Source organism: Peromyscus eremicus, chromosome X (assembly GCF_949786415.1).
Source record: "Peromyscus eremicus chromosome X, PerEre_H2_v1, whole genome shotgun sequence".
NCBI classification, from domain to species: domain Eukaryota; kingdom Metazoa; phylum Chordata; class Mammalia; order Rodentia; family Cricetidae; genus Peromyscus; species Peromyscus eremicus.
The window spans coordinates 94508277-94580365 of record NC_081439.1 but is presented as its reverse complement, the minus strand read 5'-3'; the positions used below and the strand labels follow the sequence as shown (position 1 = coordinate 94580365).

At 39.5% G+C, this 72089-nt stretch overlaps 2 protein-coding genes across 10 annotated transcripts; both read left to right on the top strand.

Moving 5' to 3' along the window:
- Window positions 1–13281: 13281 nt before the first annotated feature.
- LOC131899198 (interleukin-13 receptor subunit alpha-2) lies at window positions 13282–34917 on the top strand. Of its 9 annotated transcripts, none has more exons than XM_059250599.1 (11): window positions 16598–16725; window positions 17931–17985; window positions 20010–20117; window positions 21488–21639; window positions 22595–22748; window positions 23271–23391; window positions 27111–27295; window positions 28637–28782; window positions 30105–30249; window positions 33722–33837; window positions 33983–34715. In XM_059250599.1, the coding sequence occupies exons 3-11, from the start codon at window positions 20036–20038 to the stop codon at window positions 34109–34111; spliced, it is 1230 nt and encodes a 409-aa protein (XP_059106582.1). In that variant the 5' UTR covers window positions 16598–16725; window positions 17931–17985; window positions 20010–20035; the 3' UTR covers window positions 34112–34715. The 9 variants fall into 9 exon arrangements, with proteins under 9 accessions (XP_059106585.1, XP_059106584.1, XP_059106587.1 ...); XM_059250600.1 differs by having other exon boundaries at window positions 17931–18070; XM_059250602.1 differs by lacking the exons at window positions 16598–16725; window positions 17931–17985 and adding an exon at window positions 13282–13390.
- Window positions 34918–39559: 4642 nt separating this feature from the next.
- Window positions 39560–64988, top strand: LOC131900146 (periphilin-1-like). The gene is made up of 3 exons (XM_059251515.1): window positions 39560–39839; window positions 63849–63921; window positions 63959–64988. Exons 1-3 carry the CDS (start codon window positions 39560–39562, stop codon window positions 64986–64988), a joined length of 1383 nt encoding a protein of 460 aa, XP_059107498.1.
- The last annotated feature ends 7101 nt before the right edge of the window (window positions 64989–72089 follow it).

Genomic DNA, 72089 nt, shown 5'->3' with positions numbered 1-72089 from the left:
AGTGTCTTATTAGAATATCATTATTACTACTGAATAATTGACACCAGCCCAAAATCATACAGAAGGCTCTATTTACTACCTCAGCTAAAGGTCATTAGTAATCTAGTCATGATGAAGTTTGGTGAACTATAATTGATCTGTTTTATTTATTTTATTAAAATTTTCTATTCATTTTACATAACAACCACAAATCCCACTCTCCTCCCTCCTCCTGCCCCCCATCCTTTCCCCCCAACCCACCTCCATTCCCACCTCCTCCAAGGCAAGGTCTCCCATGGGGAGTCAGCACAGTCTGGTACATTCAGTTGAGGCAGGTCCAAGCCCCTCCTCCCTTCACCAAGGCTGCTCAAGGTGTCCCACCATAGGCACTGGGCTCCAAAAAGCTGGCTCATGCACCAGGGATGGATCCTGATCCTATTGCCTGGGGGGCCCCTAAACAGTTCAAGCTAAACAACTGTCTCACCTATCCAGAGGGCCTACCTAGTCAAGTAACAGCTATTGGTCCGCAGTTCATGCATTTCCACTAGTTTGGCTGGCCATCTCTGTACATTTTCCCATCATGATCACGATGTCCCTTGCTCATAGAATCCCTCCACTCTTTCCTCCTCCTGGAGCTCGGCCTGGTGCTTCCTAGGATCCTCCCTAGATAGTCTCCCTAGAGCTGTGGGTTGCAGTCCATAATTGATCTTAATGATACTGCTTGGACAAAGGCTTAGGGACAAAACAAGGTCCTACTCTTTAAAACCTCAATACAGGAGATGAGACTGAACTGGTTAGTAAGGCCCAGAGAGTGGAAAGCATTGATTGCCTCGCTGAAGGTTTTGTATTATGTTCCTTGTTAAAATTGTGGGTGGTTTTTTTTTTTTTTGAGAATTGCATACATAGGTATCGAATTTACAAATTTATACCTCTCTTTCTCCCCTATAAACTCTTCCCATGCCCCAATCATTCCCTCTCAAATTCAAAGCCTTTTCTTCTTTAATCATCATTGTTATGTACATATACATGTACATAGTATATTTTATGAGAGACAATAGCAGCATAGAGCTTAAAGGCGCAAAGTCCTGAGAAGCAATCTGACTTTCCATCTCATTGTCATCACTTGCTAACTAATGAGACTCTAAGATACTCATGTAGCATGTTTGTGCTTCAAGTTACTTTATCAGTCAAATGTGATTACATCAGCATGTATTCCACAATGCTGTGCTGTGGGTTAAGAGAGTTGCTGATGTGCAGTTCTTAGAGAAGCACATCCAAAGCGGATTTATCATAAATCATTCAATAAAGCAGTGGGAAGTCTTTGGAGGGAGTTTTTACATATCTGAGCTTTTTAAAGATGGAATCAACTACAATAGGGAGAATGGTCTGAACTTGATTAATTGGAAAGTGTATCTGGAGGTTCTAGTAGGTAAACAGTCAAGAGACTCTGAAGGCTAGCACTATGAGCATTGCAGGGAGTATGTGATGATACAGATGGATCACAAAAGTACTTAAGAGAATCTTTAGCATATGATACATGCTGATGAAATTGTGTTGGGGGGTAAGTAAGTGGGAGGAATATAGACCAACTTGTAGAATTGTGGCTTACTGTATCATAGATTAGACAAAGGAAATGAAGGTGAATTGCTCTCATGTTTTGAATATTCACGATCTTCAGGTGGCTCATTTTCATTGAAGCAGAGAAAGCTGAATGACCTCATCCATATGTATTTTTTTTAAAACGTATTAATGATCTATGTATTTTAAGAATACCTCCACAAGAAGAACTTAGCCCTGCTGCAGGAAATATGTGCTTTTACCTTCCTATCTTCCTTGGATAAGTCTAGTATTTATACAAGTTAAAGGCTCTTATGGAGACAAATACTTTAGGGACTGATATTGTGGAAGTATCAATATATTATAAAAGTTCTTTGGTAACTTTGCCTTACATTGGAAGTCTGATGACTTGCCAAAGAATCTTTGGGGAAAAACATGTATAGTCATTGTAGTCTGAATACAGAACACATGTACACCAGTTGCTAAAAAGTAGCTGAAGAACTAGCCAAGTGATATAATATTTAGAGCCTTAAGTACAAAACCAAGAATTCTCATCCTTATTTGTAAATTCTAAAATAAGAAGAGAACTATGGATAATTCTTAGCTTGGAAGTTACATAACTAGATTCACATTTTCAAACCAACTATATACACTTTTCTTACAATATGAAAAGAGATGGCATGACACACAGAACAGATTTGGACTGACATTAAGGGGCTATTAAGCTTCCACGTCCAGCATCACCCAGAAATAATGAAAGAAACTATTGTAATATTCCAGGTAATGTTAACAAATGTGAGCATATATGAGGACTTTTACATTAGAAGGTGGAAATATATCTCCTATATAATAATAGAAGAGGCTGGGAGAACAATAAAGGAAGGCTCTTATTACAAATTGGAAAGATGGAGGAATCTTGATAATTTCAAGTTTTGGTGTGGGTAGTGTATGTGTTCATATAGATTTATGGGCATGTGTGTTTTGCATATGTATGTGTTGGCGAGAGGTTGATGGCAGATGTCTTCCACAATTGCTTTCCACCTTATCTTTTGAGACATGATCTTTCACTGAACCCAGAGCTCACCAGTTAGGCAAAAATGGCTGGACAATGGGCTTCATGGATCTGCCTGTCTCTGCTCCCCATCTCATGTACTAAGGTTATAGACACACATGACCATGTCCAGCTCTCGCATGGGTGCCAGAGATCCAGACTCAGGTTCGCATGCTTTCACAGCAAGCACTTTACTGAGCCATTGCCTCCACCTTCAATTTGCTCTTAATGTGAAATCAAGGGCATGTGCTCAGCGTGTGGGGGATGAAGGGGAAAGGATTGAAGAGAGTAGAAAAGCTTTGTACTTACAAAGAATTAAATAAATTTGGACAGAGACATATAGTAAGGCTTTTGATTACTACTGTGGGCTAATTTAACCTTGAGTGTTATAAATTTACCATAGAACTCATCTATAGTGAGACTTCTTTCATCAACAATTACCTGCTCTGGTGCAGGCACAGAGAAAATATGAGAGTTAGATTTATTTTTATTGAAAATAGATTTTTCTCTCATAAAATACAGCCTGACCACAATCTACCGACCCTCCATTCCTCCCAGCTCCCCAAAACTCCCCTGTCCCGTCCCCCAGATCCACTGCCCCTCTGTTTCCTCTGTAGAAAAGAACAGGCCTCCATATGTTTTAAAGTTATGATCAAACAGACAGGGGGCACCCGAGTTTGGGGGAATGTAAGGTGGTCTAAATGGAATAAAGATAGAAATAATGCAAAATCTGGCCCATGGACTGGGAAAAGAAATATAGGTCTGTGAACTGAAAATTTTCCCAAGCTGAAAAATAATCACTGGTAGTACTTAAAAACACAAGCTGGGGTTAAAATAGATTGGTAGAAGGTAAGTATGTGTTTGTAATTTTGTATATTTGCCTCACTGTCTTCATATAGTAAGTTTCAATCAAATGAGGAGTGCTAAGGAGACCCCGAATAGTGAGTATCCCACTTTCTCTCAAGGTGTGAAGTGGTTTGGGGGGATAGGAGGTACCAGTCATTCTAAACACCTCATTGGATACTCAATCAAAGAAAGATGTGGCCATATCCTCTGGGGATGTCATTCAACTACCTGTGTTGTGAACAATGTCTACCCCCTCCTCCTAAAGTTCCAATGAGAAACCAAAGCGTGAGTTCACCAACGTTTGTTCTGGGGAACCAGTGAGTTTATCTAGCTTACCTACAGATCATGGGTGAGGGTTTATTGACAGGAATACTGGTAACCCCAAAACAGCCACACTGGAAAGTCTTCACACAGCACAGATGGATCATTTCCCTATAGATACATAGATAGAACCCCAATCATGTAGTCTTCCATAGACTATAAACTCTAGATTCTTCCCAATACCACTTGAATTAGAACAATATCACATAAAAGTGACTGGGACATACATACATTAGATACTCAGGCAAGGGTCCAAGGACCCTCCAATGATTCTCCTTCTAAAATGGAACATGGACAGCCACAGACCCAATTGTGATGGACTTTTGCAACTAGGCACAGATGATCGGAAGAAGTTTGGCTCAGCCTTACAGTAATTCCTTTTATCCCCGAAGGTCTGTTTGGCTTTAGTTATTTAGCAGTGATTAAACTGTAGTTACCGAACAAGCTATTTATCTTTATCTAGAAAATTTGCAGGAAGAATAATGCATACTGTTGATAGAAGGAACATTGTCTCACCAAGAGGAAATGGATTCCAGGACATTGTTGTAATACACAAAGGATATTGGATAAGCTGGAATCACTGGGCTCTGTGGATGCCAAACAGGCATAAAGCTATGTGAGTGCTACACATAATAGCCGCACTGCCAGCAAGCCAGAGAAGCTCCTTCAGTAGACACTGCCTTTAGTTTAACAACTTCAAGAACTTGTAAAGCCTCTTGAAAACCTCAAAGAGAAACACTGGAGCATTGGAGTGTTGTCATGATGTATTTTATCACTTCCGAATGTTGTGGCTATAATGCTTGAAAGTAGGTTGATGGTTCCATTTAGTTTATCCATGGAATGAGTATGTATGAGACCTTCAACCAAGGCTAATTATATGAGGCTCTTCAAAGGAATGCTACGCAAGGTTTCAGACACTAAGATTTTATAGAAAGTGAATGGTGGTACTGTATAATGTGTTTCTTGGACATTTGAGGATAAATTGATTCATACTACGAAACATCTTTATACACCTTGCAAAGTTGCCATCTAATTTGAATTTTAAGTCACAGGTTCTGCTGAAATAAGAAATCTTGCTTTGATTTCATGACTACCCAGGGCTAGTGAGTCCAGAGCTGCATGAAGAGTTCTCAACCTCATTGCCATAGGTCAACAGTGGCCCTCGGCCTCATGGAGCTAGTTGTTCTCTCACGCTTGAGGTGTTTCACTCATCTGCTTGATCAAAGGAAGCTCTGTACCAAGACCATACTCTGCTATGTAGGATGGAAAAAAGATGAGAAGGGCAGGAAAGATTGATTCTCTTTAATGGCTAGATTCAAAGATAAGAGACAACCCTGCCATTTGCATCTCCTAGTCAAGAACTTTAATAACATGCTTCGTGGAGCTGAAAGGACATTCTGAAACATCATCTTCAAATATGGGTCTTCTTTTTGCCTGGCTATGTGCCGGCTAAAACTTGATTTCCACAATATCTGAAGCTGATGGCTGATGATCTCAGCCATATCACCTCCAAAGATGATTGTATCAATTCACCCTTTTACTGGTAATAATTGAAAAACATCCTTTATAATAATTATTTATTTTCCTCTGCTCCATCGATAGAACCAAGGGCAGGAAATACTGTGCCTTGTCTGCTTTCAGCATTGAGTATAAAATGGAAGCTCAAGAAATGCCTGAGAAAGGATGATTTGGATAGAAGCCCATGACCATGTCAGCACTAATATAGTAAGCAAAGGTGGACTTAGGCACAGATTATACAAACAGAAACTCTGGTGTTTGTTTTGATGAGAAAACTCTGTCACTTAGGAAAGTGTCAGGCCTAGGCTCAACACAGCTGTCAAAAACAATACATACAAGTAGACCTATTTCTTAGGATTAAGATGTGCATTTAGAACCCTTAAATTTGGGGAGGAGGGATGCAATGCACCAGGACTTTTAAATCATGGGATTCATTGCAATGAAGGTGTTCAGTCTACTGAAAAATGAGAAAGCTCTGGCTACAAATGAATAAAAGTAACTTTAAAAGAGAAAACTTGTGGTTGAAATATGACTTTAATCTGCAAATTAAATGTGGAAACAATTCTTCTGAAGTCAAAGTACTAATAAAAACTATATTGAAAAGAAATATTGTACTGGGCATGCAGGTCTATTTCTGTAACCTCAGCCCTCGGCCACCCTAGGCAGGCGGATCATGAATCTGAAGCCAGGCTGGAGTATGTAGCAAATTGGAGGCTGCTGTGGGCTGTATAGCAAGTTTGAGGACTTAATGCCTGACTTTAAAAGTAAAACCTTGTAAAACCAAAATTTGAACAATAAAAGAAAGGCATCTTAAATTTTTGAAAAATAAGGGCAACAAATTATCCAAACATATATCAGCTTCCGAAAGAGAACATGAGATTTGAAAGTAAGATCTATCCAATAACACAGGCCAGTGTCTTTCCATGATGTCAGAATTTATTGAATGCCAGTAGATTCACAAGCTACATTGATTCCACCAACTTTGCTTATCAGAATACTCTTGGTTTCACTTGGATTCATAACAACAGAAATTGCAAACTTTCCATTCCATTTCAATTTGTTAGTATACATAACATTCAAACCATTTATATATATATATATATATATATATATATATATATATATATATATATATATATATATATGTGTGTGTGTGTGTGTGTGTGTGTGTGTGTGTGTGTGTGTGTGTGTGTGTGTGTAAGCTTTAAAATATTTAAAGAAACTATAGGAGTCAGAAGCAAATTAGAGTATCATTGTTAAGAGTCAATGCAGGTAGCCAACTACTGGGTTAACGAGCAGATCACAAAGGTTAGATGCGGGTCCAGATAGTATGGAAGTGGGCAGCAGGCAGGAATAGGATTAGCTGAATCTGAGGATAGTTGAGAATTTGTCTCTTGACAATCTCCCAACCAGAATGTCTCAAGTACATTGAGTGACCTATGGAAAATGGATGGGTTGGTGTGCTATACTTCAGTCTACAGTGCTTTTTATTGACTGGGCCTGTGTGTCTGCACTGGGAGTTTCCATATATTTGATATGTCTAGTATCTGGGGGTTATCTTCCTACTGTACCTCATCATGTTATGTATCTTGATAAATCTGCTAAGCGAAGGTGGGTCTGGTTATTCATAGCATCCAATTTCTGCAAACAAGGTGCCAAGTCATTCCATGTTGACATTGATTCCCTAAACGGAATATCTCAAGTCAAGACACTGAAAATGGAGTGACTCAGGACAAGTGTCTGATTTATATATTCCATAGAAAATGAGAGAAAGAGGGAGAAAAGTGGGAAAGAAAGTCAGAAAGGAGATGGCAAGAAGAATCAGCCTGAAGATTACAGTGCAGAAGGAAGAAGCCAATGGCAAGGAGCTGAAGTGGTGTGACTCTCCATGTTTTGCCTTCTGGTCTAAAGCAAAGCAAACACAATCCTGCCTAGAAGAATGCACTTACTCTAACTCTTTGGGACTGTGTTCTGCTATATATATATATTTTTTTTATCCCTGATCATTTTCAAGACACCAAAACAGAAAAGAATAAGGTGGGAAAGGCTAGTAGCAAACAGGCACTCTTCATTCTTGTTTGTATCTAGTTTTCCTGCCTGGCCCACAGTCAGGACAAATCTCTCTCACCTGCCAGTCCCACAGCTGCTCAGCCCCAACCAAGTAAACACAGAGACTTATATTGGTCACAAACTGTATGGCCGTGGCAGGGTTCTTGCTAACTGCTATGGAAATAGCTTAAATTAATCCATTTCCATAAATCTATACCTTGCCACGTGGCTCGTGGCTTACCGGCATCTTCACATGCTGCTTGTCATGGTGATGGCTGGCAGTGTCTCTCACTCAGCCTTCCTGTTCTTTCTTTTCTCCTCTCTGTTAGTCCCGCCTATACTTCCTGCCTAGCCACTGGCCAATAAGTGATTTATTTATTGACCAATCAGAGCAACACATTTGCCATACAGAACATCCCACAGCACTTGTTCTTCATTTTTAATTCAGAATTTATTTCTGGGTGCTGCACTGGTTCAGACCTTCAATTATATTTCAGCCAGCAAAGATTTTTAAAACATTTGTGTAAAAATATAGTTAAAATGGTTTCTCATGGCTTTCTACAGAAAACATACATAGAAGAAAACAAATGAAAATTCAGACTGCATCCAGAAAATAGAGTTATTCAATATTGTGGAGAAATGGTAGGTTTATTTATTTATTACTTTGTTATTTGTCTTTCTATGTCTGTGTGAATATATACCTTGGTGATTCCAAGTTATTGTTAGAGTCTGTTGAAGGAACACTTAGCTTTGAAAATTGGTGCTGAGAGCCAAACTCCAATCTTTATGACTGTACAGCGAGCATTCTTAAGTGCTGAGCCATCCCTTTAGTCCTGTTTGTTTGTATGGCTATCTATCTATCTATCTATCTATCTATCTATCTATCTATCATCTATCTATCTATCTATCTATCTATCTATCTATCTATCCATCTATCATCTGTCTATCTGTATTTTATGTGTGTGTGTATAGGTGTTGTGTGTCGCCACATATACCATGACACTCCTATAGGGGTCAGAGGACAACTTGTGGTAATCGTTTCTCTTGTTCCTCTATATGGGTTCTGGGAATTGAACTCTGGTTATCAGTTTTGGGAGTGAGCACCTTTACTCATGAGCTATCATATTGGCCCCAGGTTTTCAAAATTAATACTCTTTATTGAAAATGCAATAAGTTGGAACACAGGTTAACAAAATAATTTGCACAAATGGGAAACAGTTGTTAATCGTTGTTGAAACTAAACTTTGGTAGTTTCTGTGTGTGTCTGCATGTCTATATATGCTAATACATGTATGTACATGAGTTTGCATGATATATGAATATGTATGATGTGTGTGTGCGTTCATGTTTGTGAGTGTGGATGCATATTTGCCATAGCACACATGTGGAGGTCAGAGGACAACCTTGGGTTTCAGCCTGTGCCTTCTACTTTGTTTTAGATCAGGGTCACTCTTTCGTCATTTTCCACTATAGACACCAGGCTAGCTAGCCCAGGAGCATCCAAGGATTCTCTTGTCTTTATTACTTATCTTTTTTTTTTAAGATTTATTTATTTATTATGTATACAGTGTTCTGTCTGCACATATCCATGCAGGCCAGAAGAGGGCACCAGATCTCATTACAGATGGTTGTGAGCCACCATGTGGTTGCTGGGAATTGAACTCATGACCTCTGGAAGAACAGCCAGTGCTCTTAACCGCTGAGCCATTTCTCCAGCCCCTATTACCTTTCAATAACAGCACTGGGAGTAGAGAACTGCAAAATCAACTTTTACATGGGTTCTGGGGATTTGAAATTCAAGTCCTCACACTTATATGGCAAGCAGTTACACACTGGGCCAGCCATCCAACTCAAACTTCAGAAGATTCTAATTTCCTCAGACAAATGCTCATACTTCTCATGATACCCTTTGATAAATAATCCTAAATTACCTTGACATGTATCTCTCAAATAACACTATCCTGTTACTAAATGTTCCGGCAACAATCTAAGGAAGGGCAGGATGGGAGCAAGCCTTTACATGGGATGTTTTGTGTCCATATTTCAAAGAGAATAAATGAGAGATCTCGTCGTATATGTAAATCCTGTAATGCATAGAAAACTTGTCAAAGAAGACATTGTGTTGTTTGAAAATCTACAAATTTGAGTGACCTTGCCCTGATATTTGGTCATGATAGGAAGATGGGTTGGACTCATTATTAGTGACTGAATGGGACTGTCATAGTATGACACTGTATGTTTGTCTTCAAAATTTTATTAGTGTGTATTGCATGTAATTGTGGGTTTCACTGTGCTGTTTCCATACATGCATATAATGTACTTTGATCGTACTTACTCCACATTTACCCTGTCGTGTCCTCCTTTCTCTCCCTCTTATCCCCATCTACTTACCAATAGTACCTTTCCTCTTTCATGTCAGTTTCTTTCTGTTCTAGATTTCACACATGAGAGAAATCTTCCCTTTCTGACGTATGTGGCCATTTTGATGGAAAGGATCTTTGTTTCAAAGACTGAACTTCCTGGACACAAGTCTTGCTCTCTCGTAAGTGGTAAGTCTCACCTCCTCCCCACAGATGCAATTGTCTTATGTCCAGGGAAAGGAGACAAACTTAAAGACTAAGTTGATCAACAATGGCCAACAATTTCATCAATCCTGCCTCTGCAGTAAAGCCTTCATAAGGCCCCAAGATTTGGGTTCAGGGTATTCTGGGTAGCTGAATACACAGAGGTGCCTGGAGAAGGCATGGAAGCTTTGTGACCTGTCTCACATACCATTTCAATCACTGAATTATTCATCTGCATATTCTGTAATATTATTTATAATGAATGGAGACATTTAGGCAATGTTTCCAGAGTTTTGTGAGCTATCATAGGAAATGAATGTAACTCAAGAAGGAGGTTATCAGAGCACTGATTTGTAGCTAAGTTGTATCAGCCCTCAACCTGCCATGTTTTTTCAAATAAATTAGACACCCAGATGCTGTCTGTTAGGGAATTGGTTGGTTACTGGTAGAGAGAAATGCTTACATATTTGGATGACCAGGGATGAAATAGTTTGTATGGTACCAATTGTGTGAAAAAGAGGGAAAACCCTTTGTTTGTGTTTCCTGTTCTTTTTTCTTAACTTTTATCGATTCTTCGTGGATTTTCCATCAAGCATCCTGATCTCACTTATCTCCCCGTCCCCTCTTTTCTATTCTTTTTTTTTTTTTCCGGTTTTTCGAGGCAGGGTTTCTCTGTGTAGTTTTGCGCCTTTCCTGGAACTCACTTGGTAGCCCAGGCTGGCCTCGAACTCACAGAGATCTGCCTGGCTCTGCCTCCCGAGTGCTGGGATTAAAGGCGTGCGCCACCACCGCCCGGCCCTCTTTTCTATTCTTAACAGCTATGTGCACTTGTTGTCTTCAAATTTTGCCCCATCATTGTGTTTTGAACTCTAATTTGTTGTGATTCAGACATTCTACTGTTTGAGGTCAATTACAGACAGCACTGTTCACCTTTTTACTGCTAAATCTAATAGACTTTTGTTTGTTTGTTTTGTTTTTTGTTTTTTCGAGACATGGTTTCTCTGTGTAGCTTTGTGCCTTTCCTGGATCTTTCTCTGTAGGCCAGGCTGGCCTCCAACTCATAGAGATCCGCCTGGCTCTGCCTCCCGAATGCTGGGATTAAAAATGTGCGCTGCTGCCACCGCCCGGCAACTATAAATCGGGCTTTTTTTTAACATTTTTTTTTTTGAGACAGGGTTTCTCTGTGTAGCTTTGAGCCTGTCCTGGATCATGCCCAGTAGACCAGGCTGGCCTTGAACTCACAGAGATCCGCCTGGCTCTGCCTCCTGAGCCCTGGGATTAAAGGCATGTGCCACCACATGTCCTAGACTATTCTTAAGCTTCATCTTACTTCATCTAGCAGGAGCTTCTGACACTGCCTGTCATTGTCCTGGTCCTGGAAGAAGTTTCTCCACTTGGGAGAAAGTGGGACACCACCAACTAACGTTCTGGCCTCTGCTTTGTCTCCTTTGTGTCTTCGTCCTCATATAGTGACTTTTCTATATTTGAAGGTTCCAGTCCATAATTCTCCTCTACTACATGTCAATTCTATCTCATCTTCTTAGTAACTTCCATTGTGCCTAAGTACTTTGAGTGTTTCATGGCTCTCAAACTTGTACTTACAGCAATGACCTTCCGGTACTCTGTAAAGTCAAGTATCCACCTATTTCTACCATTATTATTCAGGCAGATGAAATGTAATGATTGCAAACTGAACTCTTAATTACCACCCTCAGGTCCCAGAAATAATTATCAGTTGCCTATCCTGAAATAGAGGCATTTTACTTTGGTCACCCACACCCAATACACCAGTAAATTATCCCTGTGTCGTCACCGCTGTCAACCTGTTCCAATTCACTAAGTGCTTTACTCTGAATCATTGTTCTACCATTTCCTTTCATGTGATAGTTTTCTAAATTACAATTTATGAGGCTGGGGGAGGTGATTCTACCATTGATATGCCTGCTGTACAGGCATGAAGACCTGTGTTCAGATCCCAGCACCTATGTAAAATGTCCAGCAGATGGCCATGGGTCTTCTGTAATCCCAGTGCTGGGAAAGCAGATGCGGAGGATTCCTGGGTTTTGCTGGCCAACCAGACTAGACAAATTGGCAAGATCCAGATCCAGTGGGAGACCATGTCTGAAAAAGTACAATGCAGAGTGACTGAGGAAGATAACTGATGTCAACCTCTGGCTTCCACAATACGTGTGCACATATGCATGCATACACTAACACATAAATAATTAAAGCAAAATATAATTTATATCACATCAATATGCTCACAGCTGTCCAGCTGCTTCCAGTTTCACTACAAATAAATGATATATTCACTACTGCGACATCCCCTTGCATGCCTAAGTATATGAAATTATCTTCCAACCTTTTCTAATCTCAAGCCTGGTATGATGGCAAACCTCTGTAATTCCAGCATTTGGAAGATGGAAATGAGAGTTGCAGGAGTTCAAGGCTAGCTTCCACTATATAGCAAGTTTAAGGCCAGGACCAGGTACATGAAACCTTATTTCCAAAAGCAAAACATTAACTACACATATACACAGACACAAACACACAGACACACAAGGACAGACACACACACACACACACACACACACACACACACACACACACACACACCCCTCACATCAAACCACAATACCAAACCAGCCTTTCCTTATCTCTGTCTCACTGCTCTTGCTATTCCTGGAACTACTAAGCTTATTACTGCTATAGGGCTTTAGATTGTGCAATTTCTTCTCCTTGGAAAATTCCTTCACTGTATCTAATGCTGGCTAAGTCCCTCACTGAGAATCCTAATATCATTTTCTCTGAGAGGCATTCCCTCATCATCCTGTCAAAAATGAACCACCACCATTCTCATTCTTGATATCCTGCTTTGCTTACTTTTGTACAATTTATAATTATTTGATGAGTACACCATCTGTCTCCAACACCAGAAATGAAGGCAAATACTTTTTTATTGTTCAGTGCTATATCTCCAGTACTTATAACAGTACATGGCAGATAATAAGCTCCTAAAATTAATTTCTGTAAGGCAAACATGTGATATAAATACTTAATTGTGTTTGTAAACAGTTTTCCTATAACTGAAGACATAATATGATGCAATATATTATGATCTAGTAAATATCAGTCCCATGTTTTTTCAGCCTGTACCTTGTAGACATGAAGGAACAGACTGGTAGAATTATCAGCAAGGATTCTAAAACCTACTGTTGCACATTGTGCATTGGGTTTGTAGTGAGAATTGAGGCTCTGGAGGACAGCCCATTCCTTGCCTTTGAAGTAGTTACATGAAGTGAATGTTTTGGGTACAGGACACACTATTTACAAATCAGTCTTTGAAAGCATCAGAGGAGTGTGGAGGAGGAGAAGGAGAGGAGAGAGAGAGAGAGAGAGAGAGAGAGAGAGAGAGAGAGAGAGAGAGAGAGAGAGAGAGGATATTGCTTGTTACATCCTGAACAGTGATCTCTCTCAAGACAGTGCTTTGCTCTTCAGCTATAAGGTATATTAAAAATAACAATTTAATGATTTTTAAGAATTATTTTCTAATTGATGCCCTACGTAAAAATGTAAAGCCTTGATCTTTAGTGGGTTACTATGAAAGTGTTTTGTTGCTTTGATGGGTGGGATTATAAAATAATAAAGATTTGATCTGCTCAAATAGAGACAAATTTTGAATTGTGTAAACTGTGCACAGGTGCTAAAATGTGATAGATGATTTTTGAATGTATGATTTGAATGTAGATATTAGTATGGAATCTCTGAGGCAAATTTTGTAGCTCGGATAGCACTTCAGGAAACGTGCTTGCCAGATTAACTCAGGATACCATATCAGAAACCATCTAAAGGGGGAATAAAGAATAAGATGACTCTTATGCTTTAATAAGATTTGTTGAACATATTCTGTAAATATTAGTAAACACTGATATCAGCATGCAATCTTTGCAGGGATGTAAATATAACAATGTTGAATCTAACAGAGTGCTTAAATGATATGTTAAAATAGAGATCCCACCAGTGTTTAATTTGCATACTATTGCCTTAATCATTCAGCATGTACCTATATTCCTTATGTCTTACTTTTGCATGAAATTATTTCCATTATTTGATTGGTGAAAGCCATGATAAATTTGTGTGGTTCAAAGTTATTTGTTTTAATGTATGTGAAATCATATTCAGAATTCCTTACCTGCTTATCTATTGTGGGGAATGTTATTTATATGTTATTATCAAAATTACATTTTTTAGATGAAATTCTGAAAGGTCTTTGTAAATAAGAAACACAGAGCCAAATACAGAGTTAAAACCTGAGAGATCAGAGCAAGAGCCACAACTCCCTTAGCTTACCACTCGCTGCCCTTGCTTCCCCTGAGAGAGAGAGAGACCTTCTCCTGTGTGACCTGTCTTTATTGCCTTTCTGTTCTACCTTCTTATTGGCTCTAAACCCAACCACATGATTTCCTCATCACTACCTGTCTATACAGACCTCCAGGTCTCTATGGTTGGTACTGGGATTAAAGGTTCGTGTCACCTCTTGGCTGTGTCCTTGAACACACAGAGACTCTGCCTGCCATGTGATCAGATTAAGGGCATGTGCCACCACTACCAGACTTCTGCTTAATGGCTATGACCTGTGATCTCTAGGCAACTTTATTTATTAACATACAAATAAAATCACATTTCAGCACAAATAAAACATCACCATAATATTTGACTCACCACTAGTTCATAGGCTGATTGCAGTATTAGTGATGCATGAGTCAATCTCAGCATGCTATTAGGTCTCAAAACCTGGCAACTTCCTGACATTTTGATTCTGATGCTGAGTCATGGCCGTACTCCAGGCGCTATGAATAATTTACACTTGTTGGACGGTGTACTTGAAAGATTAGTGATCCAGCAATGCCATACTCTTGAGTCACGTCCTAAAACCATGACTAGAAGCACTAGAAGCACTTCAGACTAACTGATGCAATTGAGAACAGCATCCTACGGATAACTTGTATGAAAGACAACGGAACGTCTCTGAGACTGGTTGGAAGACTGCATTCTCTGATTAAAAGGTGCATGGGATTTCGAAAAAGATAAACATCTTTGCTCGTTTAGCTTTTATGACCTTCAGAATTGTTCTTTTTTTCTAAACTTCCAAAAAACGCCTCCTTCTTGATATTGAGGTGATAAAACCAGCTATCAACACTTGAGAAATTTAAATATGGTAATCTGTATGAAGTGTTGAATACAGGGAATGACCCTCAGTAAGGGTTAAGTAAACTACAGACCTATGATGTTTTTGTAAGGTCATATGGCAAAGTTGCTATTACAGCCTCATTTTGATTTCTCATTTCACCTGCAGATCACAATTAATCAAGGAATCAAAGTCCCCCCTTTCCTTTTCTTATATTAACATTTTACTCCTTCCCATGTCCTGTTATAAATTGCTTTTATATTTTTAGATACAATGAATTGTGAATAGAAAATATCAAATTTTGTAACACTAATCCTTTCAACCCTGAAGTATTCTTTAAAAAGCTACTTATTGACACTATAAAATTCCATTAGTCTGCTTATAATAAATATTTGTCTCTGGAACTTAGTCACTTCCCTTGCAAGCAACTACAATGGAAAAAAAAACCATGGTGATTTAGGTAGTTTACAATAAAGATATTATTTACTTTATGCCCACATAGAAAAGGGTTATTTTCTTTTATCAACAAAGCACCACATTATATAGTATAGGACTAGAACAATGGTTCTCAATTTGTGGGTCGTGACCCCTCAGGGTGGAGGGTGGCAGAATGGCCCTTTCACATGGGTCGCCTAAGACCACTGGAAAACTCAGATACTTACATTACAATTCATGACAGTATCAAAATTATAGTATGAAGTAGCACTGAAGTAATTTTGGGGTTGGCGGTCACCACAACATGAGGAATTGTATTAAAGGGTCGCAGCATTAGGAAGGTTGAGAACCACTGCCTTAGGTTATCTTCTGTCTCTTCCTCCCTTCACCTCCTGTTGTCAACTTTATGGCTTTTGACAACTGTGGGACCTTGTGCCGACCACATCACTTCTTTCTTACTGTTTGCAACACTGATTCTCCAAATCTACCGGCTAAACTAATTTTTTAAAAAAACTACTTTTAAACTCCTGGAATCTCAACAAATATAAAGAACTATTGTCATTAAATATCAATACAGGCAGAATAAGGGATCAGCAAAGATACTTGAAACTGGAGATTAATTATAAGTGCCTAGTTATCAACACTGGGATATAAAATCTAACAGGGGGCAAGATAGAAGCAAGTTATTTTCAAGTTCTGACTAGTGGCAAGATCCTTGCAAGTAAGCCTCTTTCATGTTTATAGAGCAATTTATTATTTTCAGAGTACTTGGATATACATAATCTGATTTGATCGTCGAGAAACCCCAGCCAGGCTTGTATTTATTACCTCTATTTTATAGGTGGAAGACATAATTTACTTCTAAGCCCACTATAAATAGGTGGTTATTTATAATAGTAAACTTCTCAGCTATAAACTTATTAGTTTCCCCAAATAATAATTGTCAGCCTTTAAAATACTTTGTCATAATTAGAAATTTGCCCTAGATGGCATTTAGCACCACCCAGAAGCTTTTCTTGCTTGTGATTTGTGGAATCTTTGTCCTGGCCCTCTAGCTATTTCAGGAACACCTATCTTAAGTTTTTCAGTGTTCTTATTATCTGGCAGAAAGGAAAACAGTAGAGATTCAATTTAGTGTCTAATGTGGAGAGGAGAGGACAAAGAGGGCTTGTGATAACTGCCTGTGATAATACATTTCTTGAGAAGCCATATTATTGGTAAGTACCTGGAGCTTTTCCAGTAATGCAAGGATTATCCAGCCAATTCTTGATGTGTGTGCATGTGAATGCATGAATGACTCTCCTCTCTGTGTCTCTCTCTGTCTCTCTGTCTCTGTCTCTGTCTCTGTCTCTCTCTCTCTCTCTCTCTCTGTGTGTGTGTGTGTGTGTGTGTGTGTGTGTGTGTGTGTGTGTGTGTGTGATTGCTGGTGATGGAACCCAGAGCCTTGCTCAGGCCAGGGAGACTTTCTACCCCTGAGTTCAATCTTCAGCCTCAGCCTCAGCCAAACCTTAGGGCAAAGGAGATTTGTTGTAATATTTAGAGGTGGTGAAGGAAGGCTGAAAAGAGGAAATCACTGTAGGTTTGCCATTCCGAAGGAGACTGCCAACGAGAACCTGTGTCAGCAATAGTGTTACATAAAACCAAGTGGGTAGAAACAGGAAGTTGCCTTTCTTATTGCTCTTAGGCATGGAAAATACCTAGCAGTGATTTTTGTTCATAGCTATGGTTCTACATTATTTAGATTTAAATCCTTGCTTCAGCATTTATAGTCTGTGTGACCTGAGGCATGTTGTTCAACTTCTGTGTGTCTCAGCTTCTAGGATCTGAGATGTCATAAAACAGTATGAATGGCCAAGCATGATTTTAAGAGTTGTGTGAAAAAATGCCTGTAAAGTGCATAGTACTCAGGATGCATTGTAGAAGATATTATTATTATAGACAGTGTGACTTGCTATTTGGTTCTTAGGCAAGATAAAATATTTATTTGAATATTAGCAGGCAAAACAATACAAACAAACAAAATCCCCTGTATTCAATGCATATTTATAGAATTTTTCCTATATGAGAAATATGATATTAAAAGTAAATGGTAAGGTAGCTGGCTTGAGTAGTGACAGTAGGTTGCAGAAAATTGGGTGTGCTGAGGTTTTTGATACAATAGGTGCAGACTAACTTCTTGGTCAAAGAAATGAAGTGGCTAGTTGTTGAAAAGATGTCCAAAGACCTGTACTTTAGTCCTACATCTGCCACTGATAAGTTGTGCAAATTTGGACAACTAGTCTTCCTCTTTGGCTGTTAGTTCCTTATTAAAAAATAATTGGATTTCTGTCCAGATGAGTTGTTTGATATGTGTCCAGTATTTCAGAGACATTTCAGATTGTGTATGTGTGCATTCATTAGTTCCCCTTCCTTTTGTCTTCAGGTTTCCATCTACCTTGTGAAGAATTCCTGGAGCCAGTGCAGGAGTGCCAATCTCAGTGTGTTAGTGATAGTCCTGCAACCAGGAAGCCAATGATAGAATTGTCTTTCTGTTCCTTTGGGAAGGCCTAGGTTGGCTCCAAGGTGTAACTCAGGAACTTATGTTAAAAACTTATTCACAAATGGCTCCAAGAGCCATCTATCCTAATGTGTATGCTTAAGTGTTTTGGACTGATATAGAAAATGGTATTTAATAGCTAGAGTCCAATTTCAGTAGCCTGTGGGTAGAAATGAGACAGATGATTTTAAAACTTTCTACTAAGATCCAATAATTTGATCCAAGACTCTAATAGGTCACAGTTGTTTATAAATATTGGAATGTTTTAGGTGAGCTGATTGAAGAGTGTGGAATAAGAGAAGAGTTATACTTACCACTTAAACTGTGAAGGAGAGCAGGAAGGTGATCCACAAATCATTTGATGCATAAGCTTTAATTCTCAAATTTCCATGAAAATAGTTAGTCCCAAGAATACAGATTCAAAGAGAAATGTGCAATTAAGCATGGTAATTTTTCCTAAATTATTATTTAATTTTCTTCTTCTGTTTTTGAGATTATAACTTGCCCCTTCTCTTTCTTACATACAAAATCTCCCATACACCCCTCCTTGTTCTCTTTTAGTTCATATCCTCTTTTTCATGAATTGTTACAATCATATCTGTATAGTTCTTTCCAAAGCTCAGAAAACACAGTAGAAAGGATGTAGGAGCCTGAATATGACAAGACACACAGTACAATGTCTTCTGGATATGACATAGCTATTGGACTCACTGAAGATGTGGTTATTTGAATAAGACCTGCAAAGACGGGGAAATGGCTCTTCTTGAGCAACTCACAACAGTTAATGGTGGTTGGGGAAGAGTGTATCATTTTCTTTGGTAATGTAGCCATTGATACGTTGCCCCTGCTCCAGTAAATAACCTCCCATCTACACTCATGTATACAGCACCTACTAAACTCAGTTTGTCATAAGCAGAAAGAAGACACAAGTGTAGACTGAAGAATTGTTGAGAAGTGTTTGAGCAGGAGGGAGGGAGGTTAGGAGAGGGAAATGGAGGTCCCAAAATTACTAAAATTCATTATATACATGTATAAAACTCTCAAATAGTATAAAAATTAAGAAAGATTTTAAAATGAATTAGCTATTTGTATATGTTAATCCTTTAAATTTTGATCATAAAAACAGTGTTCTTCAGATCTAGGAAAGCTCACCTTGCATCCTGTGGCAAAGAAATGCTGTTAAAGTTTAGAAGAGAAAAAGAGAAGTCCCGATTTTCCCTTTAGATGTATCACTCCTCTTGTGAGTGGTGTGGACAATGTGTTGGAGACAGGAATGGCTGTATAAGATCCTTGATGACAAGATCAATTAGAGTTAAGAGTTGTGATGAGGAGACAGGATGGAAGAGGGGAGAGGTGAGGAAGGCTTAAAGGCTAAGAGGTGGCAATGATATGTACTGATAGGAAAAATGGGCAAATCTGGGATAGTGGAGAGCAGACAGTGATGGTTTCATAGTCATGAAGAACTAGAACAAAGTTCTTAGTTTTCTGAGGTCTTCATGTAGATTTTTGAATTTGTTAAGGAGTCAGATTATTTCAAATACTGTTATTTTTCTTAGAAAATATCATACCTCAGTATGTTTTGTTTATATCTAGGAGAAATGGTTACTATGAATATACAGGTGTCCAAGTTTCTCCTATGCACTAGTAGGGACATTCTGCTGGGTTTGATTTCAGTAGGAAGGCTTCTGGAAGCCCCTGTATCTTAATCAGAGTATCAATAAGTGTGTATGGTTGAGATTTTACAGTTTTCTTTATTTGGGTTAGTTTGGATTCTTAGGGGACCAGAACCCTCTTGTTGCAACTGCATTGAGTCCGAGGTTGATTTCCATTTCCACGGATCAAGGGGCACAGTTTCTTGTCTCAGTAGAAAGTACACAGAGAACTCCCAGAAATATTATTAGTTACACTCACCCACACGATTATTTAAGTATGATAAAGTCAACCTGTTATCTTCTCCCTTCTTAGAGATTTCAGCACTAAATCCTGGAGAAATGGCTTTTATGGGTGTGGATACCAGATGCCTGGGTCTCTTTCTTCTTTGCACAATAATTGGACATTCTTTGGAGATAAAAGGTAAATGAATAAATTAAATTTCTTTTAATGGAGTAGTCTTAAATAATACAAATGGTGTTTTCACTCTGTATCATGAAAGTGTAAAACTAGTAGATAACGTTATTGGTAATATTTCCATGATATAAAAAAATATGTTCTTGGTAGCTATTCACATGTATAAGGTAACTAATGATCATGTTCTCTTAGGTAAAATGACAAATTATAAAATAATTTCCAGACCTCTTGTATAGGATTCTTTGAGGAAATGAATAAGTATTTGAAAATTATGTTCTTCTAGCACAACTTGAGTCTTATGGCAATTGGATAAAACAGAAAATGGAAGTTTAAACTAAAGTATACAAATAATCTGAATTTCTCAGCATCTAATGGAACATTGAATTTGACACAGATTTCTAACCTTAAGGATGAAAACCACAAGATGTTGTGTCAATCTCAATGGAGAGTTTGAGCAGAAGCCCTAGGCAAGGTGAAGTATTGAATCAAACAGCATTCAACAGAGAGAATTAGCCAAATGATATCATGAAGGCAATACTATAGTGCTACTCAACTTGTTGCTTAGAAAGTTTATAGGAAGGTTTGGTTTGCTAAACTCAGGGAGCTATATATTCAATTAACTCCACGGACTACTCACAACACATGATTTAAGGTGCTCAGGCATAGTAAATATGTTTTCCCACCTTTTCTCACGTCTATCACAATGTTTCATGTGGGTCATAACAAGATACTGAATTATTATTGATCGGTTCTCACTACTAGAAACATTTATATATCTATCGTTTATATAATATTATACAAATTATGATGTATATGTTCACCAAGAAGGTTCCACAGCAAGTGTATTTCTGTGCAGCCATAGTTCCTAGAGAGGCAAAAATCACATTTTGCTTATGTAGTTTCTTTAAAAAGGACAGCTACACAGAAAAATTATGAACTTCAACAGATTTATTTGTATAACAGAAACTTCTCCCTTTTCTAATGTACCATTTGAAGATTATTTTAGTATACCCACAAAGTTATGAAACCACTACTGCCATCAATTTCCAGAATTCCTTCACTCTCTTCCAGAGAAACCCTGTGCCTCTGGTGACCACTAATCTACTGTCTTCACCTATGGTATTTACATGAAATCACTGGATATGTGGTTTTATCAAACAGGTTCCCTTCACTTAGCATAATGTTTCAGGGTTTTTCTAATTATAGCCTTTTATCAGTGCTTTATTCTTTTTATAGTTAAATGATATCCCACCATATAGAAATGCTTGAATTTTTATCCAGTAATCAGGTGATGGGCATTTGAAAATTATTCACATTCAACATTATTCATCATAAAACACAAGACAAATATAAATATTTTCTTAATTTCATTTCAGTTAATCCTCCTCAGGATTTTGAAATAATGGATCCCGGATTACTAGGTTATCTCTATTTGCAATGGAAACCTCCTGTGCTTATGGAAAACTTTAAGGAATGCACATTGGAATATGAGTTAAAATACCGAAATGTTGACAGTGACAATTGGAAGGTAAGTGGATCATGGCTTGCAACATCAGATTGAGCTGACCATTAGATCCTTTCTTGTAACTCTGACTCTAGTAACCACTACTTTGTGTGCCTTAACTGTTCTAATCAGTATATGAAAGCTGTCATGTGAACTTCTGTGCATCTTCATGAATATATTGTCCATTAGTAAGATAACCCTTGGAAGTTCAAGAAAGGAAACTAGGTCTCATATAACTTGAAGAACATTTGTGTATTTTGCTGTACATTTACAGTTTCTTGTTATATCAGTTCATTTTCTACAATTCTAACAAAATATCTGATGTTGAGTTAAATCTTCACATACACATCACAGAACACGGCATTGTTCTTTACATGTATGGCAAGATTTCATTGAATGCTTATTGAGTTGTCAACTATTTACACAGCAACTCTTGTGTTCATTCAGAGCTCTGTTGCAGAGGCTATCCCATTGGCTCTGTAATGCAGATAGGTAGTTTCAATGAGCAATTCAAGTTCAATATTTATTGGGTGACATTTTAGACAAAATACTTGGTAAGTTTCAGAAACATAAGACTCTATTGTAGATGATTTCAGCCTTGAAAAACTTACCAATTGTCCGGTTTTCTTCAGATACCCCTGAGACTTTTTTTATGGGATTCCTGAAAGTTTCCTGGAAGTGACAAATGATTGGCCATGCAACACACATATTGTTGAAAATTATCTATTTAACTCCAAGTTGTTAATATCTCATGTTTCCATCACAGAGTCTTTCCCCTTACTAAATGTTTTCTGTTTTGTTTGTTTCAAATAACCTTATCAAATAATATCATCTACAGAGGTGATCTCTGCCAGAAATACATCTGGGGTACTACAGTGAATAATTATCTTAGATTTTAATAATTGTTGAGTCTTACTAATGTGGATCACCTTTCCATATATTTCTAAAATGGACTGTGTTTTGTCTTTTTATCAAATAGACCATCATTACTAGGAATTTAATTTACAAGGATGGGTTTGATCTTAACAAAGGCATCGAAGGAAAGATACGTACACATTTGTCAGCTCAGTGTACAAATGGATCAGAAGTTCAAAGTTCATGGATGGAAGCTTCCTATGGGATATCAGATGCAGGTTAAAACGAAGTTTCTCTTTTCACATTTCATACTCTTAGAAAAAAATCCATGTAGAGAATAAGTTCCCTAACACTTATTTAGATGATTGTATACACAGTAAATCATGTGATGATCACACACAAAATAGAATCTTTCTTAGCATAAGTGTCTTGGGTTTCTGAACTCATTAAACCAACAAACTTTGTTTTTAGTAAATCTACATCTTATTAGTAGAGTCCTCAGCTTGGAGCCATATTAGTAAACATGAATGGGTATTTGCTCAATCGCTGAGAACATCTTGTAATAATTAATTTAATACTGAGACATAAACTAGCATCAGTAAATAAGCCCTCAAATGTTTTCAGCTTTGCAATATCCTCCTTATAGTGAAGTGATTTCTGATAGCTTCCTTTTGCACTGTTTCTCATTATGCTGATTGCTAAATGGAGTAGCAGGGCCAAAGGAAATAAAATTGCATAGTGATTACACAGAAGATTTGTCAACGTGTCTCTCAAGTATTCATAGTTTGTTCATTTCCTAGGAAGTCTGGAAACTAAAATTCAGGATATGAAGTGTATATATTATAACTGGCAGTATTTGGTTTGCTCTTGGAGGCCTGGCAAGGTAGCACATTCTGATACCAACTATACTATGTTTTTCTGGTAAGTATTTTTATACTTAGAATCCCTGTCAAGATTAGCTCACAGTACAATCCACAATATTCCAACTGAATTACAATCACTTTCTTCACCAGAGTTATATTTATGATGATAATTATTCATAATTATGTGAGAATTTCAGGCTGAAGATACTGCAAGGCATCCATCCTGTGACTATTTCTATACAGGATGAAACATTATATCCTTCACATAGCTGGGTTTATAATTTGAAAAGTTTGCATTTAATTTATACACTTAGCTTTTAAAAGCAATTATCTGTTAAACTGTATCTTCTTGCTGTTTCTTTCATGTCTGTTCCTGAAGCTTTTACACACAGAGCCATTTAAAGATTTCATTTCCTGTCCATATTTAATATTTAATACATTCTGGTCACACTCACCCTCCCCCATTTTGTTTCCTTCCCTCCCTCTCAACAAGCCCCTCCTACTATCGTCTCTTTGTTTTAATTCTCATGTTGGAGTCAGCTGAGTTTAACTAGGGCCACCTGTGTGGGCATAAGTGAGGAGCATGGGTGACTGATCAGTGAAAACACAGCCCCGCTCTGCCAGCAGCCAGTTCCTTAATTGCTTTGTGGTAAGACAATCACCACATTCTGACTTTTTTTGCTAAGTTGCACATCTGTTTTTCATTTCCCACATCTACTGTAAGAACCTTCCTTTAGACTCCTCCCATTGCTTACCTGGATGACTGCCGTGACCTCCCAAATGGTGGTTGCTCTGATTGCAGCATTTTTTTTTTCATTTTTTTTCGAGACAGGGTTTCTCTGTATAACAACCCTGGCTGTCCTGGAACTCACTCTGTAGCCCAGGCTGTCCTTGAACTCACAGAGTTCCGCCTGCTTCTGCCTCCCTAGTGCTGGGATTGAAGGCGTGAGCCATCGCAGCCCGGCTGATTGCAACATTTTTCCTTCCTGCTTGTTTTGCACACTGTAGCTACCTTTTTTTTTCCTTGTGATTTTTATACACCACCCCCTAGACCGTATAACCCCAGTGGCTACACATTATGCCCAGGATCAAATCTAGGTTGCCTTTCAAGTTTTTACCTCACTGCATCACTACCTTTCCAAAACTGTAGTCTGCTATGGCCAGTACCAGTACTCTATTCAGTCTTGACTCATCTCGACATTCTTTTTCATGACTTTTGTGCATCCTGCAATCTGGAATGGCCTCTGGTTCACCCTTTTACCAGTTCTTTTTCATCCTTCCAGGCCTATGTGATGGCTAAATTCATTGACCCTTGGCTGATCGTGCCATTTTCTGTTCACCTTTGCGGTTGAACTATTGCTTCTTACAGCTCTTTCTTTGTTGTTCAGGTGGTACTTAAACATATCTCTATGTATTGTTTGTCTCCTCAAGTTCTTTTTTTTTTTAAGATTTATTTATTATGTATATACAGGCCAGGAAAGGGCACCAGATTTCATTATTGATGGTTGTGAGCCACCATGTGGTTGCTGGGGATTGAACTCAGGTTCTCTGGAAGAGCAGCCAGTGCTATTAACCTCTGAGCCATCTCTCCAGCACCCCCACCCCTTTTTAAAGACGCCTTTTTTGTTTTGTTTTGGAGTTTCTGTGTGTAGTTTTGGTGCCTGTCCTGGATCTCACTCTGTAGATCAGGCTGGCCTTGAACTCACAGAGGTCTGCCTGACTCTGCCTCCCGAGTGCTGGGATTAAAGGCGTGTGTCACCAAAGATGCCTTCTCCTCAAGTTCTTTAAAGATTGGTGGACGTGAACCAATTCTTACCTTTCTCTTACCTGTCTACAGAAGGCACAGTGGATTAATACTAAATGTTAACTAAATGAATGAAAATGATGATAACATTGATAAATGGAAAAACATCAGAAATTATGCATTTACTGAAGAAAGACAGAGCAAGAGAAGACAAAATTGTAGTATTTGTGATCTTTAAGCTCAAACTGTGATTGTATCTTTTAAATGAAAAGCATGATATATAAATGATCGGGTATAATGGGTTAATGCTTTTGAGAATTGGGCTCTAAACCCTGCTCTGGCAGCAGGTATCTGGGTAGATTTGGGTAGACAATTCCTCTGGGAGAACTGTTTGACTTTTCATATCTTGAATTGGATGGATACATTTCTAATTTTTCGGTCACTAAATCAATAAATATTAAACATTTATTAAATGAAAGACATTGCTCTTGTTTTTAAAAGATACAACAAACAAAAGAGGAAGACACACTTCACGTTGTCATTCATGCTTAACAAAACCTTATCCTTACTTAGTGGAATGGGGAGGAATAAACCTTAACATTTTTTTTTGTTGTTTTCGTTTTTCGAGAAAGGGTTTCTCTGTGTAGCTTTGCGCCTTTTCCTGGAACTCATTTGGTAGCCCAGGCTGGCCTCGAACTCACAGAGATCCGCCTGGCTCTGCCTCCCGAGTGCTGAGATTAAAGGCGTGCGCCACCACCGCCAGGCAAACCTTAACATTTTACAGATTGTGAATCATTTTTCACTGACAAAAAGTCACGAGTCAGTCTTTGTAAACTCAAGCATCAATTGGACATAGTGATGTATATCTGTCATCCCAGAATTTGGGAGAATAACATATAACAATCATGAGTTTGACACTAGGTCCCTGGGCTACATATTAAGTTCCAGGTTAGTGTATAGTGAAATCCTGTGTCAAAGTACAATAAATAAACAAAGTCAGCCATAGATAAAAAGTCTCCCAGGCTGTAAGCAGTCAATTTAACCAGGAGAATACAAATTATAAACACTTTCCTAAAGTAGGACACTTGGTATAAAGTTTATTTAACAGAGTCTAGATAGTTTCAGTAGCTCCTTAACAGCTGCTATGTTGGTCTCATTTCAGAAGGGATTTTTGGCTGCTTTTTAAGCCAAAGTCACATTTTTCACTACAAGCTAGTCTTTAGAAAAATATATCAGGAATTATTGCTTTATGAATCAGTTGCTAACAACTCCTTCCATTTCCATCAGCTAACCTTAAATGACATGGTAAAATTTCTTAAGACAAAGGGAAAATTACACTGTACTTGACAACCTACTTTACCTTGTTCGTTTCATCCCCTTCTCTAGCTGGATTTTCTCAGACTTACAGAGTAGTGTATTATAACATCGGAAGATTTCTTTTTTATTTCATGAAACTTAGGAATGTTTTATATCTGCTTTTAAATCTGCTTTCACTTCAAATAATTTTCTCAGTCAAATATTATTAGGGCTACCTAACTATTGCAAATCTTTGATGCAAAATCTTTGATGAGGTGACAAAAACTAAATTCACGAAGAATAATACTTAAGTTTCTTTGAGATCTTACAAAGATTCATATTGAACTGAAGCTCCATGAAATCAACTATGTCTGTTTTTCTTGCTGGTGAATACATAGTACTTATCATTGCATGTAGCAAATAGCATTTTTCTCCATATTGTATCCTTTTTATAACAACTTTGTTTTGAGAATGTTGTACATAAGTACTATATTTACATTGTTTCTACCTCTACCTCTCCTCCCTACAATTGCTCTTGTGACCTCTCAAATTCATGACCTCTTTTAAAAATTGGTATTGTTACACATGTATATATGTGTTTGTTTATTTATCTATATACAAATATATATAATCTACTGAATCAATATATTGTGCTCATATGTATATTTCAGATAAATATCATAAAATTATTTAAAACTGATCACTGGGCAATTCCTGAAATATTTCTTTTGTTAAAGGTATGAAGGCTTGGATCATGCCTTGCAGTGTTCCAATTATCTCCGAGATAATGAAAAAAATGTTGGATGCAAACTTTCCAACTTGGAGTCATCGGACTATAAAGACTTTTTTATCTGTGTTAATGGATCCTCAAACATGGAACCTGTCAGATCCAGCTATACCGTTTTTCAACTTCAAAATATAGGTGATGTGAACAAATAATGTGAACTTCAAATCCATTCATCCTAGTTTTGGCTATTTCTAAGGGAGCAGGAGAGGCAAGAGGAGAGAATGAGATTTACAACAGCGATTGAAGTGCAAAACCAGAAACATAAAGGTCATAGAGTAGACAAGGAAGTAGAGACGTTATTGAATGAAATATAAAACACTGTTATTTTTAGAGATCATAATTCATTTTCCAGCTTGAAAGAGTCTCTGCTATTTAGTGTCAGTGAATTACTAATTGTAGACTCTATTAACCTTGGCTTCAAATGACAAACCATTGAAAACCAAAACATTTTTATGCCTTCTGAATTTGTATTCTTCATTCTAACAGTTGTAAGAGCGAGAGGTTCTAGAACTGGACAGACCTAGCTTTGAACTCTGGGTCTACCATTTTCTTTTTCTTTTTTCCTTCCATTTCCTTTCTCTCTCCTTTCTTTTTCTTTTTCTTTCTTTCTTTCCTTCTTTCTCTTTCTTTTCTTTCTTTCCTTCCTCCCTTTTCTTTCTTTCTTTCTTTCTTTCTTTCTTTCTTTCTTTCTTTCTATCTATCTTTGTTTCCTTCTTCCTTCCTTCCTTCCTTCCTTCCTTCCTTCCTTCCTTCCTTTCTCTTTCTCTCTTTTCTCTTTCTTTCTTTCTTTCTTTCTTTCTTTCTTTCTTTCTTTCTTTCTTTCTTTCTTTCTTTCTTTCTTTTTAAGACAGGGTCTCACTGTGTGGCACAGGCTGTCCTGGAACTCACTCTGTAGACCAGGCTGGCCTTGAACTCAGAGATTCGCCTGCCTCTACCTCTTAAGTGCTGGGACTAAAGGCGTGTGCCTCCACACCCTGGGGTCTAACATTTTCTAATTGTATGAGTTTGAGTGATTGACTTAAGGTCTCTGTTTCAATGTCCTTGTCATGTACATGAAGACAGTGGAAGACCACACAACACCGTGGTACAATGTCAGCTGTACGGATCATAAGATTAGTTAGAAAGTGTTCACAATAGTAGTGGTCGTGGTGGTTTGGTTGCAGTTTAAAAAGTTGCAAAGTGGGAAAATGATTGCGATAATTTGGGTCTTCTTTTTTTTCTTCTGGGCCTTAAATATTTATCACTGTGCAATTTATCAAGAACAAATGAACAAAAGTGAGTTTCCCAAATAACCAAATTTCTCAAGAAGTTCATCTTGATGGGCAAGCAACGTTGGTCTTCAGTGACATCATGAGAATAATCTTGAGCCACTTAGTTTGTCCCTGAAAGTTTGTGTTGGAGTGTCCCCAGCTTTGGATGAGGGCTGCTGCTAACTTAGCGACTTTCATGTTGAAACAGTCGCCTTCTGCTTTTTAGTTAAACCGTTGCCACCAGAATTCCTTCATATCAGCGTGGAGAATCCCACTGAGATGAGAATGAAATGGAGCACACCTGGAGGGCCCATTCCACCGAGGTGTTACACTTACGAACTGGTGGTCCGAGAAGACGGGATTTCCCGGGAGGTATGCTGTACTTACCTGCTCAAATCATAAAACTAACATTGAATTATAACAGGGTACCGGAGAATCCAAATCTGTTGCTGCTCAAAAGAGCGACGGACCATGACAAGTATTTCTGTTTACTTTCCAGAAGGCTAAATCCAGTGGACAAAGGAAATATTTTTAAAAAGTACAACTAAATCATGCCAATTTTAAAGTTGCAAAAGACCCTGAAGGCAATCTTAGTTACGTGTTTCCAATTTTATCTTAATCAATTAAATTACAAAACCACCCACGATCACAGAAATCACTTCTTGAGATACAACCATGAGGTCAAAATTAAGAGTCCTCAGGAGTGCAAGAGATTTCCTAGAGAGGAGGGGCTTGTAAAAGGGATGATGGTTGTGAAATTAATTACTTCCAAACATCAAAGATTTGGTGACTTCTTTAACCCCACTTTGGTTTATGTTGCTTTGATTTATTTGTTTCCAATTTAGAGATTGGTAGAGACAAGAAGGTGAACTACTGGTTCTCAGTGTTTCAATTCATATACAGAAGAGAAGAATGGTAATGAGTTAGTATCCTTGTTCCAGGAAGGGGAATTGATTTCACAGTCAAATAGATGTATACTCAAAACCTGAGTCCCAGTCCACTTAAGTCTATACTACATATTCCCTAGGCTTGAAGATAAGTTAAGTAAATGAAAAGCAATCATAGCTTATGAGAAGAACTCTGTAGCACTTTGAAGTGGAAACCTGAAATAATTTCTTTAGTTTTTTTTTCTCCCATGTGATTCTTGTGAGAGCTTCCCCATATTTTGTGGTAATCTCATATCTGAAGTGGCAGTCTTGTGCCAATTCTTGAGGACTACTACGTGGACCTTCAAAGGTAAATCAGAGCAAAAGGAGTAGCGGATACATTTTGAATATGGACATTCCAGTTTTCAGAAAATCTGCATTCACATGAAGTTTTTTCTCTCAATAACTCATCTTATGTAACCTTCCTTTTCCCCCTTATACAACCTGGAATATCAGACACTATTATGGACATATTATGGACAATATTATGGACATCAAACTACGTAGAGTTGTGACATATTTCACATACTGTTTTTTATTACAAGTAATTATTGTGATAGGACAAAAGATAAAATTAAATACAGATACGAAGTGGAAGAAAAATGACTTCAAAAATCAGTGTACAGCGATGACCAATGCTAGGATTATACCTTTCTAGTATCTCAATGCAGGTGTTTTATGTCCCAAAACATTTTGAAGCTGAGAGATGAAATCACTGCAGTTGTACTTAGGTCAAATAAACACACTGTATTTTTTCTTGGCTTTCAGTCTGCTACAGATAAAAATGACATGAAGTTGAAAAAGACAGCAAATGATAGTGAAGAACTGTGCTTTTTTGTAAGAAGCAAAGTCAATATATATTGCGCAGATGATGGAATTTGGAGTGAATGGAGTGAAGAGGAATGCTGGGAAGGTATGCACTAAAAGGATAGAAACTAAGTAACTTGGGGCTGTTTGCTAGCAAAATTTATTTCCGCTCAGTGTGCTTGTAAATTGGAGCTTAAAGGGTCTTGTGCATCACCTATTAATGAGGAGAGAGCAAGTATATCAATAGATGATATAGGCTTACTGAAAATCTAATATTCATTTGGAAGTAGGAGTCTTATTCTGCTATAATAGGAATATTTTTTTTGTCTGCTATGAACATTTCATAGTCCTTCTTGGGGGGAGGTCCAGAGTCCATTTTAGTCAACATTTTTTGTGCTTTCAATTTTCATAAGAGCAGAACTTTAAAAGGAAGGGGTGCAGCTGACTCCAAGCATCTAGTCCTAACTACTGGTAATTTTTCTAATTGAGACATTCGGTTTCATGTCTGTTGCTGTGATTAGAATATCCTACCCAATAGCAGCTTGGGGAAGAAAGGGCTTCTTCAGCTCATGGTTCCTGGTTACACAGTCCACCAAGGCAGAGAAGTCTAGTTGGCAGAAATTTAAAACCACCCCTCACAGCAACAGTAAAGAGAAGAAAGCAATGAGTGTGCATCTGACTGCTGCTCAGACAACTCTCTCATTTTCACTCAGTCGAGGGCCTATCCCAGGAAATGATGCTGCCATATCCAGGGTGGGTATTCTCACCTCAGTTAACACAAATAAGAAAATGCTCACAGGCATGCCAATAGGCCAACCTGCTCCAAACAACCTCTCATGAGGCTCTCTTCCCAGGTGATTGTACAGCACAGCAAGCTGACAATTACAACCTACCATCACAGATTCTGTAAGTAGGGAAAACAACCCCTTTAGTATAGAAAGTGATTTATGATAATAAATATATATTCAAATTTCATAGCGATGTAAACTTAAAAGCCTAGAAGTTGACACATATTATGTTTTAGAATATATTAACATCAGTACAAATTACTGAGCCCAGGGCCTGGTAGCACATGCCTTTAAACCCTGGACTTGGGAGGCAGAGGCAAGTGGATCTCTGCTTGAGTCCAACCTGGTCTATAGAGTGAGTTCTAGGACAGCTAATACTACACAGAGAAACTCTGTCTTGAAAAACAATACAATAACAAAAAATCCCAACTAACCAACCAAACAAACCAAATTACTGATAATTATTCAAAGTTGAAGAAAATCACTTCAGCATTGCTTATTTAGGTATTCATATATGGACGCAGCTGTAAAAAATGTACAAATATAGACAATAATCTTTTATCAATTGTTACTCTTTCACATAATTTGACTAGACTGGAATCTTTGATTCTACCTACTACAAATACATCAGGATCCCTGTTCAATTTTGTTCATTAAATATTTTTAGAGTACCTACTATATATCAGATTCCAAGGGCTGGATATCCAGAAGTAATTATTACTCATGTCAAGTCTATGTTATTCCCAAGTTGGGAAGAAATAATAAGAAAGCAAAATATATTGTACACGGCTGGAGAGATGGCTTAGCAGTTAAGAGCACTGGCTACTCTTACAGAGGTTCTGAGTTTAATTCCCAGCAACCACAAGGTGGCTGGCTCACAACCATCTATAGTGGGATCTAATGCCCTCTTCGGGCATAAAGTTGTACATGCAGATAGAGCACCATATACATTAAATAAATAAATCTTTAAAAAATATGTATTGTACAACAACTAGGGAATGTGGAGGAAAATAGTCAGGGTAGGAGGAGTTCAAGCAAGAGATGTATGTGATCAGAGAGAACACTGTTACTGCTTCTACAGTTTTCATTTTCGTTTCCACTATCAAAAATCTGGAAAACATGTGTGTGTGTGTGTGTGTGTGTGTGTGTTATTGTTGTTGTTAATTGTATTTTGTCTTTAGTCCATGAATTGTATAAATTGGACTTAGTGATTTTTCTTTACCATATTATCAAAATGTACATCTTTTTTCATTACATATAATCTCACTAGGAATTTGATGACTGAGATTTGTTTTGTCCTGACAGGTATCTCTTGGTAGAGTCTTAATTTAGACTTACAAGTTAGGAACAAATTTTTTTGGAGTTGCTTGTAGTTTTTTGTTTTTAGGATACATTTCATGTTGGACACTTCAAGTAATAGAAAAATAGGACAATTATAAGCATCCATATATTTGTATATATTCTATACATATATTTAGTTTAAAAGCAAATATTTATTCCCCTACAATTCTGGAGAGTGAAAATCTGAGCTCACATCACTGACCACACTCAGGTCATCAGAAGAGTCTTTTTAGGACAATTAAAATTTTAATACTATTTTTGTTATTTTTTGAGAATTTTATGTGATACATTTTGATCATATTAAACCTCTCAATTCCTCCCATATCTGCTCTCACCTTTCTACCCTCCCAAGTTTGAGTGTCATCTTTCTTTAATAACATGAGCCTTGATCATTTGACTCTCCATGCCCCATTCCCACCAACAGTTGGGCAACACACACTGGACTTGATGGGGGGCGGCTAGTAGTACAATAATATTTTGGCAATAAAATAACTTCTTAGGAATTGTCTTGACTAGAGAACACAAACAGAGCCTCATGAAAAGAACTGTCTGCCCTGACCTTGTTAATTTTCCATGTCAGGAGAATTGTCTTTTTCGTTACTTCTCTGGAAATTACCCCTGTAAATCTTTACTACCCTCAGCATTAGAATTTGACTCAAAATTTTCTAGAGACAACTAAGTTCTGAAGGGAAAACGACAAAGACAAACTGAGATGGGGTAGATTTATAGGTCTGGCTCTAAAAGTTGACATGCTGTATGTTATTCCAAAACAAGTCAGAGATACCAGACTTGGAAGGACAGATTTGTTTAAAGTATTGCCACTGACAGTTCTCAAGATGCATAAGTAACATTAATGCTTCACTCCTGGGTCTGGTGATCTTTTGGTACTAAAATCCTTGCCTAACATTCGACCAACTAGTGCTGCTAAGACAAAAGAAAAACTACAAGAGAGAGAGAAAATGTCACATCTAAATGCCAAACAGCAAAGTCACCTTTTATTCTTCAGTTCAGCCTCTAAAATATGAGACAAATTTTAAGAGGTGACCTTGTTAAGTTCATTACCCTCATGTGCATCTCTATTAAAGATCAGAACTTGTTCCTGAGTTAGGAGATAATAGGACTTACTTGTTTAATCAATTCACTCTTGCATTGTGTGTTTTAAATGAAAAATGTCATAACATAAGCAAAATCATATGTGCTTTGGGAGTTATTTTTCTTCTTGAAATGGCATAGATGTCACAGTTCAGCAAAGTAGTTTCTTCTGTATGAAAAGTTCACAAACAAAAGGAATGCTAAACTCAGACCCAACTGTGGTGTTTGTGCAATGCTAAGTATGTCAGCTTAACTCTATTTATGCAATACTGACACTGTATTTATGAAATAATTAAATTTCAAAGGTCTTCATAAACCTTTAACATTTCTCCTTTTATTATGACTTTTTAATCCTAGGTTTCTCGGGGCCAGACTCAAAGATTGTTTTCTTAGTACCAATTTGTCTTTTCTTTGTATTCCTTTTATTACTTCTCTGCCTGATTGTGGAGAAGGAAGAACCTGAACCATCATTGGTAAGTTGTTAAAGGTTATATCATGTCTTAAACAGTAGACACACAAATGTAATGCATTCAGAATTCATAAACTTGGATTATTTTCATAGTACCAGTTTATCTTTTCTTTGTATTCCTTTTATTACTTTTTTGACTGATTGTAGAGAAGGAAGAACCTGAACCGACATTGGTAAGTTGTTTAAGGTTATATGATGTCTTTAAACAGCAGACCCACAAAAATAATGCATTCAGAACTCATGGACCTGCATTTTATACTTTTGCCTGCTCACTATGAGGTACCATTGATACTAGTACCAATGTACCAAATTTGATACGAAAGCCACATTTAGGGGAGTCGTGGTTAATTTTGTCAAAATGGAAGGAAAATCTACTAGAACATGAAATGTTACAGATCTGTAGATTAGAAAACAGTCCAGGGCTTGAACTCCAAGAGACAAACAGGATCGGGAGGTGATAGGAACTTGAAACAGCTGGTCACACACATTTCCAGCGAAAACAAGGAGGAATAAATGTATTCGTACTTACCGTTCAGCTTACCTTCTCCATTCTTACACAGTTTAGGATACAAGTCAAGGTAACCGTGCCACTCAAAATGGGATGGGTCTTCTTTCCATGTCAGTTAATGGAATTAAGATAATCTCTCACAAATGTGAGCACAGGTCAACCTGACCTGGAAAATGTCTCATTGAGATCTCCTTCCCAGATGATTTGAAGTTGTGTCAAGCTGATGCTTAAAACCAACTATGATGTAGACTTTAAGGAAAAATTGTGTTTGGAGAAAAAGATCTTTATACTGTGTGTTGTAAAGATAGAACTGGTGATACGCAGGTGATATGTTTCACTTCTCTGCTTGTTATATTCTGAGTTGTTAATATTAGTGAGATTGTATTCTTAATGGTTTGTTAGTGATGGAGCTCTTTTTGTATTTCAGAGCTTCCATATGGATCTGAACAAGGAAGCTTATTCTTATGAAGAGACCCTCTGTTAAGCTACCCTTTTCCAGGCATAGAGCCACCCAGAATGAGCCGTATTAAACTCATTTTCTCTTCAAGTTTCAAATACAACTTATTGCAAAAAGTGTTTGTCCTGATATTATTGGGTTTTTGATCAAGGGCTGCTTATGTATCTCAAGTTGGCTTAGCATGGGCTTAGCATGTGATAGTCCTGACTCTCAGCCTTTCAAGTACTGGCATTACACATGTGTGACACCTGCTCGTCTTCATTATTGCATTTAGGTACACTTTATGGTGCACCAACTGTTAGCAGATAGTAAACTTACTATATTCTAGTAATCGTTTTGTTTTCACATTAATATATGGTGAGAATTCTATATGTAGAGAAGTCAAGAGATGGTTTGGATTTTATTCAGTGTTGCACTGATAAAATAACATCATCTTGCAACTTGAACTAACCTAAGGAGATACTGCCAAATCTAGGAAGATGAGATTTCATGGTTTTGTGGACTGTTTTTTAAATTGAGTTCTGGGTGAAAGTATTCACCACAAATAAGAATGAAGGAAGCTTTAAATACACCCCCAGTTCTGTGAGTATACCATTTCACAAAAGAAAAAGATGCTGTAAGACTGAAAATTATGAACTGCCCAGAGACTATACTTGAAAAGTTCAGAACTTACGCACAACACAGTAAAAACATGGGAATCACCTGTGTTAGTTATAGGTAACCTTTCATTTAAAAATATTATTGTTTGTGTGTGCGTGCGTGCATGTGTCTGCATGTGTGTATGTGTGTGTGTGTGTGTGTGTGTGTGTGTGTGTGTGTGCGCGCGCGCACACACACACACGTGCGCGCACAGGTCAAGGACCTCATGTGGAGGTTCAAGGACAACTTTCAAGAATCAATTCTCTCCTTCCACCCTGAGACTTGGGGGCTCACACTATGGTTGTTGGGCTAGCATAGAAAACTCCTTTACTTGCTAAGCTTTTTGTTGCCTTGTGTTTCTTCATTTTTGTCAGTGTTATGGCTTGTAGTGGACAGGGGAGTACAAGAGGGGGCAGACACGCCAATGATCATATCAGAATTTAGTAATATTTTAAAAGTACATCCCAAAGGTTAATAACTTAGCCTCCTTGGTGTAGTAGACAGTTTTTAAAATATGTATGGAATAATAGACTCCAATTTTAAATCTAGAATCAAGTCTCCTTTAGATTAATTTTTATGCAGTGTTATTCTAAGTAAAGTCTCCTCTGGGAGCATGTTAGAATTCTCTACTGCAGACCTACCCAGCAGTTTACATTTGAACATCATTCTTCAGGGATTCATGTACATACTCAGTATTAAAGTACTGATATCTAATTGTTATAGAATGATAGTTGCTGAGGTCATTTAATGGAGAGGAGGGGTACCATAATTGTGACTTTCATTGTGGCTGATCATCTCTTAAAGGAGAAAAACTGCTAAACCTGACTTGTAAACCCAAATACCATTGTTTAGAGTAATTGTTACCGGTGATAGAAGACACCATAAGTTAGAATAAATTCTTTTCATTTTTGTTTATCCGGAAAATATTTATACAAAGATCAAGACCGTTATCCATAAAAAGTTCACATTTTAAGTGTAAGTTGATCATTAGTTTGTTTCCTAGGATCCATGTAAGGGTGACGGGAAGTTTGGGGAAGAGTTTCTGTGTAAAAACCACAAGGCGGTGCTTAGGGCTGGTGGTGGGACTTGAGGGCCTATGAGGTTAGGGGGCTCTGCGAACTGCAGAGAGCAGGAAGAGAATGAATGTGAGGTCCAAGGGAGCTGATGGTTGGGATGCTTGGCCCATTGCAACTGGGCAACTTTCTCCATAAAGCATACACCCTAGTTGAAAATTGGTGTCATGTGGATTATATAAATTTTCTTCATTAAAAATATGCGATAATAGCCGGGCGGTGGCGGCGCATGCCTTTAATCCCAGCACTCGGGAGGCAGAGCCAGGCGGATCTCTGTGAGTTCGAGGCCAGCCTGGGCTACCAAGTGAGTTCCAGGAAAGGCGCAAAGCTACACAGAGAAACCCTGTCTCAAAAAAAAAAAAAAAACCCAAAAAAATATGCGATAATAATTTCCGGTAAAGCTAGTTGTACTAATTAGTAAAGAGAAAGCAAAGATACTCTTGTGAGAAAGTTTTCAGTTGTGTAACTCTTTTTTTTTTTTTTTTTTTTGGTTTTTCGAGACAGGGTTTCTCTGTGTAGCTTTGCGCCTTGGTAGCCCAGGCTGGCCTCGAACTCACAGAGATCTGCCTGGCTCTGCCTCCCGAGTGCTGGGTTTAAAGGCGTGCGCCACCACCGCCCGGCTTGTGTAACTCTTCTATATTGCTCTATAACCTAGAGAAAAACTACTGGGCTTTGTAGTTGCCGGTAGATGATGGCTTCCTGTTGCCAATTTGGAGGCATATAAATATAACCAGAGATCATTAAAGTTAATGGTGTGGTGTAGAAACTAAAAACCCAAACTCACATATGCAAATGCTGATACAAATTGGATTACAGAATAAGTAAAGTGTCTAGTTATGTGATGTAAAAGGTATAATGAACCTATAGCCTAGATAATTTGCTTCAGTGAGTCCAGGTACTTAGAAATAAACAGTTCATTTGTCTGAAATTGGTTGACTTTCAGAACTTCCAAAACCAATGCCAGTTCTTCTTCATTCTAAGTGTCATTAATTAGTGGAGGCTACTCTGCACTAGGAAACCCTTCCCTGTGTTTGCTGTTGATTAAGGGCTCAAAGTTCCAGTCTATTAATTGAAATGCATTTTTCTTTGTATTTCTTCTTCTGTCATACATACATCCCTGCCCCAGTTCACCCTCCTTCCACTTCTTCCCATCCTCCCACCCCCAGCTCCAACCTCCCCTTCCCCCCAGATCCACTCCTCCTTTTCCCTTCAGAAAAGAGCAGGCCTCCCAGGGATATCCACCAAACATGGCCTAACAAGTTATAATAACACTAGAAACAAACCCTGATATTAAGGCTGGAGGAGGCAACCCTGTAGGAGGAAAAGGGTCAAAAAAGCAGGCAAAAGAGTCAGAGACACTCAGACTCCCACTGTTAGGAATCCCACAGGAACCCCAAGCTAAACAACTACAACATACTTGCAAAGGACCTGGTGCAGGCCCATGCAGGCTCCGTGATTGCCACTTCAGTCTCTCTGAGCCTCTGGGAGCCCTGCTTAGTTGATTCTGTGGGCAGTGTTCTCCTAGTGTCCTCCACCCCTCTGGTTCATCCAATCCTTTCTCACTGTCTTCTACAGGATTCCCCAAGCTTTACCTAATGTTTGGCTTTGGGTCTCTGCATCTGCTCCTATCAGCTGCCACAGGAAGCCTCTCTGATGATGATGATTAGGCTAGGCACTGATCTATCTATAAGTATAGCAGAACATGTTTAGGAATTATTGATGGACTCACAACACGCCCCCAAGGTTGGGCATGTTTGGGCATGCCCGGTAGACCTAGACACTTCCGCCTAGCCAGTTCCAGGTCAAAATAGCCATTTCCGGGCCAAGGCGTCTCATGTGACCAGGACCCTGTGGCTTTGTATGGTTGCGTAAGAGCGTGCAACACAACCATGTGATCTGTGCATACATGGAGTAGCCACATTGACCTGTGTACGCGTGCATCACCCAGCCTTTATAAGCTGGCGCCATATTCCCAGCTTCCTGCTTCTTCTTCTGCACATATGTGTCTCTCCACAGGCCTGAGCACTCGTCTGTCTCTTTTATCTTAATAAAACTCTTGTTAGTGGATTCTGTCATGTTTCGTGACATTTCCTCACAGGGTAAGAGCACCGCTAAATAACATCTGGTGCCGAGACCAAGCGGGCGCTTCTGGGCGCCCTGCGCCTGGAAACCCGTAAACCGGGGACTGCTGCACACAAACCGGGGACTCTGCTCCATATGTGACAGACCGCTCTCCATTTGCCTGGCTGCACTAAACTACATCCAACACTGCTTCTCCAATTGGTGACTCCCCCACTTTTCAGCCAGTGTAAACGGTTTCTTGAATCTGTGAGAATGACCGTTGAGCGTCTGGAGCCTCACTAAGTATTCTTGAAACCGGGGGAACCCCTGGCCACGGTCTTTATTGGCTACAGTCGGCCTCTATCACAGGCTTAAATTTCTAGCCATCTCCCATGTCTGCAGCCTGAGATATTCCTCGCGGTTGGACCACTGCCATTGGCTTCGTCTTGGGGGCTGTGTGAGGGCAACACGTTCTTCTGGCTTCATGAAGTGGTAGAAGCTATCAGATTGCCGGGGAATCCTTGCCTCATGTGGCGGGGCCCCTGCTTCTTGGCTGATGAGCCGATTAGCGGCCTGTGCCCGGTGTCCTTGGCCTTGGGGACACTGGGGCCTTGGCTCCAGATCATGTTTTTTGTTTGTTTGTTTGTTTGTTTGTTTCTGCTCTCTGCTACAGACATGGGAAACAAGGCTTCCAACCCTATTAGTACTTCCTCTCCCTTAGGCTGTCTTCTTGAAGCTTTAAAACCTCTCAACTTAATGCCTTGCATAAAGATTCCTAAGCTGATCCATCTCTGTACTAAGAAATGGCCCAAACATGCTTTAGAAAATAACAAAAAATGGCCGCCGAGTGGCTTCTTAGATCCTGATATTTTACGGGAGTTATCCATTTTCTGTCAGCGAACAGGCAAATGGAAAGAGTTGCTTTCCTCTTCTCAGTGCTAAACCGTCTCTTCTGGATTCCTTCTCTCTTGCTCATATGCTCCTAGCTATGCCTAGACTGGAAGATTCTCTGACTCTGGAATCTCTGACTCTAGATACTGCTAACGAACCTCCACCTATCCAACCTCCGGCTCCTATCCCTGCTCCTAGGGAGACTGTTCCTTCAGCTCCTCTTCCAGATTCTTCTCCTTCTAAAGCTGATCCTCCCTTGACAGTGGCCGTTTCCAAAGGCTCTACCCTGGCTCCAAATTTCCCTCCTCCTACCACCTGCTCTCGGACTGCTAAATTGCCTGATTCCAGCCATCCAAACCCTTCCTTTGCTAGAGGTGGTTGGTGTGGGTGGACTGATTAAAGTCCATGTTCCATTCTCTCTCACAGAACTCTCTCAGATAGAAAGTAAGCTGGGTTCTTATACTTCTAATTCTGCTTCCTTTATTAAACAGTTTCAATATATAACTCAATCTTATAGTCTCACCTTTCATGATATATACATGATACTTTCTAGTAATTTACTTCCTGCGGAGCACAGGTGGGTATGGGAGCAGGCTAGGATTCATGCAGATGAGGTTCACCAGACTAACCCCTCACACCCTCCAGGGGCTGAGGTGGTTCCTGACTAAGAACCATACTGGGACTATAACACCCAGTGTGGTTCTCTAGCCAGAGATAGGTTTATTACCTGTCTCCTGACAGGCCTCCATAAAGCTGCCCTAAATCAAGTAAACTATGAAAAACTAAAAATGATAATTCAGGATAAGGACGAAAATCCATCTCACTTGTTAGAGCGGCTCACCAAGGCTTTCTTCAGTTCACTAGCTTAGACCCAGAGGGCCCTGAGGGCAGGCAACTCCTAATGACCCACTTTGTCTCACAGAGCTTCCCCGACATTAGGGCTAAACTGAAACGTTTGGAGAATGGCCCTGTGACTCTACAGGCAGATGTCCTGGTGATAGCATTTAAGGTGTACCATGGGAGAGATGAAAAGGCCCAGAAAAGGAACTGCCAGATGCTGGCAAGCATCATCTGACCGGCTCCCCAAAAGCCCTCTGGTCCCTGTTTCAAGTGTGGGAAAGAAGGCCATTGGGCCTGGGCTTGTACCACCACCCCACGAAGGGCACCGACAAGGCCTTGTCCAAAATGTTGCCAAAAGGGTCACTGGTCAGCTGAATGTCCTAATGTCCCAAGCGACATAAGAACGCCAGACAAAGACCACCCTCCGGCTGACTTTCTAGGCTTGGCTGCCTGGTTCCCAACCCGCCACTCCCATCTCACACAGGGAACCAAGGGTAGTAATAAAAGTAAATGGGCACCCCATCTCATTCCTTTTGGACACTGGAGCTACCTACTCTGTCCTGAGAGAGTTTTGGGGGCCCACCTCTCCTGCTCGTCTCCCTATTGTCGGAGTTGGGGGACAGCCTTACCTGCCTCATCAGACACCACCACTAAATTGCATTTTCAGAGGCATCCCTCTCTCATACACATTCTTAGTGGTGCCAAGCGCCCTGTACCTTTAATGGGGAGGGATCTTCTAGCTAAGGTAGGAGCGTCCATTTCTTTCCTTCCACACATTCACCTCATCCCAGACGCGCCAGCAGCTCCCCTCCTCCTTTTCCTAGCCACTCACTCTACTGACTCTAATAATTCTTTTCCCTTGCCAGCCTCTCAGGTAGACCCAAAAATCTGGGATACCCAAAACCCTTCTATTGCTAGACACCATCAGTCTATTATTATCCAGCTATAAGATCCTGCCAGATATATCACCCAAGCTCAGTACCCTCTCTCACTCCAGAGCCTAAGAGGACTTAAGCCTATCATTTCTGACCTTCTCAGGAAAAAGCTGCTCTGCTTAACCTCTTCACCTTTTAACACCCCCATACTTGCAGTTAAAAAGTCTAATGGAACCTACCACCTGGTTCAAGACCTCTGGCTCATTAACTCTGCAGTGGTCCCCCTCCATCCTGTAGTGCCTAACCCTTATACTATCCTGTCCACTATCCCTTTGGGAACCTTTCACTTCTCAGTTCTAGATCTCAAAGACGCCTTCTTTTATACTCCTCTCAGTCCTTAGTCTCAAAATATCTTTGCTTTCACCTGGACTGACCCTGACACTCACCTGTCCACACAGCTGACCTGGAGTGTTCTGCCACAGGGATTCAGAGACAGTCCACACCTATTTGGTCATGCTCTGGCCTCTGACCTGCTTTCTCTGTCTCTCCCTGGCTCTAAACTTACACAGTATGTAGATGATATTTTACTCTGTAGCCTGTCCTTGCAGGTTAGCCAAACTAACACCTCTGCTCTCCTAAATTTCTTATCCAGCTGAGATTACAGGGTATCTCCTTCTAAAGTTCAGCTGTCAACTCCCCAGGTCACATATTTGGGTCTATCCATTACTCCAACTCACAAGGCTATTACTGTAGACAGAAAGTGTCTAATCCAGTCTCTTACAGTCCCTTCTACTAAACAGGAGATTCTGTCTTTCCCAGGAATAGCTGGCTTCCTATAGTCTTGGGTTCCATTTTCTTCTCTCCTTGCTTGCCCCTTATATGAGGCAGGTCAGGGCTTGCCACATGAGCCCCTCCTCCATCCTGTCACTAAACCTTTCCAAAAGCTCCTACAGGCCCTTCTTCAGGCCCCAGCACTTCATCTCCCAGACTTAACCTGTCCCTTCTCCCTCTATGTAGCAGAGAAGGAGGAATTTACCCTGGGAACTCTAGGGCATCAGCTGGGACCCTCCTTTGCACCTGTAGCCTATCTGTCAAAGAAGTTAGACCTTACCAGTCAGGGCTGGGCACCTTGCATCTGTGCCTTAGCAGCTGCAGAGCTCCTTATTCAGGAATAAAAGAAGCTAAGCTTTGGGTCACCCATTATTGTGTTTTCTCATCATAATCTGTCACATCTTTTAACTTATAAAGGCTTAAAAACTTTACCTCCTTCCCGGGTTCTTTCTCTCCACGTGGCATTACTAGAGGATGCCACACTCACTTTCCGGATTTGTCCAACTCTTAATATTTCAAGCCTCCTCCCTCAACCTAATGCTGACTATTCTCCTTCTCATTCCTGCACTGAAACCTTAGAGGAGCTGTTACCTCACCCTTCACACATACAGGAGGGCACATTGACTCAGGGTACTTATACCTGGTACACAGATGGCAGCTCCTTTTTATATGAAGGGACCCATAAAGCGGGTTATGCCATAGTGTCAGATACTGAGATAATAGAGGCATAGGCATTACCCACACACACCACTAACCAACAGGCTGAGCTCATAACTCTCACCCATGCCTTCCAATTGGCACAGGGACAATCTCTTGTAGCAGGAATCTTAGAAGGTCTTATTAATAAAAACAAACCTGAGGCCAGGTATTGGGGTGAATTGGAAGATCAGAGAACCAGAACAAGCCACAGCTACCTCACCTCGCTGGATCCTCAGCTGGTCTTGTTTTCTCAGACTGGAGGCTTCTGAGTCCTCATCCAGAATGGGTCTCAGCTGAACTGCTGCTCAAAAGCCTGAATGCTCAACCAGCCAAATGCTTAACCAGGCCAAATGCTTAACTAAGCCAAATGCTTAACCAGCCAAATGCTTCTAGTTGCTGGTCCTCACGCCTTATATATCTTTCTGCCTTCTACAATCACTCCCTGGGATTAAAGGCATGTGTCACCATGCTTGGCTGTATCCAATGTGGCCTTGAACACACAGAGATCCGCCTAGCTCTGCCTCCCAAGAGCTGGGATTAAAGGCATGAGTGCCAACATTTTCTAGCCTAAGTATCTAGTGGCTTTTCTGTTCTCTGACCCCAGATAAGTTTATTAGGGTACACAATATTTTGGGGAACACAATACCACCACAATCTCTAAATGTTTACACAGAGTCCAAATATGCTTTTCATATTCTCCTGTCCCACACTGCTGTTTGGAGGGAGCATGGCCTTCTCACAGCAAAAGGGGGATCCATATCTAACTCAGGCCAAATAATGGCCATGCTGGAGGCTTCCCACCTCCCCAGGGCTATAGGAATTGTCCACTGCTGGTCTCATCAGACTGATAGCTCCATCATCTCTAGGGGAAACAACCGGGCTGACCAGGCAGCCAGGACAGCGGCCCTCCAGGGCCGAGTCTCACCTCACCCACCACAGGGAATCCATGCAGTACAGCCTACACCCTCACAGGGAACTCCAGACACTAGACAAATTCTTTCCTATCTACACCAGCTCTTTCATCCTAATAATCTTGCTCTGTCTCAATTCATAAAAGCCTACCTGCAGCCTACCTCTGAGGACTTACAGTTCTTAAGAACTATTACTGCCTCTTGTGAGATCTTTCAAAAAACAGATCCCAATACCAAGTATAGGAGTCAGCCTTTTCCTACCCACCAGGCTAGAGGTTCCCTTCCAGGGACTGACTGGCAGCTCGATTTTATCCATATGCCCAACGTCAGAAAAGTAAAATATCTCCTCGTGATGGTAGACTCATTTTCAAATTGGGTAGAGGCATATCCGTTTTCTAATAAGTGGGCTCAGACAGTTTGCACACCTCCTCCTCCAAGAAATTATTCCTCGGCTTGGGGTTCCTGCTTTTCTTCAGTCTGACAATGGCCCAGAGTTCACCTCTCAGATTTCTCAGACACTAGCTAAGGCTCTTAACCTTCCTTGGCATTTTCATATCCCATACCATCCTCAATCCTCAGGAAAGGAGGAGCATACCAACTGGTCTTTAAAAACTATTCTTACTAAGATGTCACGGTAACTTCATCTCAACTGGGTAAGATTATTGCCTGTAGCTCTTCTCAGGCTCAGGGCTCTTCCTAAAAAGCCTCTTTCAATTTCTCCATTTGAACTAATGTATGGAAGGCCAGTTCTAACACCAGGCCTTTTATCCAACCCTCCAACTGTTCCAGATAGCCTGTTAACTCCCCTTTTATGTCACCTAAGGTCTATTCTATGGAGCTATGCAGACTGTTCATTACCTCAGCCGTGTGACAATAATTGTCCACCTCCAATACACATCGGGGATCAGGTTCTTCTCTTCCTTCCAGGCCAGCGCCCTTCACCCCTTTCCTCTAAGTGGCAGGGACCCTTCAAGGTAATTCCTGTGAAGCCTACAGCTGCTAAACTCGAGGGCTTTCCTCACTGGGTCCACCTGTGTCATCTAAAACCTTTTATATCACCTCCATCCCAGAAAAATCTCTCTTCATATACAGTGAAACAAACAGGGCCTTGTATTCTCAAGCTCCAGAGGACATTAGGATCCACTGCCTTGTCACCAATTCCAGAGGAATAAGGCATCATTCCTTCCTTTCCCAACTAGGGCCACACAGAGCCGGAGGCAAAAAGGACCATCAAAAATATCCAGGCGGTAAGGAAAAATATAATACAACAATCCATCATTGTTCAATACTCAGCAACTGATCACCTGCGTTTCCTAAATGCTAACCTAATAAGGGAAACAGGTGCCTTAAATAAACTACCTCTAATAAGGCTTGTCTCAGATAAAAATTAAGCAGAGTAATAAGGCCAGATCTACCTCAAATAAATGTCACATGTCTTCATCTGGGCAGGCCAGATCTACCTCAGATAAATGCCAACTCCAAAAATAAAATAATGATTCTTTTTTCTCTAAGCTTTTTTTATGTCAACAGTATCTTGTCAAACAGAAGGTTCCCAGCCACAGCATGGATGGACAGCTGCTGAACAAGGGGACCACAGAACATCATTCCAGGACCCCCTCACCATCATCACTGGACTTCACAAGCTACCCTCCCCATTTCCCCCCAAGAGCCAACCGACGCCCACTATTCAGCCAGAAGCAGTCTTTGAGATAAACGTTGCCCCATACCCACTCAACCACAATTTTTTCTTTTTTAAAAAAAGAAGAGTCAGGGATGATGGATTCAGAGCACGCCCTCACGGTTGGGCATGTTTGGGCATGCCCGGCGGACCTAGACACTACCGCCTAGCCAGTTCCGGGTCAAAAGAGCCATTTCTGGGCCAAGGCATCTCACGTGACCAGGACCCCATGGCTTTGCATGGTTTCATAAGAGCTCGCAACACAACCATGTGATCTGTGCATGTGTGGAGTAGCCACGTTGACCTGTGTACGCGTGCACCACCCAGCCTTTATAAGCCGGCTCCATATTCCTGGCTTCCTGTTTCTTCTTCTTCTTCTTCTTCTTCTTCTTCTTCTTCTTCTTCTTCTTCTTCTTCTTCTTCTTCCCACACATGTCTCTCCACAGGCCTGAACACTCATCTGTCTCTTTCATCTTAATAAAACTCTTGTTAGTGGATTCTGTCATGTTTCGTGACATTTCCTCACAGGGTAAGAGCACCACTAAATAACTAACAATTATTTCATTATCTTTTTTTTTTTTTTTGCCAGTCATGTTTGGTTCTACCCTTAGGTCTCTGAGTCATGCAGCTTCTGTTTCCTGGCCATCCAGGCAGTGTTGGGCATGGGCTTTCTTGCGTGGTTTGGGCCTCAAGTTAGACCTGTCATTGGTTGTCTACTCCCACAAGCTCTGAATCACCGTTGACCCAGCATATCTTGCAGGCAGGATAGGTCAAACTTTTGCAGCGGGGTTGGTGTCCCCATCATACCAATATAAGCCTTGCCATTTACAGAAGATGGCCAGTTCAGGATCCGTATCCTCCCGTATCCTAGATAGGGTTATCCTCATAGGTTCCAGGAAGTTTCCACTGCACTAGGTTTCCCCATCATGCCCTAAATGCCCACCTATTCCAGTCTTCTCTCCCAGTATTCTCTCCCTCCATCCCTCCTTCCCCCTCCTGATCCTTCCTGTTCCCATCCTCATCTGCTTCCATCTCGCTGGGAAGGGAAAATAAAATAGAATAGATCAATTCAAATTCAAATTCTTTAGAGAGGAGGTTCCAGATCATTTGAAAAAACACTTTCAGATTGGTGGCAGGATTATCTCTGTTGACCTACGCTGTCAAAAAAAAAAAGAAAAAGAAAAAGAAAGAAAGAAAGAAAAAGAAAAAAGAAAAGAAAAAAGTAACAGTTGAGTAATATTTAAAAACCAAATTTAAATCTTTTGGTAACTTTGATAAAAGCTTGCAAGAAGCTGACACACATTTACTTACAAAAATCCAACTGTATCTTAGAACACTAAGAGTTTGTAGCTTTTGAGCCTTCTTTATCCAGTTTTACCACAGAAAAATGGAAACCCTTTCTGGGTGAGTGCAGCCTATAACACTGGGATTTACTTTATCCCAGTTGCCAGTAGAGGACTAAGGTGTGTCTCCTTTGAGGCATGGTGGTACATATTTCTTATCCTCAACCACTCTATATGGCAGATGCGGTATTATAGGAAGTGACGTCTGAGACTTCTTTCTCTACATAGGTACCATAAGTATGATGGAGACCGTACCCCAGACATAACTAGTCAAGAATGATGGTCCTCCTAAACCTTACCTAAGCTGGTTTATAAGGAAAACACTTCATACTGAGAGGTAAAGAGGAGCCAGGGAGTCTAGGGATGACTTTGTCCTGACACTAAAAGGTACAGGTGGGAGAATAATAGACTTCTGCCTCCATCCACAGAGCAGTAATAAACAATGCCTGCCAATGCTGGGAGTTAGGCTGTTAGAACAGAGAGCTCTATAATGCTTCCGAAGGGGACTAACTATTCTGAAGCAAGAATGAGAAGACTCAAACGCAAGGAACCTATTAAAATGTAGATCTTGCTGGCAAGCAATCAAGAGATTAGCCACAATAGTGCTGGTAGCAAGTGAAAACAATGGATAGTTCCTCTTTACAAACAAGAGCATCAAGCAGCTGAGAAAACCCCTCTTGATGTTGGGAGAAAACCTCAAAGACCATCCCTGCCTTAGAAAGCATCTGATTGAATTTCACTCTGGGGCTCCTGGTTTCAGAGTCAGCACTCAGGCCATGACAGAAAGGACTAGGTAGAACAGTATGGTGGGAGAACATGTGACAGACGTGTTCCGGTCTTAATATATCAGAAAGCAGAAAGGGGACCAGAATCTGGGTAGGCTCTATTCTTCAAAACCCACCCCTAGTGATCCATATCCACTAGCTAGGAGACCCTATCTTCCAAATATTCCACAGCCTCCCAAAACAGCAGTACCATATGGGAACCAACTGTCGGAGCAACTTTACACCCAAGTCACAGCATTCACATTTATTTATATCAGTGTGGATGCATACATATTTATTCTATACTTTGTGTTATCATTCAATATGTCTATATTCATTTTATTGTGTATATTGCTGCAATTTGATAGAGACATTTTTTCTTCCTTTGGCATACCTCCATCCTTGTAGGTATGTGTGTTGGGAGGTCAATACTTAGGAGACTGGTATGTCAATGTTTGGCATGGTAAGGGGTTGTCACACCATTTCTAAAGTGGCATTCTTATTTTGCACTTCTATTAGAAATGGTTGTATGTCCCTGTTGCTCTGTGTCTTAACAAGCAACTGATACAATTTTTTAAAAAAGATGACCATTTCTTTTCATTTTTGTGTCCTAGTACTGGAATTCAAGACCAGACGCTTGTATATGCAAGATATACTGTCTGATTTTTGGTTTTGTTTGTCAAGTTGGGAAGAGGGAACATTTGTTTAAGAACTGCCTTTATTAGATAGCCTTTGGGCATGTGTGTGGGACATCTTCTTGACTACTGATTGATAGAGGAAAGGTCTAGCCCACTGTGAGTGGTCCCTTGCCTAGGTAGGCGGGCATAGGTTATGTAAGAAAGGTAGCATAATAAGGCAGAGCAGAAGCCAGCAAGCAACATTCATTCATATTCTCTGCTTCAGATTCGGCCTCCAGATTTCTGTCCTCAAATTCCGGCCTTGACTTCCTTCCACAGTGGACTGTCACCTGTAAGCCAAATAAACCCTTTCCCAGAATTGTTTTGGTCTGTGCTTTGTCACAGCAGTAGAGAAACAAGCTACCACACCAGGGAACTATTTTGCCACTGTTCTCCAGGCTCTGCATTGGCATTTTGTTTTCTTGTTATACATTTTATTATTTAAGACAATATTTAAATTTATATTTTGATCATGATTTCCCCATCTCACAAGTCCTTCCAAATCCTCTACCCTTCCCTACCCATCCAACTTTAAATTCTTTCTCAAAACAAACAAACAAACTAATAAATAAACAAACACCAATTCTTAGAAAGTATGTAATTATACTTAGTTTCAAATTTATGGCTTTATTTTGAGAAGACATTAATTTTAGGTCACCACTTTTTCTAACATTTATGCTGTATTTTATCATCATTATTTCCACAAGTATCTTATTTTTAAACTTTTGTTTCAATAGAGCTAAAGCTTACCAGAACTTTGCTCTTATTTAAAAGTCCCTTCTTTAATTTGTTAAATGAGTCCTCTTTACGTACTTTAAGAAGGAATTGCTTTTTAATGAGAGACAGAAAGTGGGTGGATCAGGATAGGAGGGAGGTTGGGAGAAAATAGAAGTAGAGGGAGGGGAAATCTTAATCAGGATATATTATATGAGAAAAATGGTTTCAATAAAATAAAGGAAGGAAAAAAAGAGAAAAAAGACAACATACACAGATGGGCTGAAACACTGAAGAGGTGATGTTCCTAAAATGAATCCTAATCACTTTAATGTCTGTCTCCAGTACTGTATGGATTCTTAAAAATGGATTGTATTTGTAAGTTGGCCTTTCCCAGTGGATCCTTCAGCATTTCACTACTTCAGAGAAGAAAACAGAGGTACTTGTCTGAAACTGAAGGTCCCTTAGGAAGCCTGAGTTCAAAGTGATTGCTACTGTGATGGCGCTGACATGTGGAATTGCAGATAGGGAAACTTCCCTTGCTCCTCCCTTCCTGCTCTTGCCCCCTCACCTGGCCCTTCTGTCCTCATGATGTATCCCAGAATGTTACAGAGCAGCAAGGCAGCGCTACAGCAGCCCCGGATTGGGAGGTCAAGTCTCCTATCCTCCAAGTCTATGTGTCAAATAATCTTCTGCTCAAGTAGGTTTCTGTGTGTGTTCTTTTGGGGACGCTTTCCCCTTTGTTTGTTTGGTCCTATTATGATGTGTTAGTTGTTTTATTTTATCTTATTATCCCTTAGACGTGTTTGTTTTCTAATGAGAGACAAAATGGGGGTGGATTGGATGAGAGAGAGGTGGGAAGAAACTGGGAGGATTATGTAGATGAATTTCTAAGCAGTCTTATTAAATAAAGAACATGGAGCCAAATACAGGGTGAAAGCCTTAGAGATCAGAGAAATAGTGAGAATCACCAACCACCTTACCTCACCAGATCTGTAGCTTCCAAAATGCCATGTATTCCTGTCTACCCAAGCTTTAATTGCCTTGCTGTTCTGCCTTCTCATTGACTCTTAGCCCAGCTACATCACTTCCTTGTTACTGCCTATCTGTACAGACCTCCAGGGTCTCTACGGTTGGTACTGGGATTAAAGGTGTGTGTCACCATGCTTGGCTCTGTTCCCTAGTGTGACCTTGAACACACAGAGACCCTGCCTGCCAAGTGATCAGATTAAGGGCCTGTGCTACCACTGCCTGATTTTTGTGTTTACTTAAAATGGCTTGCTATTTCCTGTGATCTCTAGGGAAACTTTATTTGTTAGCATACAAAAAAAATCACCACTTTTCAGCAAAAATAAAATATCTCACAGGATTAGAGGGAGGAGAAACCTTAATCAGGATATATTATGTGAGAAAAAGATCCAATTTCAATAAATGGGAAATATATACATATATTTATGGGGGGAAAGAAGGATATTCTTTGGATTCATGTATAACTAAAAATATTTGGCTTTCTATGTAAGCCACACTTGCAATATATTGTCTTTTAAAGATTGCCTTGTTCATTGATGATTAGTGCTTCTAGATGAAGATTTGAGGTCAATATGCTCTCCTATATATATATGATTTTGGTCGGTTTCAATATATATCCTTTTGTGCCTTGTAAATCAATAAATTTATTATTTAGTATTATTTTTCATAGCATGCCATGTGTTTCTTGATCAAATGTTTCAAAACATCAAATAAATCATATATCCTTTGATCCAATTTGATATTCGGTTCAAATAATCAAGTACGTTGAAACTCAGGAAATTGTCTACCACAGATTTGAGTAATTTTTTGCTCCATTTTGTCCTTGTCCCTTTTTCTGGAAAATCAATATGTATTGGATCTCCTATTTATATCTTACAAAATTAAGTTTCCAACTCTATTATATTTTTCTTTCATTTTTATATTGCTTTTCTCCAACCAATCTTCCCCTTTCTCCTTCTCTCCTTCTATAATCCAATCTACTTCTCATGATCTTAGTTATGTCTTTTCTCCTTTATGCTATCTTCATGAATATCTGTAAAAGATTGTTTTTCTCCTTTTCATTTTTTCCTGAGCTCTTTGAAGTCATTTCAAAATTTTCTGTTGTTTTAACATTTCTTTCTTGAGCAATTTAATTTTGTTCTCTCTCTCTCTCTCTCTCTCTCTCTCTCTCTCTCTCTCTCTCTCTCTCTCTCTCTCCCGTGTGTGTGTGTGTGTGTGTGTGTGTGTGTGTGTGTGTGTGTGCAGTTTAAGGAAATACACTTTCCCCATTAACTTTTAAAAATTATTAGCAATGTGTTTGGTCATTATTTGACTTTATTTCAGTGCAATTTGTTTCTTTGAGTAGGTCCTATCCATCATGCTATTTATTTCACCCTTTCTTGCCTTTGTTTCCACTTGTAGCATATGTGCATGAGCATTGGTTCCTTTTAAATTCTTTAGAGTAGCTCTTCCTAGACCAGTTATCTGTGTGAATATACAGGGTACAGAGGCCAGGATAGAGCTCTAAGCCAGCAGAATTCTCTGGACTCAGAGTGAAAACCTATAGAGTAAAAGCCTTTTGTGTCAGGGTGTGTGCTTAACTGCCTTCTAGTACACAGCATCTTTCTCCTCTTTCTTGTCCATTTCTTGTCTCTCTATATTGAAGAGACTGGAAAGTTGGAAGAGCTGCTGCAAACCACAAAAATATATGAAGTAGGATTTTAGCTGGTTATGACAAGCTAATACCTGGAAGAAGCCAAGGGCCTTCCAGAGGTCAAGTTGAGGCTCAAGGAGTCTTGGTGATACTGGCTATTGATTATTTGCTGTTTCCTACTGTGAATTTCTCATGTGCTATTGTAGCTTTTCCATCATTCTTTTAGCACAATTTCCCCTCTACTAAAGGGATATTTAGATAACCTTCTGGGCAGTAACAGCCAGGATCCCTAATTTCAGGCCTTTCTGTAATTATTATCATAAGCAGCATCTGGCCAGGACCATCCCCAGATGGATGAAAGTATCTTATCAGAGATACCTCTCTACTCTCTAAGAACAGACTTAAGCATCTAGACTATCTGTTACACAAGGCCTGGCAGATGTGCTAATTAAGCTTAACTTTCTCCTTTCCAAAATCTTATCTCTAGTTTTAGATCTACCCTTAACAATTAACTCAAACTAAATGGTCCCAGCTTACAGGTTCATGTAGCTGTGATAGAAGTTGCCTAGTCAAGTTGCCTAGCGACCGAGCACACTTGCCAAAAACTCAGGAGCAGAGACAGCTTGGAGAGATAAGGGTCATAGGGATAAAAGGGCAGTTTTATTTTCAGAGAGGGACTAGATGGAGAAGAACAAAAGAGAATGGAAGAACTAGATGGGTAAGAACTGGAGAGGGATGAACTGAGATGGGGAAGAACTAGATTGAAGGGCTAGAAGAGAGTAATAGAGGAACAAGATGGAAGATGAGGAAGAGCCAGATGGGGAAGAATAAGATGAGGAGGAACAAGATGAGAAAGAAGGAGATGGAAGAGGAACTGAGGTGGGGAAGAACTAGATGAATGAGACCCTAGATGGGGCGGAACTAAGATGAGAGAATTAAGATAGAACTTAGAGGGGACTGCAGATAAATGTAGAGAGAAATCAGGCAAGAAAGGAGCTAGGCATGAGCACAGAACTGAAGCTGTGTAGACAGAATTTTATCCCAGAGGAATAAAGTCGACAGACAAAAGAGCTTGGTGTACTTAGATTCTTTGCCCCAAAATGATTCTCGCCATTTGTAGATTCTCTTATGGGCCCCTTGGAAGAAGATTAATAAGGGCTGTTCCTTAATAATATTCGAGAAAAAGCATTTCCAATGTAGTTGGCATTTTGTTAATAAGACAGGAGACATACAAAGTAAACAGAAAGCAGAAGTATTTAATTTTTCTTAGTATTGACTGAAATGTTTAGCCTTTAGAGAGGCAACATTCAAATTCTCACCTAACTATTCTACTTCAGTGAATCAGCCATTGAAACAACTCTCTCCCTCTCTCACTCACTCTCTTCAGGAATACTGTCATCTGCTTTAAGCTTTCCTTCTCTTTAGAAATTCTCTCTTCACTATTTCATAATCTCAGCTACTCTCTGATATTTATTAAACCCAGGAAGTCTTCACTGGATGTGTTGCATACTCTAGACTTGTTATGGACAAGGTGTATATGGCAATCTATTTGTCCTTTTGTCTATGCTTGTTCTCTGGAGCCAGAGATATCTATATATCTTCTCTTGTTGCAGGATATTTGATCACACTGTGACACTCTTAGACTATGTTAATAATGTTAATGTTGAATCAGGGGGCAGAACCAATAGAATTAGCCATAGAGAAGCCAGGAATACAGATAGGGAAGTTGGACAGGAAGGAGGAGGGAGGGACTTGGAACTCAAGAGCTCTCTTTGACCTGGGATATGTGCTGTCTTGATCTCTGTTAAAAAGGGGAAGGTCAGCTGGTCACTCCTTCTGTGCTTCTTTGATCTATAAGGTTTTGACCCAATATCTGATTCTCAAGTTTTCATTGGTAATGGACCCATTTACCAAAATACAACATTCTCTTATCATTTTAAAGATTTTTATGCTTAGTGTAATACTTTTTTATGATCATTTATTCATTCAACAAAATATCATAAGTTCTCAACTATGTGTTCTATTATCTTTAAGATGTTGAGGTTATTTAAATCATCTTAGTTTTCCAGAAAGTGTATACTTTTCCCTATTTGCATGGTCTTTACTCATACATTTAAACATTTTGTTTTCATTAAGCTATATTTAACTACATTTTATGTTCCATATCTAATAATTCTAATGTATAATGATCCACTAGCCGACATTTTCTGTTGTCTTTCTCAGTCTTGTTTCCTAAATTAAGTAAGAATTTTTGTATACATAACATGATAATTTCTCAGAAAAATTTCAATGGAATGTTTTTGAGGGCTGAGAAAAAGGATATTCCTCTAAAAGGAGATTTTAGTTTTCTTCTGTGAGTCTGGAATCTATATGAATTAAATTCTTGGTTTGAGGTTTTGTGGCACAATTCAGTTAGTGTGAATTAGACTTACCCATGTGTAGCTGGCTGTGGGTATGAATTCTCTGAGGATTTATCTTTGTATTCACTAACAAAGTTGATACTAGAGAATTTACCTATATTTCACCAGGCTTCTCTCTTGGGGTTGGATTGCCTATGAGGGTTTAATTCTTAGTTTGCCTTATGCTGCGGTAAATTTTCCTGTCCTAGTCTGTGTAGGATCTTCGGTTGGGCTTTTAAGGCCTTGAATTTCCCCATGATTCAGAGAGAGTTAGCTCAATCGCATCCAATTCTCTTGGAAGCAAGTCAATTGAAGTTCTTAGAGATTTTACCATCATTCATTGCTTAGCCTAAATATTCTTTTAATTGTTTTGTCAGTAAGCAGGTATCTGTGGAGACTTAAGGTTATTTTTTAGTATTTTTATGTTTTGCATTTAAAGGTTTATCCAGGTCATCTGATTCTCTATCAAGACCATTGTTCTTTTTTAATCCATCAGGACACTGTTGGTTTTAGACTGCATCACCATAAGATTCACCTTGTTTGAAGTCTCACTCTGAAATATCCACCCTTAATATGTTCATCAAGAAAGATCTCATTAAAGAGAGATTAATTGATTTAACTCATCCTGTTCTCTGACAAGAATAATTCAATAGACACAAGTACATTAATAAGTATTGATTTATTGGCTAAATAGCAAATCATTTGACATTATTATTCAGTGTACAGGAGTATCATAAACTCATATTTGCAAAAGTTTTTAGACTCAAAAGAAGACAAATGTCAGCTTTCAGAAGCTTTCTGGTTACTGTGTTCCAAACTAATTCCTGTCTTTTCTAGGTAAAACAAAACAAAACAACAACAACAACAAAAAAAAAAACCTATAAAAAACCCAAACCCAAAACAAAACAAAAAATACGGTTTCAATGTTGGAACAAACAGTCTGAATTCTAATCAATGAAAGTATCTGAACTCAGCTCTGAACTCTGGATTCCTATTCTATCATTTCATACTACTTTGCATCTGAGGCAGTCTGTGGGAGTTGGTTCTTCTGCCATGTGGGTCCCAGGGATTGAACTCAGGTCATGAGGCTTGGCAGCAGGTGCTGTTACCTGCTTTATAATCTTGCCAGACCAGAAGGTGATTATTCCCTGCATAGAGATTTAAAATCCCATAAAGAACCTTGGATTGTGTTGATTCTGGTCAAGAGAATCCTGTGTAACAGTAATGATGCTGTTGCTAGGTTGTTCTATGCTTTTTGCAGAATGTGTATAAATATATCTATAATTGTTTCTCATAACACACCTAGAAAATTATAAGATTACTCATGTTAATCACGAAGTCATCAAAACAATATGGCTGTGGCCAGGTTCCTATGTCTCCAACTATTAGCTTCACACATTGCTATGGCAGCTCCATAAGTGAGCAGTGACAATGTTTTATGCAAAGGAGAGCTGACTTCTTGCATCTCCTGACACAGGATGGATGATACCATTACCTCATTGCAGTTGTCAGCATGTCATATGCACATTTATGTGTGTGTGTGTGTATGTGTGTGTATTCATATATATGTGTGTGCCAGAGTGTTGAGTGTGTACTTGTATGTGTGTGTGGAGGCCAGAGATGGATGTTGGGAGTCTTTCTCAATTTGTTGGTTTTCCTTTTCTTTTCTTTCTTTCTTTTTTTTTGTTTTTTTGAGACAGAGTTTCTCTGTGTAGCTTTGGAGCCTGTCCTGAAACTCACTTTGTAGGCCAGGCTGGCCTTGAACTACAGAGATCCACCTGCTTTTGCCTCCCAAGTGCTGTGATTAAAGGCATGTGCCACTACCGCCCAGCTAGTTGGGAGATGGTTTTCTTACTGTTGGTTGTTACTGCTTATAATTTTATACAGGATGACTTTTTTCGGTTACAGTGTTTCTAAATATTTTCTCTCAGGCTCCTGCTCACCTTAGACAGTCCTATGTGCAAGTGCCTTCACAGATATACTGAGAGGTGTGTTTCTCCAATCTCTCAGGTGATTCTAAATCACACTAGATTTTGCTGACAGTATTTGGAAAGAGTCTGGATTAATAGATATACATGGGTTCTATGCAACTCTGTTCCTCTAGATGGTACTGTTTCAGGGAAGAGGAATCTGATATCAAATAGTTTAACTTAAAATTTAAAAATTCTATAATTCTGTGTTCAATGAATTCAAAACTTTTTGACAGAGGAATTGGCACAGCCTTTGTTATACTGTGTTTTGACTCTCATATAGCATCCAGCATTTTTCAGTTTTAATTGACTTAAGAACCAGTTTTGGAGACCATAGTTATATTTATCTCATAATACAATATTTTAGAGACAGCAAAGGGCTTTCACCTAAAAAAACAATTTAACACTAATGCTGAAACAACGTCACCATGTCTTTGGTACATGGGGGCTTAGCTTTGCTTACTATCAGCTTAACCAAACATCTGTGATACCAACTGATTGTCAGTGAGGAATACCTTATCTATTCAGAGTCCTCAAGGACAAAAAAATACTGAGAAAGAAGATGACAGCCAGTATACTAGAACCCCAGTGGTAGAGCACTTGCCTAATATGTACAAGAACCTAGCTTCCATTGCCAGCAGAGCCAACACAAAACATCGTTTGTAGTGGAACTGATCTTCCTGCTTCCTCAAGGACTACCCTGACAACTATTTAGAGTATGGGGGTAAACAAATAGATAATTTGTCCTCTGCTCATTTCCTTAACAAGTCCTTTGCCCCTGCCCTCAGCTGTTAGCACACAGTTAGATCTCACTGCTATGTGCTGAACACATCCTCCTCTCCTCACGTCCCTTCCATTTATCCTCCTCTTGTATAATTTCACTAATTCTCTCCAGGTTAGTGATACTTTTCCATTTCTATGACATCAACATAGAGCTCTGACTTCAGTCTCAGATGTATGTCTCCACTCAGATGTCTCACAGACTCTTTAATCCAGAACTGGAGGCTTCATTTTGGTGGTGAGAAGTACTCAGTTGAGGCTCTGTCTCCTCCATTGTTTTGGGAGTTTTATTTTGATCTCCTTTATATATGTACCTATTTGTGGAAGTCTCTACTGTATCAGAGTTCCATACGAACTTCAAATAGCCCCTTAATTTTAGCTGTACCTTCCCGTACTCCCTCTGTCATTGTACTCTTCCCTTTCCCTTCCATTTAAAATAACATATTAAACTTATTCTTTGACAATTTTGTATTTGTAGATAATGTGTTCTGATTACTCTCAGTCCTTGACTTCTTTGATCAGTCCCTCCCCATCTTTCCCACTTAACCCTCACCTGAAGTCCCTTTTCAAAACACATCTTTTGTTCATGATCCACTGAGTTTCATCAGCCTGTCTGTGTGACCATGGATTTGGTACTCCCCTTTGGAGCTCAGTGACCTCACCAGTAGGTGTACAACTGAAGATAATGTTTGCCCCTCAACCAGAACCTATCAGTAGCCCAAAGATCAATATGACATGTTAGTGTGGTTTGAGCTCCTTCCATATCCATGATTTACTTCTGGCAGCTCTAGTTGTAGCTGGAGAACTTTTCTCCAGCTCCCGCCACCAAGTCCCGCCAGTCCCAGAGCCCACTTATAAAATAAACATATAGACTCTTACATTATTTAAACTGCTTGGCCATTAGCTTAGGCCTGTCATTGTCTAGCTCTTACTCTTATATTTAGCCCATTTCTATTAATCTTTACTTTGCCTCATGGCTCATGGCTTACTGGTACCTTACATCTTCCTTGTCCTGGCAGCAGCTCCAGCCAGTCTCTCTCCTCCCTTCCTGTTCCCTCAATTCTCTTCTCTGTTAGTCCCACCTATACTTCCTGTCTGGCTATTGGCCAATCAGAGTTTATTTACATATAGCGATATCCACAGCACTAGTCTTGTATAAAACTAGTACAAGCAGTCCTAACTGCTCCGAGTTCATGATTGCAATGCCTATATCATGCCCAGAAAAGTGTATTTTTCAGCTTTTCTCCCCATTTTACATCTCTTGCATTCTTTCTATCCTCTCCTTTGGGGTATTCCCTGAACCTTAGAGGGGTGATATGAATCTTCTGTTTAGAGCTAAGAATTCAATTATCAGTTGTATGAGCTTTGAGTCTATGTCTTAACTGTTTCCAATGCAAACAGAAGCTCCTTGATGAAGGCTGAGAGCAGCATTAATGTATGAATATGAACAGAGGTATTTAGAAAGCAGGTTAGTGCCATGTCAATTTAGCTACAGAAAGAGTTGTAAGTTACTATTTGGGCCTAAGACTTCTTCAAATGTATTGTTTCCTGGTTTTACAGTACTATGTATGAATTCCCTCCTGTAAAGCAGACCTGAAACTCTACCAGAGAATAGTTGTTTACCTACATAACTTTGATGTTACTGTAGTACAAGTAGGCACATGTTGTCTAGCATGTTTTATTGTAGTTCATAATGCCTTTTCTCCTCCAGCAGCCCACGTACCACCTTCTAACACTATAGAAGCTAGATATAGAGGAATCTGCTAATAGAATTTTGTAAAGAATTTTGTACACTTATGAGGAAATGCATACTGTGTCTTCCACATAGAGGGTATTGAACTATTTGAATTTTCCCCATTACAATTACTAGTTATATTTCTATACAGACTGTGTGACAATTTGTGGCACCAAAAAATCACTCTAGGGCACTGAATGAATGTAGGTCTCAGGGAAATTACCTGGAACAGGACTCTAATATTATAGGGTGCTTTCACTGACCTAATTCCTCATATAGTAAATAATATCCTGGTGGATTTGCCATGAGAGTCACTAGAGTTGTTACATTGTAGTTGCTTGTGGATCTTCTAATGTACTGATGAGTTTCTTTCACATATGCCTTACAGTAAGAGGAGAAATTCCTCAATTTCTTGGTAAATAACTAATTCCAGCATAGGGATGAATTAAGACAAATTGAATAAAGTTGAATAAAGAAACCCCCACTCTAATTGGAGAACTACAAACTTCAAGATGTTTTAAAAATAAAGTATCAACAAGGACGTGATTTTCTTACAGAAATAACAAGTTGAAGATTCTTTGTGACCTGTTATGCACTCAACTGACATCAGGAATTTATGTGACTCTCATGAATTGCTGTTCCATTTGGGGGAACTGACTCTTGTGTCTGAATTCCTAAGTGATTTAGATTGTCAGCAGCTCTCCTTAGACACGACAGATTAATCAGTCAGCAATCAGAATAAATCACGATGGTTAAGGTAGCAGAAATTAATAGAAAACTTTAAGCATAAAAACTTCTGCCTGCAAAGAAGTGTGGATTTCCCCCACTGAGTATGTTTTCTGCAGTGATATCTTATTCTGTAAATTCCTGGTTTAAATCTTTTAGTGTGTTATTATTGCTATTACAGCAATGTTCAATTTTGTTGTATAGACTAAAATTGATGTGGCCCCTCTGTAGGGTTTCACTATGTTGTTTGTATATGCTTCTACTCCACTCCCTTTTCTCAGTCTCTTCGTGTCTGTTCAATCTCACATTCGCCCCTCCTATCTCTCTTTATCTTCCCCCATTTTTCTATCACACAGAACAAGCTGTTGTTCATTAGTCATGATATGGCCTTTCATGCTATGGTCCTTAAATTTCACTACTACCTTTTCCGGGAACATCTTTCAACTACTCTTGCTTTGCCTTGGCTGGCTATCATCTGTTCTTTGTAGAATAAAATGTAATTTCCTTCAGATAGCCTTTTGGAAGGCTAAATTAATTTCCCTTTGTGCATGTTTTTGTCGTTAGTGTTGTGCCCAACCTTTTAAAGTCAATATGCCCTTTAGGTGAACAGTGTGATTTTCTCTTGGCAATTTAAAACCTTTGCCTTTCCAATTGTACTGTAACATATAGTGTGTTTCCAAAACATTGCCTGCTCACCCTTGAACTCCTATCAGCATCCCTTCCCAAAGATGTCCCCTACCATCACACTTGTCTGTTTGCAGTCACTGCTCTAGGAAGGTCAATTTTCTTTAAAGAAGGAGTGAAGGAGAATTCCAGGAAACTGTTTTGTGGTTGTGTTTGTAATGGCATTTCTCCCCAGGGATTCAAAGAAACTAAGTGCAGAAGATGGCTCCATACTTCACAAACTGCTGTGGTATTTGAACTGCCAAAGTCCTACTTCTGCTACTATGGGGCCTTTCACACATGATTGTTAGTCTTTCCTACTAATTGTTCACATGCAAAAATTCAACTCGTTACATGTTTCTTGAAGTATGTTTGACATACATTAATATTGGCCACATGTTACTACAAGAGTATGGACTATGGCTTGATGTACTTGGGATGCATTAGCTCAAGCAGTATTCCATGGGCTTCTTACACTCCTCCTGTAACATTTAAATGGCATGAATAGTCCTCTAGCAGGGAATTTTGTATGTTTTTCTTTAACTTGTATTAATTTTGACATCCCTTTGGTTAAAGTTTCCTGTGGAACTGGTCTTTTGTTTGTTTGCCTGGTAGTTTGGGTTCTGGGGATTAAACCCAGGGCCTTTTTATGCTGAGCACACTCTCTGGCACTGAGCTCTACCCTGGACCCTATTTGTCCTCTTTAATATAGCTGAACTAAGTTAACTGTGAGATCTCTTTCCAATTCTAACATATTCTCCTGAAATTGGTGACATTCTGTCCCTATGCATTGTTTTGACTCTTTTCTAATGCAGCCCTGAGCATTTATCACTGATTCATTGATGATTATGTTACTGACACACCCTATAAAGCTGTGGTATATGATTTTCACAATTGAACTCTTTGTGTCTTTCCAAGTGACTCTATAGTTTTGGAATGCAGCATTTGGAGGAGAGTGACTAGCTTTGACTAGTTGTTTCTGTGTTTGTAATTAGTTATGCAATCTAGGAGGTCATGTTGAAAAGCTTTCTGGAGAAAATGCTCGGGGAAATCACCTACAGGAATATGGAAATTTTGACAATGCACATGAACTCTGATTGCCTGAGGGCTTATGTTTCTTCTTCAAGATTTAGAAAGATTAGGCACAGAAAAACAAACAGAGGAGGCTTTCTTCTGAAACACCAAGTACCTTATCACCAGAAGTGCTGGGTTTAACGGTAACAGCTGAGGAGGCCTAGTAAATGTCAAGAGTGTGATAATAGAATACTTCACATGAGAAGAAGAATCAAACTGGATTACCTAGGGTTGGGGGTGGGGGACTGGAGGTCTAAGAAAAGCCTGTAGTGATGCAGTCCATTCATTCTGAACTGTAATTACCTACAGGTCTAGTTGAAACAAATAATCTAACAACATTGGGGAAAGTGTCTTATCGATTTTTCTTTGTTTTTTATTAGTTTTTTTGAGAGTTTCTTACTATGTTTTGATCATATTTATCCCCCCAACTATGTCTCAACTCATTCCCCCACTTTCCCAACCACTTAACTTCGTGTCTTCTGAAAACAACAAACCGTTTCTTTAAGACCAAAGTGTAGTACCCAGATATCCTTGGGTGTGCATTCTTCAATTGAAGAGATGTCATCTTCCCAGACCTACACACTTAAAAGGAAATTGCCCATTCCTTTCCCAGCAGATAACACTTGTCAATAGCTCCTAGGCATAGAGGGGGATTGTGTGCCCAGCTCCCACTTCCATGCTGGGATTTTGTCTGCCTTGGACTTGCACAGGTTTGTTTTCTTTTTCATGGTGTTGCAGTTTGTGTGAGTTCATATGTGCACCTGCCCTACTGTGTCCAGATGTTCCTTGTATTCCTCCACCACCTCAGATTTTTATACTCTTTCTTTGTCCTCTTCCTCAATGATCTCTGAACCTTGTGAGGGTAGGATGAGGAACATAGGTTCCCTTTAGGGCTGAGCATTCTTCTGTCTCTTATTCTCTGCACCTTGGCCAGTTGTGGGCCACTATGTTAACCACCATTTACTGCAAATCAAAGCTCCTTAGATGAGGAATAAGAGATACATTGATCTATGGCTGTAATGATGAGTCAGTTTAATACTATGTCCATTTAGCAGCATGATAGTGGTAAGTTCTCCCCTAGGGCCTATGACTGCTAGCTTTATGTTCTTGGTCTGATAATGGTGCCAGTATGGGTTTCATCTTGTGGGGAGGAACTTAAATCCAATCAATAGTAGTTGGTTATACCAATACTGTTTGAGCTTCTATTACAGCAATGGCCATGTGTTATGCTGATCATTGTTGTAGCTCAAAGGTTTCATAGATAGGTGTGACTGATGATTACTGTTCTCCTTTGGTAGCCTGCATAGCACCTTCCAGCACATGAAAAGTAGCCAGCAGGAATAAAACATTTAGGTCATTACCAACTTGATTCTGCCATGTTCTATGACTCAAGTATGGGTAATTTCAACAAAAGGCTCAATGAAAATAAAAGGCCACAGTGTTATGATATTTTGGGTCATATCTGGTATCTGTACTCTGAAGTATATGAATACATGACTGGTACCTCAATTCTGTTCCATTGATTATTTTTTTTGTTTTATGTAAAACCACACAGCTTCCATGTCTATGGATTTTTCAGTCCTGAGATCTGGAAGAGCAAGTTTTCATATTCATCTTTTTCCCTGCCCTGTTTCCCTTTTCCTCTTTCTTGTTCTTCAGGCATTTCTTACCTATTCTTGTATCTTCACTGTAACCTGTGATGTTCAGATTCAACTTGTCAAATTTCTTAAAAGTCTCTGTTGGGATTTTTATTAAATCTGTATATGAGATTTATTAGAGTTGATATATTGATACAAGAATACTATCCATAGATGTTTATCTCCATTTATGTGTCTAATTGATTATCTTCCAATAAAACTTTATGATGGCCTATAGAAATGCTCTCCAACATTATCAATTTTATTTTAAGGTACTTTAATTTTTTCAATAATGAAATGTATTAGACTATTATGATTTTTGCTATTATATAAATTAATTTTAAAAATTCATTTTACATTGCTTAAATGTGTTAAATAAATATTTTATAAGCTTGAATTCTTTGCATTATATGTTTTAAATATTTATTTATATCTTATTTAATTTTTAAATTTTTAGAAATGAAAATACAACCACATCCTTTCCTTTTCTGTTTCCTTCCCTTCCATATCCTCTGCTCCTGGATGCCTCTCAAATTTGTGATCTCTATTCCTTAATTATTACATGCACACACACACACACACACACACACACACACACACACACACGTGCGTAAATACATAAATACAATCTTACCAATCTATTTAGTGTTGCTTGTATATGTGTATGATTTCAGAGCTGACCACTTGATATTGGTAACCAGGTAAAAGGGTCATCCCTGGGGAAGACTAATTCTTTAGCAGTCTGTAGTTTTGTTTAGGGGTGTAACCCTGTGAGATTTCCCCCTTTCAAGTTAGCATATTGATTGGTATTGTCCTTGTTTAGGTTTTGTTTAGGCAGTCATATTGTTGAAATATTGTGGGTGAAGCTTCCCTTTCATTTCTGGTTCCTATAATTGTTCCTCCTCCTCTTAATGAAGCTCTCTGAGCCTTAGGCCCAGGAGTTGTGGTATATATATATAGATGTGTGTATGTGTGTGTGTGTGTGTGTGTGTGTGTGTGTGTGTATGTATGTTGGGGCTAGACACACCACAATAACTTTTTCTCTGAATTTGAGTGGTTGTGGTTTTCTGCAATGGTCTTTCTCTGTTGCAAAGAGAAGCTTTTTTTTGTGAGGGTTGAGAGCTACACTTATCTGTAGTAAGTGGAATTCACTTAGGAATTGCACTGATTTAGTCAAGTGGTAGTACCGCATTCTCCTCTAGGATGCATGACCTCACTAGCCCCAGCTAATTTCCTAGCATGATTTCCCTGCTGTTGAGTGGTCCAAAGTCTAATTAGAGAGCTGTTGGTGGGGTTTAAGCAGAAGCGGTGGAACGTACGTGTTGGAGAGTTCCGATGACGAATTTTTTGGACAATAACAGATTCTTGAGCTGAGACATGAGTATGGTTGGAAATTGAAAGTGAACAGGAAGGGAAGTACGCATTTCTGTTGGCAGAAGTCCAGTGGCTTCCACAAGAGATGAAATGTGGTCTGAGGGATGGTGTGACTACAAGCGACTTCCAGGAAAACAAGTGCAGGCAGGGATGGTATGACTACAAGCGACTTCCACGAAAACAAGCGCCTCCTTGGAACCATCCCAGTGATGGCAACCGTAGATTAATTAACGTTGTGCCAAACAGACTGCCTCTGGGAGACAAGAGATCATCTCTGCTAGCCAGACCCGATGAAGGAGGCTATAGTAGATACTACTGTCACGTGGATTACCAAAAATGGGATGAAGGCCGCTGTTTTTCTCAGAATCCAAGAAGTGGCCCACCCTACAAAAGAGGCCCTTATGGCTACCGATGGTCAAGAGATGAGTATGCCACAAGCCGACAGCCTGAATACAAGGCCTTGAGAAACGGCTTTAGAAGAAAACGTTTCTATTCTTCCCATTATTCAAGACAACGATCTCCCCATAAATGGGGCGCTCCTTTTTTGAGAGAATCACGTGTGGGCGGGAAGGACTCCCTACCCAGCATATTTGGCTCCAGTCTCAGCAGTAGAAGCAGGATGCGCTCCTTCCATCAGTCTCGACATCGATGTAAAGAGAGAGCCATTCAGTTTTTGAAAACATCAAGAGATACTGTGCCTTCAGGTTCTTCATCCAAGGTGTTAAAAAGCCCCAGCCGGCTGACTGAGAAGGAACAGGCTGATGCTGCAAGCAAGTGGGCTAATGAAAATCCCAAGAAGTCAGAAGAAAATCACTTGGCTGAAATTTCCGAGTTTGAGACGGGATCCAAGGCACCGTTATGTATCAACCAGACAGAAGAACCCGAGTCCAACACAAGAGCCGGCACAGAACTGTGCGAAGACAGCCAGCTTAGCAGTCGCTCAAAAGTGATTGCATCAAAAATCACGGAGATTGAGAAGGTTTACCGACAAGTCTGTGAAACTTTCGGGATGGTGGTGGAAAGGCTGGTTGAAAAGGATCGTTCCTTAGAAAAATCTATACAGTTTGCAATGAAGCAGAGTTTGCATGAAATAGGTGAGCAACATGTTGAAGAACTCAAGCATTTCATTATGGAGTACGATAATTCTACTCAAGATTTTGGAGACCCTTTATAGAAGAATTAGGGCTCGGTTCAAAAAATTTTTTTTAAAGCTTCTAGATATTTCACTTTGGATTGTTTAAATCCTTACTATTTTGTGATGAAGAGAAATACTTTATGAGAACTGGCCATGTTGCTGGTATCAAATAAACATCTATGATAGCTTTTAAAGTCTGTTAATTAGAATGTTTTCCCTATATGTAGAATTGTCTAATCCATCTTCATACATCTCCTCCCTCCCAAAAATAATGCTCAATTCATTTTTTAATGTTTGAAAAAGCAGTTCTGGAGAGCAGCTCTCTGTCTCTCTGTACTTAACTCATGATCAATAGTCTTCCCTGGTGTGCTGGTCTCCGGGGTATAATTTGTAGTTAGAGATCATTCCAGGTTGCATCACAGGCATTGTTAGCATTTTGAGTTGATTTTGTTTGCTGCCTGCTTTTCTTCTGCTTTGCAACTTTAGGGGATGTCAAAATATGTTGTCTTAAGGAAGTAGAACTTAGCTGTCTTGCAATATTTGCTTTGAGAATAATTCTTATTTTAAGAAGCACTTAAATCTCTAAAGGACACCTTAGAACAAAACCTTCTTCTCAAGTCATTGATCTTAGTGTGTCTCTTCTATGAAGTGAGGCTCCTAACTGCTATCTCTGAACAACATAAGACTGATAGGAAGGGTAACCTGAGATGCAAGATGCATTTTAACTTTAAATTTCTCAGAAATCCTTTTGGTGGTGATAATAAAAAACTTAGACTATACAACAACCTGGAGTTTTGTTTTGTGCCTGTTCTTTATCAAAGAGGGACCTGACAAGGAGCTCATGCTTGTGATACAATGACAGATTTCTCTGTTAATTTCCATGAACTAAATTCTGTAGACATAGAGAATCTCCCTCTTCACAAGTGTTACCGTAGAAACTAGGCAGAATAAGGCATCACACCATAGGGAATGGGCTCTAAAAAGGCAGTTCATGAGCTAGGAAACAAGGAGGACCCTAAGAGGGATGCATAAATCACCTTGGGAAGGAGAAACAGAGGATATCTACATGAGTAAACTGGGGATGAGGGGGCAATCAGGGAGAGGAGATGGGGAATGAGAACATGGTCAAGCTTGTGGAGGGACGGATTGGGAGAGCAATGAAAGCTATATCTTGATAGAAGGAGACATTATGGGGCCAGGGAGAAACCTGGTGCTAGGGAAATACCCAGGAATCCACAAGGAGGACCCTAGATTAGACTACTAGCAATTGTGGACAGAGTGCCTGATCTGGCCTACCCTGGTAATCAGATAGGTAAATACCCTGTCATCATAGAGCCTTCATCCAGTAACTGATGGAAGCAGGTACAGAGATCCACAACCAAGCACCAGGCCGAGCTCCAGGAACCAGTCAAAGAGAGGGAAGAGGGATTATATGAGCAAGTGTCTGTGTGGGGTCAAGATCGTGATGGGGAAATCTACAGAGATAACTGAACCAATTTTGTGGAAAATCACGAACTTCAGACTGACATCTGTGGAGCTTGCATGGGACTGGACTAGGCCCTCTGCATGTGGGAGACAGTTGTGTAGTTTGGTTTGTTTGAGGGTCCCCTGGCAATGGGATCAAGATCTATCCCTGGCTCATGATCTGGATTTCTGGATCCCATTCCTATGGTGAGACACCTTGCTTACCCTTGATGCATGGGGGAGGGGCTTGGTCCTGACTCAACTGAATGTACCAGGCTTTGCTGTTCCCCCTATGGAAGTACTAACCCTTTTGGAGGAGGGGAGGGAGGAGGATTGGGGGGAAGTGGGGGATATGGAAGAGGGATGAGAGAGGGATCTGTGATTGGTATTTAAAATGAATTTAAAAATCAAAAAATAAAGCCAGTTCATATACCTGGAATAAGTCCTGGTCCCATTGCCAGGGGGTGGGATGGGGGAAGTAGGGGGGAGTGGTAGAAGGTGAGGTAGGGGGAACAGAGTTTGGTGTGTAAAATGAAAAAAAATTGTAAATATAAAATGAAAATAAAAAAGAAACATGGCAGAAGACAGCAAGGCCAGCAGAGCTCCCCTCACCTTGTAAGTGAGCCAGTGAACAAGTGAAGAGACAATTAGGACATTCCACTCACTTCTTGATCCTTCCCAGCATAGCACTGAACCACAATACACAATTTGTGACAATAGGTACATTAAAATCACGGTTTTAATTACTGCCCAATTTCATTATCTCCTTTTTTTGAGTCAGGGTTTTACAGCCTAGACCTAGCTAGACAGGAAACCAGTGTGTAGACCAGGCTGGCCTCAAAATCACAGAGATCCCCCTGCCTCTGCCTCCTGCATGCTGGGATTAAACACATGTGCCACCATCCTCAGTATTCTGTTGGTTGTAGCTAAGATGTAAGAGTTGATGATGCATACTTGTAGGCAGATTTTTTTTCCCTTTGGACCTCCAGCTCACAATTTACAAAATGACATAGAGACATACTATTAATTATGATAAGCTCAGCCTATAGCTTATGCTTGTCCCACTAGCTTCTACAAATTAACCCATTTATATCAATCTATGTTTTGCCTCATGGCTTTTTACCTCCTTTCCGTCTTGCACCTCCTGTTTCCTCTCCATGTGCCCTGGTGTCTGTCACACACCTAGATGCATCTCTCCTCCTCACTTTCTGCCCGGAAGTCCTGTCTAACCTCTTTCCACCTGCTATTGGCCATTCAGCTCTTTATTAAAGCAATCAGAGGTGCCTTGGCAAAGACACATCTTCACAGTGTACAAAACAATTATTCCACAATACATACTTAATGATATTTTGCCAAGCTGGTCACTGCGGTTCTTTGGTGTCACAGCTGGTTAGGTTTATTTGTTCTTTCCTTCCCTTGGCTGCTTGTACAGCACCCAGTACTATGAAAACTAGTCCTCAGAGTGCAGACTTTCAGGTCAGATCCAGCTTGGATCCTTCCAGTCCTGTGTCTGAAGCACATGGTATTTTCAGCAAGAGAGACTTACCTCCAACATCTGTGAGATGGTCAAGGGCAATGTCAATACCCCATATTGTTTTGGGACTCTCAAACTCTCCTTACCAACAACTCAAAAGGGAGTGTTTCATCCCTGGTACTGGGGATTTTGCTAGACAGTCTATGGCTTTTTGTAGAAACATTGACATCTCAGCTGGGGGAATTTTCATTTAAAGTACAGATGTATACACACACATACACACACACACACACACACACACACACACACACACACACAAGTAATTTTAGATAAATAATCATTGTCTCAGTTAGGGTTTCTGTTTTTTTGATGAAGCGCCATGACTCCAAAATGAATTGAGGAGGAAAGGGTTTATTTGGTTTACACTTCCATATCACTGTTCATCATTGAAGGAAGTCAGGACAGGAACCTGGAGGCAGGAGCTGATGCAAAGGCCATTAAGGAATACTACTTGACTGTTCCCCATGGCTTACTCAGCCTGTTTTCTTATAGAACCCAGAACCACCAGCCCAGGTATTGCACACCCACAGTTTGCTGGGCCATACCCACCAATCACTAACTAAGAAAACGCCCTACATTCTTGCCTACAGCCCAATCTTATGGAGGCATTTTCTCAGTTGAGGCTCCCTCCACTCAGATGATGCTAGTTTGTGTAAAGTTGACACAAAACTAGCCAGCACAATCACTATGGCTTTTTTCAAGCATCCTTACTGTTATTTCCACCTCTTCCCCTCCATCCCCATTTGTATTGACCACCTTCTCTCCACTCCAATGAAAACCTCTCCTGTTTTCACTATTTCCCCTCACATCATTTGTATATTGTTATTCTTCACTCTAGGGACCCTTCCCACGCCCCTCCCCTCTGTGCTACCACTTGACTTTCATAGTTTCTGCATTTTGTCCAGGTTTCATATTCACATCTGAAGATTTGGAGGTAGGAATCACAGAAGAATGAGAACATGTGCCATTTGACTTTCTGTGTCTGGGTTAATTCACTTAATACAATATTTTCTAGTTCCATCCCTTTGACTCTAGATTTCATTTTCTTTACAGATGAACAGTATTCCACAGTGTATATGTACTGCATTCTCATTACCTCTTCATTAGTTGAAAGCTATTTAGGTTATTTCTCTTTCCTAGTCTATGTGAATAGAGTGGTAATGAACAAGACTGAGCAAGTATCTGGAGTAGGATGCTAAGAATTTTGGACACATGCCAAAGAACTGCATAGCTTGCTTATAAGGTATCTGTTTGCCTGCATGTGTGTTCATACTACATGTATGTCATGCCCACGGAGATCAGAAGAGGTGTCAGTTCTTCTGGAACTGGAGTTAAAGAATATTGTGAGCCTCTAGGTAGGTTATGGGAATTGAAGCTTGGTGCTCTGAAAGAGTAAAAGTGCTCTTAACTGCTGAGCCATGAGTCATTTCTCTGGCCTCTTCTTTGCATTTCCTTTATTGGTGATTATATATTTTATGAATATATTAATTTAGAGTTGGTTTTCTGGTAGAAATACCAAATAAATCTGAGTGTTGAATTTCAATAGTAGTTTGTCATTAAACGGAAAGTGCAATGTACATATTGAGAGTGACTAGCCTGTGACCTGGTGAGCTGAGGACACAGGGAACTTTTCTTCTTAAAGTCCAAGCATGGCCTAGGGCTTGGCTTCCACCTAAATGAGTGTGCAAGCACCTCCATTTAACGACTGTGACTAAAATGACAGGCATCACTTACACTCACATTCTCTTACTGATACTTAGTTTAATGATTCCCCCAATTGTGAGGTTCCTGGGAAGTTGCTGCACTCTGGAAAAGAAGCATAGGTCTTTCTCAACAGCAAACCAGCAAACTGTATGTTATTGTGAGTATTAGCAATATCGTTTTTCTTTTCTTTCTTTTTCCTTTGACCTGATGACTTCTATTTTTGTTTTATTTCTATGACTTCTTCACTGTATGTTTGAATGAAAGCAACAACAATTGTATCACTGTTTTCTTCCTGATTTTAAAGGGAACACTTTAAAGTTTAAAATATTCAGAATGGTATTTATTTATTTATTTATTTATTTATTTATTTATTTATTTATTTTTCATTTTTCATACCACCCTGAGTTCTCTATCCCTCCACTTCTCCTGCTCCCTCCCCACATTTTCTTCACCCCACAATTAATGTACTCCTCTGAGAGGGTAAGGCCTCCTTTGGGGAGTCAACAATATCTGGCATACCAAGTTTAGGCAGGCCCAAGCCTTTCCCCCCCTGCATCAAGGCTGAGCAAGGTATCCCACCATAAGGAATGGGCTCCAAAAAGCCAGTTCATACACCAGGGATGAATTTTGGTCCTACTTCTAGGGACCTTACAAACAGTTCAAGCCACACAAATGTCACCACATTCAGAGAGCCTAGTTTGGTCCAATGCAGGTTTCTCTTTCTCTGCCTTTTGGTTAGTTTGGATAAGGACTTTTCTATCTTGTTGATATTTTCAAAGAACCAACTCTTTGTTTCATTAATTCTTTGTATCATTCTCTTCGTTTCTAATTTATTAATTTCAGCTCTCAATTTGATTACTTCCTGTTGTCCATTCCTCCTGGGTGACTTTGCTTCTTTTTGTTCTAGAGCTTTTATGTGTGCTGTTAAGTCACTAGTGTGAGATTTCTCCAACTTCGTTATGTGAGCATTTAGTGCCATGAACATTCCTCTTAGCATTGCTTTCATAGTGTCCCATAAGTTTGGGTATGTTGTACATTAATTTTCATTGAATTCTAGAAAGTATTTAAATTCTTTCTTTCTTTTTTCCTTGACCCATTGGTGATTCAGTTTTGCATTATTCAGTTTCCATAAGATTATAGGCTTTCTGTAATTTTGTTGTTGAAATCTAACTTTAAGCAATGGTTGTCCAACAGAATACAGGACGTTATTCCAACTTTTTTGTATCTGTTGAGATTTGCTTTGTGACCAAGTTTGTGGTCAATTTTAGTGAAGGTTCCATGGGGTGTTGAGAAGTTATATTTTGTTAGTTTGAAATGTTCTGTAGATATCTATTAAGTCCATTTGAGTCATAACATCTGTTAGATTCCCTATTTCTCTGTTAAGTTTCAGTCTGGCAGATCGGTTCAGTGGTAAGAGTAGTTGTTGAAGTCTCCCACTACTAATGTGTGGGGCTTGATGTGTGATTTAAGCTTTAGTAACGTTTCTTTTACATATGTGGGTGCCCTTATATTTGGGGCACAAATGTTCAGAATTGAGGCTTCATCTTGTTGGGTCTTTCCTGTGATGAGTATGTAATGTTCTTCTGATCTCTTTTGATTGATTTTAGTTTGAAGCCTATTTTGTTAGATGGGCATTGAAGACACTCCATATGGAGTTTATATTCTTCTTGGCAAAAATAGCCATTTGGGCAAGAAACTTTTATTGCCTGGACTGCTTGACAATATGTTGTATCGACTAGACATGCAGAACTCATAGGAAAGTGACCACTGAACTTTGCAAGGAGAGATGGATCTTCAGGTTCCTGTTTTGCAGAAGAAACTGCCAGACATTCTATAGGACTCCAAGAGAATTTACTGAGAGACTTTTGGCCTGTGGGATGAATATGGATTCCCCAGCATTGCAGAGAAACTTTCAATGACTGTCCATCCAGCCAGTTGTCTTGGTCATTCTAGATTTTTGGAAGTTGTTTACAATGTTCTTCCTGTTTACTTAGGTAACATTATATTCTTCTGGGGTCTTTGATGTAGTTGAAGACTAGATAGTTATAATTTTTCTTGTTTATGATAAAAGATAAATTAGATATGAAACTTTAAACTCACAAATATTGGATAGAATATTTTCTTTAATTTTGCCACATACAAATAGATTAGCTATTATAACTGTAATTCTTGCTTGATAACTGTTCTATTATATATAATTTTACTATGTTAAAAACTTCCTTTTTGTTTAGGCTTTTCTGACTAAAAATGCTGTGTGATAACGCTTTTGTGCACTGGTTTAATAAAACTCTAATTGGCCAGTAGCCAGGCAGGAAGTATATGTGGGATAAGCAGACAAGGAGATTTCTGGGAAGAGGAAGGCTGAGTCAGGAATCACCAGCCTGCTGTCCAGGGAGCAGCATGTAATGGCACACAGGTAAAGCCACAGAACACGTTGC

Excerpts from the sequence above, each read along its gene's own strand:
- LOC131899198 (XM_059250602.1), top strand. The coding sequence starts at position 20,036 with ATGGCTTTTATGGGTGTGGATACCAGATGCCTGGGTCTCTTTCTTCTT. Across the intron at positions 20,118-21,487 it reads ACATTCTTTGGAGATAAAAG|TTAATCCTCCTCAGGATTTT; the intron begins GTAAATGAATAA and ends ATTTCATTTCAG. Across the intron at positions 22,749-23,270 it reads CTATGGGATATCAGATGCAG|GAAGTCTGGAAACTAAAATT; the intron begins GTTAAAACGAAG and ends TTCATTTCCTAG.
- LOC131900146 (XM_059251515.1), top strand. The coding sequence starts at position 39,560 with ATGCCTAGACTGGAAGATTCTCTGACTCTGGAATCTCTGACTCTAGAT. Across the intron at positions 39,840-63,848 it reads CCCTTCCTTTGCTAGAGGTG|GAAGGGAAGTACGCATTTCT; the intron begins GTTGGTGTGGGT and ends GAAAGTGAACAG. Across the intron at positions 63,922-63,958 it reads GAAATGTGGTCTGAGGGATG|GCAGGGATGGTATGACTACA; the intron begins GTGTGACTACAA and ends AAACAAGTGCAG.